The sequence below is a fragment of the Hakea prostrata genome, chromosome 7 (genome assembly GCF_041222555.1).
Source record: "Hakea prostrata isolate BN-2017 chromosome 7, UWA_Hpros_2, whole genome shotgun sequence".
Classification (NCBI taxonomy): domain Eukaryota; kingdom Viridiplantae; phylum Streptophyta; class Magnoliopsida; order Proteales; family Proteaceae; genus Hakea; species Hakea prostrata.
In genome coordinates, this window is record NC_142606.1 from 61,758,953 (window position 1) to 61,831,041 (window position 72,089).

At 39.0% G+C, this 72,089-nt stretch overlaps 4 protein-coding genes and 1 pseudogene across 5 annotated transcripts in view; 3 read left to right on the forward strand and 2 right to left on the reverse strand.

Moving 5' to 3' along the window:
• The window catches only part of LOC149011593 (Myosin heavy chain-related protein), a 3,678-nt gene extending 2,779 nt beyond the window's left edge, over window positions 1-899 (reverse strand). The window contains exons 1-2 of the mRNA XM_089163815.1: window positions 224-899; window positions 50-91 (exon numbers count right to left, since the gene is read on the reverse strand). The gene's annotated coding sequence lies outside the window, so the exon portion shown is untranslated. The remainder of the gene's footprint in view (window positions 1-49; window positions 92-223) is intronic.
• Window positions 900-14,469: 13,570 nt separating this feature from the next.
• AIP2 (RING/U-box superfamily protein) lies at window positions 14,470-21,124 on the forward strand. Its single transcript, XM_089161746.1, has 5 exons — window positions 14,470-14,795; window positions 19,269-19,488; window positions 19,587-19,807; window positions 20,364-20,573; window positions 20,717-21,124. Exons 1-5 carry the CDS (start codon window positions 14,643-14,645, stop codon window positions 20,864-20,866), a joined length of 954 nt encoding a protein of 317 aa, XP_089017872.1. The 5' UTR covers window positions 14,470-14,642; the 3' UTR covers window positions 20,867-21,124.
• A 13,664-nt stretch (window positions 21,125-34,788) lies between these two features.
• LOC149011595 (large ribosomal subunit protein P2y-like) lies at window positions 34,789-37,324 on the reverse strand. Of its 2 annotated transcripts, none has more exons than XM_089163962.1 (4): window positions 37,245-37,324; window positions 37,043-37,132; window positions 36,105-36,337; window positions 34,789-35,062 (listed from the first exon to the last, which is right to left on the reverse strand). In XM_089163962.1, the coding sequence occupies exons 2-4, from the start codon at window positions 37,128-37,130 to the stop codon at window positions 35,036-35,038; spliced, it is 348 nt and encodes a 115-aa protein (XP_089020088.1). In that variant the 5' UTR covers window positions 37,131-37,132; window positions 37,245-37,324; the 3' UTR covers window positions 34,789-35,035. The 2 variants fall into 2 exon arrangements, with proteins under 2 accessions (XP_089020088.1, XP_089020087.1); XM_089163961.1 differs by having other exon boundaries at window positions 37,043-37,135; window positions 37,245-37,313.
• A 23,148-nt stretch (window positions 37,325-60,472) lies between these two features.
• On the forward strand, window positions 60,473-63,282 carry LOC149011596 (25S ribosomal RNA; annotated as a pseudogene).
• A 386-nt stretch (window positions 63,283-63,668) lies between these two features.
• Window positions 63,669-66,357, forward strand: LOC149011597 (YCF36, putative (DUF1230)). Its single transcript, XM_089162098.1, has 4 exons — window positions 63,669-64,265; window positions 64,380-64,408; window positions 64,866-64,922; window positions 65,056-66,357. Exons 1-4 carry the CDS (start codon window positions 63,728-63,730, stop codon window positions 65,278-65,280), a joined length of 849 nt encoding a protein of 282 aa, XP_089018224.1. The 5' UTR covers window positions 63,669-63,727; the 3' UTR covers window positions 65,281-66,357.
• Window positions 66,358-72,089: the final 5,732 nt, after the last annotated feature.

The following is a 72,089-nucleotide window of genomic DNA, read 5'->3' on the forward strand; positions in this document are numbered from 1 at the left end:
TGCAAATAAGATAGAAAATATTGAGAGAGAGAGAGAGAGAGGGCTTTACAAAGAAATGAAATTTGTCTTCGAAAAGTGTTAGAAAACCCTCCTACAGAATCACCAAATTAAAAAATTAAAAAAGAAAAAGAGAGAAAGAATGCAGAACCTTGTGAACAAAATCAACAAAAACAAAAACAGAAGCAGTCACAGCATGAAATGAAATCACAAGTTTTCAACTAACCTTTTCAGGGATCGAAATCTGATGGAGACATGAAGCCAAGAATCGAAAAACAATCCAAGAAACGAAAGGGACGAATCAGTACTTCGGTTTGAAAGGAACACATCTTATGTGGAAGCCCTACTTTTTCTCTGTTCAATTCTTCCACTCTTTCTTTGAAAATCACAAAATCAAGAGAGGAAAAGCAGAATAGGAATTTAGGCAGTAAGATAAAGAGACTCCCATGATTTGTGGAGAAAAATGAAATCCAAAACTCTCCATCTGTAAACACCTCACGTCTCTGTGGCTCTGCTGGAAATTCTCCGAATGAAGAGGGAAGATTGTAAAATAGGCATTCCACGTCCAATACACATTGTTCGACATCCTTATAACGGTTGAAATCCAAACACAAAAAAGACATTACCAAGAATGGAAAGATAGTAAATGGGTTCATCCCGGTTCTGGACTACTTTCCTCTTAACAGTTGCTGCCATGCTTTCATGGTGCTCTGGTGTGGAGTGAAAACTTGCTATAAATTGCAGCGGAAGTGTCTTTCTGAAGAACCCGAGCCTCAAATTTGGGCTTTTTTCGTTGCAGAACGATTGCTTTGAAAGTGCGTGAGGCATGAATTTTTCATAATGCAGAACGAATTCGAAAGGCATTGCAGCCTTGCAGGTGCAAGTGTGCAACTTCAGGCAGAGCTTCTTTGCACACTACCAAGAGATAGGAGACGCCACTAGGATTTATAAACGAAATGGACCAAAAAAACAAAGGGAAAGCCCATTTAGAGCTTGAGCCCAACTCACAAAAGCCCAGTTCTGAAAAAAATTAAGGCAAGTGGGACCTTCTCTTTTTAAAAATCTTCAATCCAAGCCCAGAAATGGCCCATCTTCTCAATTGTGGTTATATTGAAGCTTCTATTTAAAGCTCTTTTTGGTATCCATTCTCATTATTTATTATTTTAAAAAAAAAAAAAAGTACAAGAATTCATTATTGGTCAAGAATGAAAAATGATTTGGTGACTTTTATTGAAAATAAATTATGGAATGAAAAATAAGTTTGGTGTCAAATAAAAAGTTATTAAGAAATGAAAAAAGAGGGGAAAAGTATGGTTTTATAAAAAAAAGGATTCACTCTAAGATTAAGAAGATCAGAGGTTGGGTCATTACAGAGTATAATACCTTCCTCACAATCAAAACAACTAAAAGATATAATAGGGAGAATAGATTAATGGAGTAAGAGATTGAATACTAACCTTATAAAGAGAAATCAATGGAGGAATCTTAGATGGATCCTTGGGGATCTTCCTTGACTTGAGGAGGAAGCTCTCTGTGTATTGATTATTTTATCATCATCTTAACTATAAAATTTTAAGTAAACCTACACATAAATGAAGAAAATGAAATTCTCACCATAATCCATAATAGACCAAAAAAAATCTATTATGGATTTTAGAGGTTTTTCTATTATTTTAAATAATAAATAAAATTGATAATAGATGTCAAACAATTTAAGATAATGAAGAATTCTCATAATTGAGAATGATAATTGATACCAAAAAGCGCCTAAGGACAAAGTTTTGAAAAGAAAAAAAACGACCCATTTCCCCAAGTCAAATCACAATGCAACTAAAAAGGCTTAAACTGGAGGAGGAAACATGTTTAATAGTGGGGAGAGGATGGTCTACTATTGGAAGACTGGGAGATGGCTTTATGAGACGTCCTCGACCTAGATACAGGACCAATGCTTCTTGTAGGGGAATAATAACCTCATATAATTCATCTAAAAGGGTGTGGTTGGCTGTCGTGGATCAACCCTCTAGTGAAAAATGAATCTATTATGGTAGAACCATCAAGGAAGTGGTCTATCCTTGACAAGGCAATGCATGCAAATATTATAAAGGGAGACCAAACCAAGTCTAGTCCTTTTACTTGAGACTTAGTAGGCCGATGGTGAAATGCAAAGGCTATCAAGAAGGTTAGATTTCATGGATTCATTTTCACTCCCTCCAGTGGGTAGGTCCAGTGGAATAGCATTCTTCTGGAATGTTGATGTATCCCTCTCCTATCTTTCTTCTACTCCTAATTTAACTGATATACTTATTCACATACATTCTTTTGGTGCAAAGTTTCATCTATCTTTGATGTATGGACCCCTACATGTAGAGTATAGAGTACAGTTTTGGAGTGACTTGATTAATCTTGGAAGCAATATAAATATCCCTTGGATTATCTGTGGTGATTTTAATGAGACTCTTATTCATGATGTCATGATGACAATTATGGGGGCATTCCCAAACCCGAAATTCAGATGGATAGGTAATAGGTTCATAGAGAGGCCATAAATAAGTGTCATTTACATGAGACCAGTTGCTCTAGATCTAAATTTTTTTGGTCAAACAAAAGACAGGGTAGGGCCCTAGTAAAGGAATGTTTAGATGGGCTTTTGCTAACAATGACTTTCTAGACCTTTTTAGGATTATATTTGACCATAGACATGCTATGGTGGGTTCAAATCACCCCCCCCCCCTTGAGATTACCCTTATTCCACCTATAAGAAAATCTACTGGGTTTTTTTAATGAAATGAAATGGGAAGATCATCCTAACTTACCGACCCAAATCCAGAGATGGTGGAAGTAGAATGGCCCTAGCTCAGACCTTTTTAAACTCCAATCATAAATAAATAGTTGTAGGAATCTCCTAAAGTGCTAGGGTAAGAATTCATTTTAGTTTACAACTAAGGAAATCACAAGACTCCAACTTGACTTAGAAATTTGTCAACAAAAACCACACAGTCACCAAAATACCCAAGAGGAAATGAGAATTAGACACCAATTAGAATCCTCCATGCTAGCTGAGGAGAAGTATTGGTTTCAAAGATCTAGAGTACATTGATTTAGAGAAAGGGATAAAAATACAAAGTTTTTTCATACTTCCATTGCCCAAAGAAGATAGAAAAGCTCTATACTCAAACTTAAGTGTAGGGTTGGCCACTGAATCATAGATGAGAATCTAATAAAGTCCGAGATTTGGTCTCATTTCATGTTTTTATATAGTTCTTTTAACCCACTAACCTTATAGGATTTTTTTGAAAGCAATCCTCAATGTCTTAGTGCCCAGGATAGCTTTTATAAACATTCCACAGTTGAAGAAATTAGAAAGGCCATTTTCCAAATAAAGGGTACCAAGGCCCCATGTATTGATGGTGTCCCAACTTGATTTTTTCAAAGGAACTATGACACTTTAGAGTTGGATCTTATGCAAGGAATTCAACATTTTTTATAGGGGTTATATGCTTTGGAGCATAAATAGGACTGTAATTACCTTTATCACACCCCACCCGCCGGTCTCGGTTACCCGCCCGACAACCCATGGGAGTGATCCATCACAGGATCCACGGTTTTAGTCTATCAACAATAATAAATACAAATAAAGACAATCAAGAGCAAAAATAGTTCAATTAATGAATTAAAGAATTAAAGGATTACAGGAGTCCAAATACTCCAATAAAATAATCAATGAAAGAATAATAAATAAAAAATGAATACAAGTTCAGCGGAAGCAATTCAAAAAGAGTTAAATTATTTTCTTTCCAGTTTCCTTTTCTAAGGCTAAGTAATGTTTCTCATGAATCTCTAGGAAGGGGGTCCTCCAGTTATTCTCCATTCATTGAGCGAACTGTCTAACCACTTTTCTTCTTTGCCCATCAATGGGTGCGATAAGCGCATTCCATGCACTCGCAGGAGCTCCCGCATAGGCTATCTCCATTTCCCATTGTTGGGCCCATCTTCTTCTCGGGGGTTCCTTCATGGGAACCATCCTCTTCCCTCTTTCCTCCCGCCGCTTCCAAATAAAGGAACAAGTTCTAGAGAACTCAGTAAGAACAATTACAATTCCCATCCAAATATCCAACAAAATCATAAATGCATAAATGATATGAATGAGTGCAAAATATGAATGATACTATGATTCTAACTATGCAAGTCTCTAACAACTGACATGCTTTAAGATATACACCAGCCCTCCTCTAGGTAAGTCTAGTCACTCTGATCCGGCAAGGACTGGTTACCTCTGTAAGGATCCTGGGTAAAATGGAAAATCCACATCTGGCTCTCAAACCATGGCTGGGGTTAAGTCAACACTCTCTCACCACGACCATTGGCAATAAGTACTGGTGCATATCAGGGTTTCTAATCCAATGCAAGGTCATATAGGTAACATGTCTACATGAAGTCCAGATACATCCCCTATGGAACCAACCAACTCGGTTCAGTATCATTTGCAACCTAGGAATGAGAATCCTCACGGACTAGCTACCACTGTTGGACTCCATTCCATAACCCTATGGTCATCCACATATTGTTGGGGCGGAATGCTCTCATGACTCCTCACGACACCCGGTCCGTTCCTTGGACGTCCATGAGCCCAACCCTAACATATGCAACCCTAACATATGCAACCCTACAATTTATATGACCAATAGTGGACCAACGTCACATCACTGTCATCACGAGTCATCTGGTTTCAATCCCCCTACCGAAAGGGTAGTAGCATGTGGGGTACATAACCATGCAATTCTAGACTCTACCTAAGAATGTCATCCAATAGTTATGATAGTGCTGGAGACATCAACAGGCATGTGTCCCATTCCACAGCCTTCTGATGTCCCAAGCCAAGATATCCCAAAAGAATACCTCATCCATCAGAACCACATACTAATCATCACTAGTATATCACATTCATACCAACAAAGTATATATATAAACAAGATAAACAACAGTAATATAACAAGATTAGCATGTGGAACATGATTACAACAACATATAAAATGAAAGGCTAATACTAACAGACATTGGACTAGAATGTTCAAGTCTATTCATAAAGATAGGATTGTATGCCCTTACCTGCATATAAGTAATTCGTCCGTAAAAAGAAATCCGTAAACAATTATAAAACTTTCTCTTCAAACAGAGGACACCTAAACACAGGGTTACAATAAGGTATAAGTCAATTGAATCAAATCGGATCAAAACCAAAAGCCAATTGGTCACTATGTACTAGCCGGTCGCTTAGGTTGAGCGACCACCACTAGTGACCGCCCCAAAAGAACAGAGAGTTTCAATCCGAAACTCAGACTTCTGATCATCCGTTTTCAATCCGAATTTTGGATTATCATAGTCCGAATCTCAAATTTATTACTCCCATAACCACTGGGTGACAAGAAACCTAACAATCATCATAATTGGATTATCCAGAAACCTTCCCTTGATCAGATCAGCCATTTTTACGAAAGCAGGGTTTCGTTTTCGGATCTGATCTCACCAAGATTAACAAAAAGGTAGGCGATGCAATAAAAGGATCAAGAACAACCAAAGATGAATACTAATCTACTTTAATCATAGCAAGTGGTGAAACATAAGTGAACAGGGAACCACTTACCTCAATTGGATTGACTATGACTAACAGTTGAACCTTCTGGGACTCCAACAGCACTTCAGATTTGCTTTTGGCACTTCTCCACAGCCGTCTAACATCCAAAAACGGTAACCACGAATAAAATATTCGTAAAATAGGCGAGGGTTACTATTTATAGAAGTCAGGGGGCAAAATAGGGCAAAACCCCGAAATCAGAACCAGGGCGTCGCTCAAGGCGGTCACTTGGTTCAATCGACCACCACTAGCAACCGCTCCCATATATTTTGCCATACAAGGGTGCTTTTGCCAGGGGGTTGATGACCAAGTACAACCTAACCCTAAAGAAGAGATGGGGGAGATCTTACCCTCATTCCGGACATCTCCAGACATCACTTGCCTTCCAGAAGTCCAACTACCAAGCAAGGCAGGCTCTTCAGACAGAGAATCCAGATCCATGGGTTCAGGGTATGGATCATGGACTTCTATCCGAACACTCCACAAATTTACCCGACTAGACCTTCGGGTTCTCGAACCTGCAATACGGATCCCGGGTTAGAAATACGAGGGTTGTTACAACCTTGATATCTAAAAGATCCAACCCCCAGGAAGTGGCTCATCTTAGACCTATCAGTTTGTGTATTATCCCTTACAAGACAATTGCCAAGTGTTTGTCTAATTGTTTAAAACCCATCTTAGGAACCATCATTAATCAAACACAAAGTGCTTTTGCCTCGAGGAGGGTCATATTTAACAATGTGCATTTGGTCCGTGAGTACTTACGTTCATGAAAAAAATCTAGGTCTAAGAAGGGATTTATGGTTCTCAAACTTTACCTATGTAAGGCTTATGATAAGTTGAAGTGGTTGTTTATTGAGGCCACCTTAAAAAGTTTTTGGTTTGCAAAGAGATGGATTAGATGGGTGATGCAATGTATCACAACTGTTGAGTATTAGCTTAAAATCAATGGGGATTTGACTAATAAGAATGTTCCCCAAAGAGGGATTAGGCAGGGTGTCCTTTGAGCCCTTATATTTTCATTATTTGTTAATACACTTTCAATCGAAGGTTATCCTCAAGCATTGGTATTCAAAGACTTCCGTGATTCAAAATGCCTAGACATGCCCCGTAATGATAAATCATGATTTAATTCTCACTTATTGATGGTTTATAGTGGACTGTCTCCAACCGCACCTGCTTTTCATTTTTCCATTGCGGCGACATGATCTATCTAGGCCTTCCAACCACCTTTGGTAAGTCAAAATTCTACACCTTTTCTTTCATCTTGGATAGGTTAAATTTTAAACTAGTTGAGTGCAAGAAAGGTATCTTACCCAAGCAAGGAAGGAAATCTTCATTATAGTTGTGGCATGTGCCTTTACCATATATGCTATGTTTTGTTTCCTAATGCCCCAAGATTTGTAAAATAAAATCCGTCAGAAAATCAGACTTTTCTAGTGGAAAAATAACAAGAGAAAAAGTGTCCATTGTGTGAATTGGGAAACCCTATGTAAAAGGAAGGTTGAGGGGGCCTAGGGTTTAGAGACCTTAATCAGACCTTAATTGCTTTAATAGGGCACTCTTGGCTAAACAGGCCTGGAGGCTTCTTACTTGCCTTGATTCCCTTTTGGTTAGGGTCATGTATGCAAAATACCTTAGGAACTAGGACATTTTGCATGTGGGGACCCTTAAAAATTGCGCTTGGGAGTTGGAAGAGCATCCTTCGGGGGGGGGCTTACTCATTGCGCTTGGGAGTTGGAAGAGCATCCTTCGGGGGGGGGGGGGGACTTACTCATTTCGGGGTTGGGAAGGAAAATTGATAATGGTCTCACCACCTTAGTTTATGAGAATCTATGGATACCTTATCTTCCCTTTAAAGGAATTGTAAGCCTTCCTAAATGGGCCTACACATACATGTTGGTGAGCTGATAGATTGGCGTAACAACTCCCATAAAAAGCCCATTCTAAAATCCTTATTCTCCTAGATGGAGATAAATGAGATTTAGGATTTTGTTGTTGCCCATCCTATCCCAAACAACCTTAGATTCTCAGTTTTGGACAAAGCAACCTCAAGGGAAGTTTACTGTGGGATCCTCATATTTATTATGCCTTTCACAGTCTCTTAGGACTTACAATGTTGCCTCATCTTCCTCCTCCCAGCCTTTGCTGAAAGGAACTACCGAACATTCCAAATCTCCCCAAAATAAAGCATTTCATTTGGAGGGCAGCTAGTGAAGCCATTGCTACTAGTGAGAACGTTTTTCATAGAAAATGTAGTTTGCCCCCCATGTCTTGTGTGTGGCCAAACAATTGAGTCTATAGTACATGCAATTAATTTTTTTCCCCTTTTGCACAAAATTGTTGGTGGGCTTTTTACCTTCATAGAATTGATACTTTAGACTTCTTCACCTTGTTTCTACATGATTAGACAACATACTAACCTTCCAAACTTGAGCATACAAATTATTTGTCTTCTGTAGACATGATTTGTAATACATTATGTTGGATTATTCGGAAAGCTCGAAATGATTTTTTGTATGAGGAAAAGCTTCTTTCTTTAGAAGGAACTTTGAGAGCCTTTTGGGCCTTATACAAGGATGTGCAATATTTTATTTCCAATCCTCTGGAAGAAATCACTTTTCACTCTCCCTCTATTCCCAGCTCATTGTGTCTTCATTTCCATTTTCAAGTATAATGATGGAGCTTGGGACAAGCATTAGTAGGAAGGGAAGCCGAGGTTGCATTATATGGAACTATCTTGGAGGTTTTTAGCAACAAAAGTGGAATGTGTCTAGGGTACCTTTGCGACTGCAGTGGAGATGGAAGCGATTAGAGGAAGGCATCTTGTTAGTTTGTGAGTTACAAATCATTAAATTGACTCTATACTCATGCTGCAATTGTGTGGTGGATGCCATGCCCTCAATGCCAAAGTCACACCTTGGACTGGACTAGTTGTGTGATGGATGAAATTATTAAGCTTCAAGGAATCCTTTCAGTTTGTTTTATTTTACTATGTTGGTAGGATAAACAATAGATCAGTTAATTATATTTCCTGAGGAGCTAGGACTTTTGATCTTTCTAGGGTTTGGTGGAACTGTCCACCTATGTTTATGTTGGACTCATCTTCTATTGCATCTAGGGCCATTTGCTTGAAGAGTTTAATTTAATTTTTTATTGGACAACAAAAAAAAAAAAAAAAAGTATATATAAGTATACTTAATGGAATAAATTATTACCTCAAATGCCCTATCCACCATTAGCTCAACCCAAGTCCAATCGTAACAACCTCTACCTAGCCAAGATCCACCTTAATTAACCCTAATCACGATGCATTGATACAATTGAACCTTACTAACCTTGATTTTTGTATTTACATGATAATGATATTGTCATATTCATTTTCCTATACATTAGAAAAAGGAGAAATTTACCCAAAAAATAAAAAATAAAAAATTATATTCTTTATTTTTAGTATTTAAAGATTCCACACAAAAAAATCATTTCCCAAAGATTCGACCAAAATTCACATAAAAGAGCGTGGAAAGAAAGAACGCAAACAATACAACAAAAATTATCCCCAAAAACTTAAATAAAAAAAATCATTTCCGAAAGATTCCACCAAAATTTACATAAAAGAGAGTGGAAAGAAATAACGCAAACAATACAACAAAAATAATCCCCAAAAAAATTAAATAAAATGAAAGTTTAGTCAAAATTAGGTCAGATAAGGTTGGACTTATGGCTCAATGTTAACCCAGCCTTGCCCTAACCCATATGGCTTCAATTTTCAAGCTTTAATCCACCCTTTGGGTTAAAAACACAGTTGAAACCATGTTCAGGTTCAAGACTACCAAGGCAAGTTTAGTAAAGATGTCAATTCATAATGGAACTGCTATTTGGTACGATCACTAAAATATTGAATAATTCACCTTATATCATTGATGTATTAAATACCAAACGGTATAAATATGTCATACCATTACCATACTATATTTTTTTGTGCAATATGGTTGTTCATTTTTTGGAAAAAAAAAATCAATTTTATTCAGAAAATGTATGAAGAAAACTTCTTGGAGGATATATAATGGATCATAAACAAGTATGGTAGATTTGCCAATGGTGGGTTAGTAAAGTGGTTAAAGGCCTAACTTCCCACGGGGAGGTCTTGGGTTCACACCCATTCGACGCATTAATATTCTCATTCCCATCCCAATATATTAGAAGCTCTTAATCCCAAAAAAAAAAAAAAAAAACAAAAAACAAAACAAAGTGTGGTGGATTTAGCCACCCAGTCTTGGATAGTTTTAATTTGGAAGAGCTAGTAGCTATGAAATCAACAAAGAGATTAAAAAATCTTTTTAAATGCCTAAATCAATTCATAGAGAATGATGAGCAGAGTTTGATAATTTCCTTGATCATAGTTGAATGTAGCCCAGTCTGTTGACCCAAAAGGGAAATTGAGCATTGAGGCGATGCATATGCAGTCATTAAAAGTTACATCATTAGTAATGTATATAAATGATGCAAATAGCAAGCCATCATGAACTGCCTAGGTCTCATTGCAAGAAATAAAGAAAGTGGTGCAAACGACACACTTTGCAGCCAAGAGCTGCACACCAAGGTTCCATACAACACAACCCAAAGCACTAATGGAATCTCCTATGTTCCTTAACATGTTTTGAAAGATTATGAACAAATCCATGTGGTCTTCCGCTATAATTTTTAAAGGAACAGGGGTTGGTTGGCACATTAGATTCTTGGTAGGAAGATGGGCTAAGAGCTTTGTCACAACGCTATAGTGGTGAGGCTGTCAAGCATGGATGATTCAACATAGTTGAGCACATATTGTTCCTCTTTTTTCAAATTTGCCAAAGTAGCAACTCCAAATCAAAGGGGAGTTAACGGATTTGTTGGAATGCTTGAATCGTCTCTCCAAGAGAATCCAGTCTTAAAAATTGGAGCTTTGAATCGTCTCTCCAAGAAAAGGATCCAGTTTTAAAAATTGAAGCTTTGTGCACCTTCCATTATTTTGTCTATACCATTCATTTGTATGATTTGCATAATTTTTTCTACCGAAAAATAAAGGGGGAAATTGTATCATTTTGCCCACCCATTGCTGTAGCATTTTTTTTTTGGGTAGGCCGTAGTATTTAAGTAAATGGTACAACTATATCATACCAATACAAGAACATAGTCTATATGGTATTTTCGGTTTAAAAGGTACAGTTTTGGTTTTGATAAATGGTACAGGGTATGAATTGACACTCTTATTTTATTAGAAGATAAGTTGTTCGAGAGACATTTTAGCTATTGATGAAACAATAAGACTAAACAAAATTGTATAGCCGGATCAAAGATTATATGCAAGAGACCATAAGCATTACGCGAAATCATCATCAATATGATTCCACCCCTAGAAAAAATCATTGAAGTGTCTTAACTACACGTACATTTGGAACTTAGGTTTATCTGAGCCAACCTACGTGTACTTTGATTACATCCTTGGGGGATAATTATTACATATTATTTAAATATAAGACAGGGCTTTTGCCCCTGGCCTCGTAGGATTCAACGTCTTGATCAGTGTTAAGTTTTAAGGACAACTTGTTAGCCTACTAGATTGAAAGATGTATTTTCAACGAAATAAATTTAGATGAAAAATGCAAAACAAAATCATTCATCCTTTTATCTTAAAAATCTAGGTAATTGTCATTTTGGGAAATTATCAATGTCACCCCTTGAGTTATCCTTAAAGCTAATGTCATTAAAACAAATAAGCAAATTAGTCAGACCAATAGTTTTTTATTTTATTTTATTTAAAAGACAAAAGTACGCTTTAATGATGCGAAGCATGCTTTTCTAACTATAAAGAATAAATCAAATGAACACAAATGTATTAATCAAGGTACCATTGGCATAATGATATGTTGTTTAGGAGTAACGGTATTTAATATTTGTATTTTTTTTCTTTCTTAGTTTAAGAAATTATGTATTTTAATAAAAATATAATAGACACTTCATATCAAGAGTATTATAATAATAAGAAATCCACAGATAGGATTTAATTTACCATTGCATGGTTGCTTAGTTATATAATAAGACTAACACCTCTTAGTGAAGAGGTCTTGAGTTTGATTTTGTTTGATGATATTATGTAATATTCTATCCTTAAAATGTGAAATTTGTCTATTTTGAAGAAGAAAAAATATTAATAGCGCGGGACCTTATCTACGCTACAATGATAATATGATAATTTGTAAACCCAATGAATTATGCTAAAAATAATAATAATAATAATAAAAATTTAGTGCCACCTCCTAAGTCATTCATTTTATCAATCAAACCCTTATTACTAACACTGCTAGTCTCATTTTTTATTTATTCATGTCCAATACTACCCTCACATTCTAAGGGGAAAAGATGGCAAAGGAGAGGAAAGTCCCCCCTTTCAAAGAAAAAGAAGAAAAAGCAGAAACATAAAAGAAAATTTTTTTGGCAGAAAGGAATTGAAAGATTGTATTAAGTAACAAAAGCCTCCAAAATAAAATTCCTAGAGGAAACAGAGTGTTGATTTACAATAAAGTCAGGTGGGTTAATCCACCAGGCCAAGTTTAGAATTACCTGAGGCCAGGAAATCTAATGGGAGGTTCTCATTCCTCCTAATGAAATAAAAACAAATAGACACAAATGCTTGTGATAGGCAAAGAATCTCATCCACAACATCCATCGTATGCCAATCAAGTGAAGAGGGTGAACCATTCAAAGCATCAACCACCAAAGCTCAATCTCTAAAAGCTTGAAAATGCTGCAATTGGAGAGCTAGGGCTAGCCAAAGCCCATCCCGAATTGCGTTTGTCACCACAATTTGTGTCAACAATGCCTTTATTTGTGATTACTAAGTAGCTAGGAACCCCTTTCCTGGATCCTATATACTACACCCCCCCCCCCCCCCAATATGATTCTACGCGCCATCAGTAGCGAGTTGGAAATGTCCTAGGTATGAAGGGTGATTCACCCTAAGCATTGATGCCTATGGGCTCAACTAGGGAGGAGGAGAGGATAAAGCTTGGATCTCCAACACATTTTTGGAAAATGTGGCTTAAAGTCCCTTGGAGAGACGGATCACAATGCTCAAAGATTTTCAAATTTTGAGCATTCCAAATTTATCAGTGTCTCAGACCATAGGATATCAAATCCGGCCTTGAGGAGGCATTTCAAAACAAATGCCAAAGCTAAGAACAACACTAATATTGCACCTTAAGCCAAAAAGGAGAGGCTTTCCAAACAGAAGTTGCGAAATCAAATGAGAAGAGAGCATGTCATGTGGTTTCCTCCTCCTTTTCAAAGAGGCTACAGAAAGGAGAGGTAAGCAAATTTCAGTGATTCAAAATTTTGGCCAGTGGGAGGATTTAGTGGACAAGAATATAAATCATGAAGATGCAAAAATGAAAGAAAAGTGATTGCAGATGGTAGAGGAAGACAAAGACAAGTCGAGCGTAGGGTTGTTTATTCAAGGGTTCTTATCTTTTTGAAAAGTCTAACTTGCTTACATTAGCACTTACCTTTGTTTTCTTAACATCAGTAGACATAAAAACGGATTGATTCTAATTGGATACACTACTATCCGAATCCGAATTCAATAAGCAAAACTGTTATTTGAATCCAATCCGATATCTGACAGAAATTTAGAGAAGATATTCGAATTCAATTCAAATCCAGAACTTTATCGGATATCCAATAATAGTCCTATCTAATTAACTATCTATTTTATGATTTTCCATTTTTTGGCTACCTAGGGGTGTCAACAGTGCGGTTTGGAGCGGTTTCGGGCTAAAAAACCCTCAACCCAAACCAGCCCATTTAAAAGATAACGGTTTCGGCGTGGTTTGGGTTCGGGTTGACTAATGGTTTGGTCTAATGATTTGGATTCGGTTTAGCTAATGATTTGGACTAAATTAAAAATCAATATTGAAATTTATTTTTATTTTTTCCTCAACTCCAAATCCTAGTTTTTCACACACAAAACTACAAAAGATAGAGGATGAAAATTCCAAGTAGATCCAACGATAAGTGATGGCATTAGCTTGATCCAAACCACTTAAGAGTTTTTTTTTTTGGTAAAAACTTAAGAGTTAAGAGTTATCAATTAAGACTTCTAAATTTTAAAATAATAAAACTAAATGAAATTTGAAAATTAAAAAGTTAACGATCAAAATTAAGACTTAAGAGTTATCAACTAAGACTTTTAAATTTTAAAATAATAAAACTAAATGACATTTGAAATATAAAAAATTAACGATTAAGTTTAAGACTTAAGAGTCAAGAGTTATCAATTAAGACTTTTAAATTTTAAAATAATAAAACTAAATGAAATTTGAAAATCAGCACACGGGCTGGACTAAGGCAGCCTGAAACCGTTCGGGCTGAAGACCCTCAGCTCAATTACGACCCATTAAGGATCGGTTCGGACTGGTTCGGGCTATAATAGGCCGGTTAGGTCCAATTTTAACGGTTTGGGTTGAAAATTGACACCCCTATGGCTACCAATTACCGATTTCTAAATTCGATTATCCATCCATTTTAGAGAAAAAAATATTTATTCTAACTGGATAATTATTTATCAGGATATTATTCGATTTGATAAGCAATTATCTGAATCCAAATTTGGTTGCTTAATGGACGATTATTAATATTTTTCGATAAGAAAATTTCTAGATGCGAGATACCCTTAAATAAATATGAATGCTAATTCTAAGGCAATTTCCACTATTTACAAGTCTAAATAGAAGGGGGTGTCATTTTTCTCAGTGGGAGTTTATTGACAATATGTAAAAGGGGGTGAGATTAATTTTACCGGTGACTCAGGGCTGTGGTGTTGAAAATTTCCCAAAAGGAAAGAGGGGGAAAAACGGCACAAGATCCGTCGCCGTCCCTAACCTTGGTTTCCCCTCCCACAAGTAAAATTCTTCTATAAACACAAACACTACATCAGAAAGGCGAACCAAAATTTTTCGTTGAGAACGTCCACGGAATGGCTTCTTCTTCCGAAGAATCTCTGAAGGCAAGACTGCAGGAATTGCAGAAGCAGCTTGGGAAGAAGCAGATGTTCGAAGAGGCTGTCTCTTCCATTAAATCTTTGCTGATTGAGAACTATCCATCCGCTTCACCCTCTCTCCGGAAGTCGGTTAGTCTCTCATCAAACCTCCCTTTTAAAGTTTTAATATATAAAAAGTAGGGTTTGTTTATGTTTATCTGTTTAGTTGTGACCTCTTGTTTCCCAATACGTTGATGAAATTTCAGGGTTGGGGAATTGTGTTAATGTACCGGGTGTTTTTTTGGGGTCAATAAGTGTGCCGTTGATGTGGATTTTTTTTTAATTGAAGTTTTCTCGGTTGTTGCTTGTTTGGCTGGATTCCAATTAGATTCAGAAGATATGTTTTTCTGCGTTGTTTCTGGACTGCCCCATCTTTCTCTGACGCTTTACCTATTTTGGGAATTTGTTGAATTCAGTTCAATTTCTTGTCAGATCTCTAATTCTGCAGAAAAGGTTGCATAGAATTTGCAGAGAAAATGATTCTAACTCTCTCTGTTTTATTAACTGGGTTGGCGGCTTTCGTAGATGATGTCGTTTCATTGGTTGCCTCTCAAGGCTCTGCCATATTTTCTCTTGCATATGTGATGATCCAAGCTGCAGCAGCTGTCAAACATTGTATTCGTAATGAATGTCCTTATGGCTATTTCTTTTAACTACTTTCTAATTTCATGGTCCACGACATTACAACCACAAGGGAATGGTAACTCGGCTTATTCCAACTAAATGAGATTGGCTACACGGATCTCTATCCTCTAACCATCTTTGTTTGAATTCATACTTGATACAAGGCCTAGCCTATGATGGTCTTTCTCTCCACTTGTCTTAGTTTCATTGTAGGTCATCCCTCTGGTTCTGTTAGCTCATTCATCATAAATCAAATCGCTCCTCTGTATTGGAGCATCCAGTATCCTCCTTATAACATGGTCATGCCACCTAAGTCATCAATCTTATTTTAACTCTTATGTGAAACATCATCATCTATGGCATCTTTCTCATTTCTGATTGATTCTAGATTCCTAGAATAGTCATGTTGCAGAATCTCCCTCATCAAACCTCATTATCTGTCCTAGTGTAACCAAAGTTTCATACCATATAATTCGTGTTCATCTACTTATATTAATACTTTTTTATTCCAAGGTTGGTCTCCATAGTTCCAACTTAGCTAATCCCCAGTTTATGTCTTATCTGCCAAAACATATCATTAACAAAAAGTTTGCAAGGAACCCCATTGTGTATGTGTCTAGTTAAATCATCCATGATAGGCACAAACAAATAAAGTTTGGAAGTGATTGTTGGTTTAGTTCGTTTGGGATCTAGAATTCACTGCCTAGATCTCCCCGTAGTCTTTTCACCTATCACGGCACCACTATGCATATATTAAATTATGTCTACCTCATGACAGTTGATAACAGTAGCTGAGTTTCAATAACTTTCTCCTTAGTTTTGTATAAAAATTCATTAGTTTTATGCCTTTGTGGCTGTTGCAACTTTTAGCCTTTGTGGCTGTTGCAACTTTTACCTTCTTTATTCCAAAATCCAAATGTTTCTCCACCATTCATCTGTCATCTGTCATTTCCTTGTGCTTATAATCTAGGTATATCAGTACTCTGCATTATGTTGGTGGGGTGATTTAAAAAGATTTATTGTATCTGAGATATATATCACTCACTTGTAGATACTTTTGAACAAAATAACCGGTATAAAGTCATGTGTGCCTTTTTAATGTGCATATGGTAACATATTATGCTGATATGATGTGATATGTACCAATACATTATCTTTTTCCCCAATGACTAAATCAATTGCATTAGAGGATCGAGTGTGTCATGTCACATCACCTCAGCCAATATAATGATATACAAAAACCTGTTTTTAATTATTTAAAAAAGAACAAAAGAAAAAAAAGATGTATCTCATTGTATCATATCAATACTCTCCGGGACTGATACAGATCAACCAAGCCGAAAGGACATGGTGCAATACTTAAAGTTAAGCTCATTATCGTATTAAACAGCTTGGTTAGCCAAGATAAACCATAGATTCCTTAGTTCTTCCACACTACTATTGGATCCCTATCTGGACTTGTTGCCTTATTCGCTTTCATCCTCTTTAAAGCTTCTTTTACGCCAGTCACCCTAATTTTTCATGTGCATCTACAACATGATATCTTGAAGGGTATGCTGTTTTTTGGGATTCGATTACTTGATTAATTTAGTATTTTGATAATGTTATTAGTATTTTGGCATTATTGCCACAACCAACCTTCCTCATTGCTCTCTAGGTGAAAGAAAAATGAAAAGAGTATAATCTAGAACTTCTTGTTGACTCAAATCAAGGTATCGAAACTGCCTTTCAAAAAAATTTGTTAGAGTTAGGTTGTGTAGGAAAATGCCCCCATGTGCTTGTGCAGAAGCTTTCAGCACCCAATACCTATTAACTGCCACCTTCTGCGGTTGAAAGCTTGTGTCAGCGAGACGCTATCATTAAATTAGCCATAAATTTCCTAGCACAACTCCTATTTAGAAGATCTTGGTCTTGTTGGGAAGCTAATTGAGTATTAAGTAAAAGATGAAGTGGCATATCAGTTGTGTGAATTAACAAGTTTTGACTTTTTAGGTTTTGCCAACAAGTAGATGTTAGAAATAACCTGCATATTGACTCAACATTGTTGAAACTTTGATGCTTCTGCTTCATTAAACTAATGCAGTGATGGAAGGCAAACATAAATAAAAATATAAAAAGAAGAAGAAGAAGAAGAAGAAGAAGAAGCCTTGTCCTAACTAAATGGGGTCGGCTACATGGATGCTTGTCTTCCAATCAACTTTGTTTAAGGTCATTCTAGATGTAAGGCCTAAGCTATGCATATTGTTTCTCACCACTTTTCGTAAGGTCATCTTAGGTCTGCCCCTAGCTCTTCTAATTCCTTCAATTTAGATTATATCACTTCTCTGTCCAGGGGCATGTACAGGTCTCCATTGAATGTGACCATGCTACCTCAAATGACTTTCTTGAAGCTTATCACCTTCGGAGCTACTCCTGGACCATCTCGAATACGATCATTTCTTATCTTATCATTCTTAGTTTTGCCACTCATCGATCTTAGCATCCTCATTTCAGTTACACTGAGTTTATTTATATGATGCTTCTTAACCTCGACACTACATAAATAAAATTAAATTTATTTTTTGTATTGTTTAATGATTTTTGAGCGTTGGCTCGGGTTTTTTTTTTCTTCTTATTTTTTTAATTTTTGTTTTATTATTTTAAAATTAAAAGTCATAATTATAATCTTTCTTTTTTGTACTTTTTAATTTTCAATTTCTTGTTTTATTATTTAATTTAAATCTTATTGATAACCTTTCTTTCTTATTTCTTTTTTTTAATTTCTTTAGTTTTTTTTAATTTAGTCTTTTTCTCTTCTCTTAGTTTAATCTGTAACACATGATAAAATCTGTTCTTTTTTTTGGTGGGGTTTTTCCTTGTCATCACTATCGTTCGATCATAGCTGGTCATACATGGTCCTATAGGATTTTATGCCTATTGATCTTGAAAGGTGCTCACATAGCTATCGATCAATCACAAGACCTGTCAAGACAAGGCACCATTGTGAACATGCCAACCAACAAAACAACCACTTGCTCAGTTGGTGGCTTGCAAATTGGTGCATCCACCGGGGGGGGGGGGGGGGGGGCCTCCTTTGTGGGGGGGCTTTTTTTTTGGGGGAGGGGGGGGGGGGGTTTTTTTTATAGGGGTGTTTTTGGGGGGGGGTGGGGGGGGGTTGTTTTTTTTTTTTGGGTGGGGATGGTTTTTTTTTGTTGTTATTTTGCCCCTTTTTTTTTTTTTTTTGGAAGGGCCAGATGGGGCTTACTTGAACAAAAATCCTTGCCCTTATTTTTTCTTCAATAATCAAAAGAATGGGTAAATGCTGAAAATATATGAGCTCATGATGTTGCCTTCTTTTTGGAAAATTTCTAGGCTTCTACATACCCCTTTGGCTATGAGAATGGAAGGTGACACTGGACCCTTACACCTGAAGTTGTAATCAGCTGAATATCTAGATGACGTATTCAAAGCGAGTAGACTTAACACTGTATATCCTCTTCTTCACTCAGTAGATCCCTTGGTCAACATGTTTTAGCCGGATATATTTACCTGAACAAAGTAGTAAGAAACAAATGCATGTGCTACAACTAGATGCTCATGTTAGTGCTGATAGAGCTGGCTGAAAGGCTAGGACCCGTCAGGCTGACCTGGTATAAAGTGATTTTCCTTGAATGCTATCTTGACTTTGCCCCCAACTCACCTCCATATTTGCTTAAATTTATTACCGTTACTTCTCTGGTGTCTTTGACTTAACTTTGTTTGGATCCATGTAGCCAAACCCATTGAGTTGGGATAAGGTTATGGTTGTTGTTGTTGTAGTTAGTTCTCTCTGTCCCTATAAGCAAGACAACTTCAGAGGTCCAAAAGGGAATTAAAATTTACTGGTTTCCTCTAAGCTTGCCATTTAGCATACTTGTTTTATCATCAAAAAACTGAATTGGACATTGACCTGGTATGCAGATATATTCTGTTGTTTGTCGAGTTGGATCCATTCTACAGTCAAGATACACTGCACCAGGATTCTGGCTTGCTGGTTTGAAGCTTTTTGAGGAAGCTGAGCACTTCATTACTGAGTCTTCTGAAAGAAAGAATTTGAAGTCTTATATTGCTAGAGCACAGGATCATTTGCATGAAATAGATGTTCAGTCAGAGGCTGCTCAGCCTGTGCAAAATAGAAGGGGTATGTTGGATTTTTTTTTTCTTTCTTCTTTCTTTAATCCATATTTATCTTTTATTTTCTTCTTGTTCAATTAGTGAGATTTACTTTTCTTTTATTAGATTCAAGGTATCTTTTTGAGGGGCATCTCACTGTGGATCCTGAGCCCCCACAACCTGGATGGCTGAGGGCACAGAATATGATTGCTGCAGCTGAGCTCTCATTTGGGCAGTCAGAGAATGGTAATGCTCCCGAAAATGCAACTGATGCTGTACAAGAATTGATTAATCATATGCAACAAAACTTTCATGACTTTGAGAGCATCATTGAAAGTACATTTCAGGTATTCTACCTCTCCTGCTCCCCTTTCCTTACACTTGCTAAGAAACAGTTGTTCATCTGAGACAGGAGAAGGTCATTTATTTTCTACCCCTGAAAAGTAAAAGTCTACGCTACAAAATCACACTGAAGCATTTCCATAGAATAGTCCTACACTGAAATTTCTTTGAAATCCCCATGCCCCTTTCCTAGTGCTTTAATCTGAATAAAAAGAAGAAATTCATCAGGCTTTGTGTTCGCAAGGATCATGTGGTGTACTGAATTTATGTGTACAGCTTTCTCCTCTTCATGCTTGTCGCAAATTTGTTGTCTGAGTAATAAAATTGTGTGGACTCAAGGGAGGTGTTAGTTTTCCCAAAACCCAAGCTTTTGATAAAAATAAATGAGGCTACTATAATCTGAAACCGTTACTAAAGACAAAAAGTCTGTTACTTGTTATTGTTCATGGCTTTCATTTGTTCAGTGATCCCACATTGTGTAATTTTTATGGGGACTCGGGGATATGCATTAATATTGCTATGTGGTGGAATCAACTCATGGAAGCTCTACTTGACACCTAGGATGTTGATTCCGTTCATCCGAGAGTTCCACCTGCAAGTAAAGAAGTGGTTGCAAAGCTTCCTGTTATAACTATCAATGAGGAAATCTTAGCAAAGCTGGGAAGTGAAACAAAGTGTGCTGTTTGCACTGAAGAACTTGTGTTGAATGATGAAATGCAGATATTACCTTGCAAGCACATGTTCCACCCACCTTGTCTGAAGCCATGGCTGGTAATCTACTTCTACTTCACATGGATTTCAAATCAAACATAAGAAAAGTTAAAACTTTCCACTTTATTTAATAATTTCATAGCCTTTTCTGTTAAATACACTATTCTGAAGGCCCAGTGTCTCACATATTCTTTTTATGGCAGGATAATCATAACTCCTGCCCAATCTGCCGGCATGAGCTTCAAACTGATGATCATGCCTATGAGACATGGAAAGAGCGGGAGAAGGAGGCTGAAGAAGAAAGAAAAGGGGCTGCAAATGCTGTTCGCGGTGGTGAATATATGTATGTCTAATGAAAAAGCTACCATGTAAATTATCATTAGATTGTATCGTTATGATTTTGGTGTCAATAAACTATTTTTAAATTTAAATAATTGCAGTATGTCACTAGTCAATCACACTTACCTTTGGCTCTGTCCTTTCGTAGGTGATGACCACATTATACTAGTATTTAAATCCACATTCCTTCTTATTATAATGACGTCATGGAACTAGCATTTGCTTCTGGTTTAGGGTTGGTAGACGTTTACTGTGTGTTAAATGTTCTGGATATCCGATTTCCTCATTCCTCATTCCTGATCTTTCATGGGATCTCCTGCACTATGATGTCAGCAGATGATTTACCAACAGGAAAACAAACCAGAAATTAAAACAAACCAGAAATTAGAAGTAGATCAGATACGTTTGGTGGATGACTGTTAAATCCAGAAGAGATCAAACAGGAAATGAACAACAAATGAGATTTGCAGCCCAGTCCAGTGGTAAGTTGGAGTAGACAGAGGTCATTCAAGTATATAAAATGCAAGGTCATTAATGGGGGTTTTGCTTCAGAGCTGCACATTAAATGCGCAGCTCTGAGCTGCGAACGGTGTAGATGAAGCCACGTCCACAGGTTTGATAATAACCGTTGATTTTAAACATGTGAGATTTGAGGTGTTTTAAGTGAATTAACCGTTTGCTAGACCGGTTCGGCTCAATTCCATTTTAAACCAAACCGATTCAAAAAGTGCGAACCAATGCATTTTGAAATACAAAAATCGAGGGAAACTTACCTCCTCTTCTTCATTCTGAAAACTGAAAAGCGAGGAGGAGAGAGAGAGTCTGCGAGAAAAAGAGAAAGAGAAAGAGAGCTGGTCCGTTTAGATGAGGGTTCCAACGACGACGAGTTATCCTGCTTCAGACGACGACGAGATTTATTGCTTCCAGCTGAGACCTGGTGTGAACCTGACCGTGTGATGGAGAGAAAGACAGAGGTTAGGGTTCGAACGACATTTGCGTTGCGTTCTCGTCCTGCATCTGCTTCTTCATTCTCAAATAACTGAACGAGAGATCTGCGAACGGTGATTTACTGCAATGGTAAGGACACAGAGGGTCTTTATCTCATCGAAATTTGAGAGTACTCATCGGCTCTCTTCTATGGGCTTTTAAATTGTCTTAGAAACTTCCTTTAAATAGCCTTTGATTTAGTCATTCTCTTAACTACTCGTCTTTTCTTTTTTCAGTTCTTGAATATGTGGAAGGCAAATGGGTATGTGAATCTGGTCCACGAGGGGGCTTAGGAGAAAGCATTGCTCGAAAGTATCTCCGTGGTATAGTTGCTGGGTTGATGTATCTGCATGGTCATGTATGATCTGGAAGCTGGGCACTTTGTGCTTATTGTTCATATTTTCTACCCAAATAAATAAATAATATTATATGTTTTATGGATAACTTTCTTCTGTTGCTAAATTACCAACAATTTTAAGTTCAATTATTTTCCTGTGGATATCTATGTTACTTTGACTGTTGATATGTGGGTGTGAACTGGTCCTGCTTAGTGTCAACCACTTCTATTGACTCTAGTATTATTCTGTTCTTTTCTGATATATGATTTGGTTAAGATTGCATTCATTTAACCAGTATTATATAGGAAGACACCTGAATTGCATTATTCCTTGTCAGATGATATCGGGTTTGTCTGTAATGAGATTATGTCTGTACGTTGATTCCAACTTATGGTTCAATATGAGTATTGTTGTAGCCTGATGTCAAGTTATCAAAACAGCCTCTCAGCAAAAATTGTTGGGATAAGGTTGCATAGGAGAATTACTACCCTCTGCTGGGGATTCTGCTTGTGCGGAAGCCTTTGGTACCGGATTCGCCCTTTTATGAGTATTGCTTGTCATATATCAATTCAAGCACAACATCAAGTTTAAAATTGGCATCTGTGGCCTTGTCAACTGAGTATTATGTTTGAGCTATTTTGCTCCTGGTGAATGGCTACTTTCTACCACGTTCCTTGCACATCTGTGCTTGTGCATTTGGCTTTCCTTTTATGAAAGCACACTTCTGTATAACTCAACTTGGAATAACCTTGGTGGGGGGGGGGGTCTTTAGATGCCTCAGTGTGTGCTTGACTGGCAGTGAAGTAAACAAAATGGTTTGTTGGAGAAAGAGAAAGAGGAAGGGGGGGGGGGGGGGGGGGAACAGTGCTGCTGGTGCATGGTCTTGGACCAGTCCAAACTGACTTCATGATCCATGTGAAAGATGAACCCAGTCCTTGGGTTCAATATGATATTTAGTCCATTTATTTATAAGGTTTTCGTTTAGCTGTGACATTTATTGTAACCTTTCTTTTTATTTTTAATGAGCTGAGCATTAGGATTTTATTTCAGTAATGGTCTCAATTAGGAGTCATCATGTTTAATCCCAGCTTCAGGTTACAATTAAGAATCCATATTTCCCTTTTAAACTTTTAAAAAGTTAAAATTGTTGTTTCTCTCGGTTTCGTTTAAATATTTTTTTTGTGTTTTTTAGTTGTTACCAGGATGGCATGATGGACTATGAGACCTTTTCCTCTGCTATCTCCTTCGTCCCCCTAGTACATACCTAGAAGGCTGCTGCACTGTTCTGGATGGTAGTAGTAGCATCATTATAAATTCTATTCCAATCTCCCCTCTTCCTCTTCCTATCTCTCTCAGGTTCAGTATGTAGAAAATCATTCCTTCAGTGACTGAAGGCCCCAATTCTGGTTCTTGATCTGCCTTTGATGTATCCTAGATTGATAGATGATCAACTAGGTCCTTCAATAGCCAAAACCCTCAACCTGGTTCTTCAGCTACCTTGATGTGGTCCTAGATTGATAGATGATCAACTAGGACTTAATTCTTCCAAGATCTTGATCAGAACCAACTTGTGGGATTAAATATGAAGTCTACTAGCTTTGGTTATGGCTTTGTGGATAGGGTATTGTTATCTGGGCTATGATGGGATGTTTTTGATGTTAAGGATGTAGATGCTTATGTAATTAAGCTTGGCAAGCTCAAATGGGAGATACGTGTGGTTCAAAAGAATTGCTGTAAATTTCACTGCAATGAATTGGGTGAACCCGTTGTATTTCTCAGTGATGTAGATGGTATAGACTTCAAGGTGTCAAAATGGGATTAAAATGAGGTTCTGATGTTACTAGGGTTGGGGAGGTGAAGGGCTTAAAATTTGGGTAGATCTGATGGGTAGATTGGTGTAGATCTAACCTTGAAATTTGGGTATCTTGAAAAGTCTGAAAATTCGAGAAATAGAAAACAGGGGCGGATGGAGGCTGCTAAATACTTGGATGGCGGAACCTTATGGAGCCCAAGAGCATTGGGTTGAATGGTGATGGAATTTTGAAGCCTTTGAATTCAGCTACAGTAAGGATCTTTGCTTGACTTCACCTATAACTTTAGGGATATTCAGCTACAGTAAGGAATGTTATGTTTTATTGGCTTTCTCTAGCCCAATTAGCAAAATTGATTCCAATCTGCTGATGTCTATGGCAGTATCACAGGGATTTTACTTTTAGAGAGGTTAGCTCCAGATCTCTTTGTTTCGTCTTCTCCACTTTATTTGTTCTTGGAAACTTTCTTGCAAATTTGTTTCTGCATTCTTTTATCAGTACTTTGCTGATCGGATTACTGCATGCGATTTTGATAAGCTTCATGAAATCTCTACGTCATAGTTGTTGGAGGATTTCTCTTCTAATGTAGTTTCTATTCTATTTGAATTTTGTGTGACTTCCATAACCAAAATTCATCTGTTGAAAGCTTGGAATTCATTGCAATTCTGTATGAATGTTTCTCGTTCCATTTGTAATATTAAATTATCTTTTGAGACGCTCCATAACCTGAGTAATCAGTATTAGAAGGTTTCAACGCTCACATAATCTTTATTTTTAATGCTGTTGAAGTGGTATTTGGCTTTGGTCTTATCTTTCTGCTGCTTCTGAGTTTGAGAATTGTCTAATATTGCTCCCATTTGTATGTTCGTCTTATTATACCAAATCATGAAATCCCACTACATCATAAGCATTCATCTTTTGAACATGGAATTTCTTGCTAGCATCACTGCCTAAGAATGCTTAATCTATTAGGGAATGGTATAGGTATGCTCTAATTATGCCCCTAAAGCTGGGGGGAATGATCTTTCTCTTCAATGATAAATATTAGGAATATGCTTTACCTAGCAGAGCGGATGCTGTCTCCAATTCATATCTCTATTCTACATTTTTCCAATGAAGACAACTGCTGGTGCTCTTCCACGGGATCTTCATGTATTGAATCTGTCTAAAAATAATATTTCCATCATTGAAGAAGGCCTTCGTGAACTTACACACTTGACTGGATCTGAGCTATAATTGGATTTTCAAAACTGGTCTTGGTAAGACGTATTGAATTTGGGTTTTCACGTTAGAAGTTTTTTTTTAATGTTCTTTTGTATATCCTTCTTCAAGGCCATATTTGTCCCGTTCATGATTTGGGGTGGAAAGAAAAGTTTGAACTAGGGGTGGGGATTCTAAAACAGAAAATAAAAAGAATGACTTGGGGAAATGATGGTTTAAGGCAAGCAAGACTACAGAAGTTCTGTGGTTGTTTATTTCCTCAATAGCTTCAGGTTAGTTGTGTCTCTCTAACTCTCTTCTCTTTGGTATATGATGGTTTTTTTTATTCATATGCTAGAGTAATATATAATCAAAACCCTCATTGCAGATTCTGCCATCAAGATGACATCCCAGTGGTTAACTAATTACCGAAGAAACAAAGAAAGCTTGGATTATTCTGACTGTTTCATTGTTATCAGTTTTTTATGGTGTTTCTAATAGTGACTCCGGTTGCGCATGTCTGATTTTGATGCATCAGTTCTGCCGGCGTATTATGCACATCTGGCTGCACTCAGAGCACGCTTCTATATGGAGCCAGAGATATCCGACAGCGGGTGAATGACAAGTGGTGCAGCAGCGGCCTGTGCAGGTGTTGGTAGTGGTGGCCGTAGTACATGAATCACAGGTGCCAGTGTTGCTGTCCGACCACTCCCTACCCTCAAGGGCAATGTGAAGAGGGTTATGTTATATTGTTAGACAAGATGGTCATGGTCGTGGTCGTCACAAGAGGGTGCACCGGGTTTTTGCATCGCATTGGAGCAATATTTCGGAGGTCATGCTATCGAAGCCCTTCGGAGTTGTCTACAAGGTCAAACATTTTCCAGTGAAGGAGATGAAGGCAATAAATAGTTCTGGTCATGAGGTCATGCTATCGAAGCCCTTGGAGTTGTCTGTTGATATAATATATTTTACTAGAAAATGTAATGTTCTTAGTGGCTCAAGCCTATTCCTTGTAAAGGTTGTAATTGCACTGTATTTTAGTTTTTATATCTAGATTCTTACTGGGCTAGATTTTGGAACTAAGTCATCAAACAATTATAAGATTTAACCCTTCAATCCAAGTTCTAACCAGAGCATTCTTGACATATCTAGATAATCAAGATTATCAAGATATGATTTTGATTTAAATCCATAGCAATGATGCTTGCAATGCAGGAAAAGATACTATTTCTTGAACCAATAATTTGTTAAGAAGATATGTGATTCATCAAAGGAGGGGAAAATTTTTAAAGAAAAAATTAACATAACAAATTTAATTTGCCTTCACTGTTTAATAAAAGGAAAATATGCTCTCTAATCTTGCTGCTTGTCGACATTGATCCGTTGTTGATGAAGTTTGATTTTGTACTTCAGAAGTTCCAATACAAGAGATGAAGGGTTTCATATTGAGAACTCTATTATAAATACCCAACCCCTATACCCATTTTTGAATCAAATTCTTGGAAGCCCATTTGAAATTAATCCGTCTTCTTACCTGGAATACAAGAAACTGGCAGCTTGGATCGTAGAAGGCTTAATAGGAACAAGGCACCATGTTGTTTCTGACTGAGCTTTACTGAAACGGCATGGTGTTGTTTCACATGCCTAAAAAACGGCACTATGCTGTTTCATCACAATGATGAAAACGGCATAGTGCCGTTCTGTGCATGTTTGAAACAGCATCACGCCGTTTTACATCTAAGACCATGCCTTAGTGAAATGACATCACGCTGTTTTACATCTAAGATCATGCTTTAGTGAAATGGCATGGTGCCGTTTCACAGGCCTGCAAAACGGCACCACGCCTTTTCGTCAATGTGATGAAAAGGCATGGTGCATTTTTGCAGGTGTTGGTAACGACACCAGGCCTTTTAAAATTTTAAAGGGTTAATGCCCAATTTTAGTGAAACGGCATGGTGCCGTTTCACACCCTTGCAAAACGGCACCACGCCTTTTCGTCACTGTGATGAAAAGGCCTGATGCCTTTTTTAGGTGTTGGAAACGGCACCATGCCGTTTTAAATTTTACAAGGCTATTATGCCCAATTTTAGTGAAACGACATGGTGCCGTTTCCCACCCGTGCGAAACGGCACCACGCCTTTTCGTCACAGTGATGAAAAGGCATGGAGCCTTTTTGCAGGTGTTGGAAACGGCACCTTGCCTTTTAAAATTTTAAAGGGCTATGCCCAATTTTAGTGAAACGGCATGGTGCCGTTTCACACCCCTGCAAAACGGCACAATGCCTTTTTAAAATTTAAAGGGCTATGGCCAATTTTAGTGAAACGGCATGGTGCCATTTTACACCCCTGCGAAACGGCACCACGCCTTTTTGTCACTGTGATGAAAAGGCATGATGCCTTTTTGCAGGTGTTGGAAACGGCACCATGCCTTTCTAAATTTTAAAAGGCTAAGGCCTAATTTTAGTGAAACGGCACCACGCCTTTTCGTCAGTTGACCTAAGATGTGCTCTTTTCTATTTTTTCCCGCTTTTTTATGCTTTTTATTTGTGGTTGGGACTTGTAAAAGAGCATTAATCAAGTCCCCAGGATATAAAGAACCTCTGTTTGTATGCAATATGCACGTTATCATTTTCATTAGTGCTCCACCACACCATTCAAGCCATGTCCATTACAACAACACAACCCCATGAATCATTTCTTAATCAACACCGAATTTGGAGTTGAAGGAAAATAATTGACAAGTTCTATTTTGACATCGTCATTATCAAATGGATTTTCCTATTCTTGGCACTTACCTGAGCATATACTGATATGGCAATCGATGATACATTAAAAACTCAATCCATACAACAATTAAATGAAGCAAAGGCCTGACCCATGTTGGAGTTCAACTGAAACATTTACCTACACACCAAATAAGAATCCACAATTGTGCTATAACCTATAAGTAGTCACGATTCACTGCCCACAAAGGCCCCAAACCATGGAAACAAACAGATAAAGAACCATAGATCCAAAATGGGTACCTAGCATGAACCTGAAGAATGACCTTACCAACAAAATATCATTCCCAACACCAATGGTGAATTTAGTCTTACCAAGCACAAATGCATGCAATATTACCATTTTTCTACAGGGGCAATTTCCACAACTAATATGCTATCTAGAAGTTATTATTACAAATTCGGTATTGCTTAAAACTCCTGTAACACTGAAGTTGTAATGCTACATCAATGAAATTGAGCAAATAACTAGCTCTAGAACTGAATCATATGTATCAACAACCAACCATATAAGAACTTGAACTATAAAGATTCATTAGAGCATGAAACATCTATAAAGTTCACCACATACACTGACAATTGGAAGTGTCTCAAGCTCAACCCTTGAACTTCTTCTGAAAGCTTAGCTTTGCTATTTAAAACTACCGGCTATTACAATCCACTGGACTCTCATACTGATGGCTATCCATGTTCTATTTCAAGTGGCACTACTCATATAGTGGTAGTTCTCACAATGGTCCAAGTTGCCTCTCCAGTCCAAATTTGTTTCAACCAAGTTATAAAATAAATGTCCATAATTTTGTAATTTTATTTCCTCAAATCATAATATTACATTTCCAATATATGAAATCGTTACAAACAGAGCCATACTTTGATCTTAAAACACCAAAACCCAAAACAAATTATGTATGGTAAGCCAATAGTGTGCAGTGAAATAAAAATGATATTAAACAGCAACCGGCTGCTCCTTTGTTGCGAGCTGGTTTTGGATGTGTTGGGGGACGACATCAATTACATCACCCATGTGTTCCTCTGGTATGACAACTTCAACACGCATAATGGGTTCCAGCTTCCTTGGAGTATATACTCTAAGACCAGTACCTGCTTCCATGGGTTCAAACCTTACAGTGATGTCCGAAAATTGTCTTGCCCCACTAGAGTGCTTCTTGGGCACATACTTTAGTGCTGCGATTTTAAGAATGCTTTCACGATAGTTCACTTGCGGTGCACTAGCATTAGCTTCAACTTATGTGCCAATCAAAGATAAACTTGTGAGAAGTTCACAATTAGTAGTTCTAGATATCCTATTTGATGAGCAATGCATGGTCAAAGAGCTCAGTTTTAGAAAAACTTACCAAGGTGTATAATTTTATTTACTTTATTTTTCATTACTAGAAAATTTTTATAATACTACTGCTATGCTTCATGTTTTTGAATACAAAAATCTGGAATCATACACCTAAACTATACCAAAATCTCAGGTAGTTTACAAGGAGATTCTCACCATGCATTCCATTTCCCCAATAGAAAACATGCCATCCTTTGTTACCTCTGCATAGATGTTATAGATGCTTATCAAGAGAAATTCTATGGTTAAAAAAGAGAGAGGTTACAGATGCTTATCAAGAGAAATTCTATGGTTCATCTACAATTTTCAACCCCAACCCAGACAAAGAACCCAGTTTCTGAGCTATAATCATATAGCCTCAGGTCCTCCAAAGCATGTAGAGAAGTCATAGATGCCTTAATTACACCCTTTCTTGAGATCATTGCTACTTCAGGGTTTGGCCAAACTTAATCCTGAACCTTGGTTACCCAATTGTCCCTTACTCTTCAACCACTGAATTTGCAATTCGGACATTTCCACTTAAATTGACAGTTATTTTGTCTACCATCAAAACCTGTTTATTAGTTATCTAACAGCTGATCAATCATTTTCAGAAACCAAGAATCTCAACTGCAGGACCCCTCTGTCTTGCCTTTCCAGATACTTCCCTTGAAAACAGAGTCAATATGAACACCATGTAGCAAGCTTTTGGGACTCGATAAAGAAAGAACTATCATCAGAGATATTGTCTCAAGATGCTTAATGGCAGGTAAAGCTCAAGTAAGAAAAGAAAAGAGTAGCAATGAAATTTTATACCTTACATGATGAAGCAATAAGCCTCCCTTTATGATCACAGCATAAAGAAAATAGCTCATTCCCATGACCATAAAGTTTGTGTGTTACTGGCCGTAGTGTATGCCATGACAGTTGATCTTCAATAGGAGGTTCAGTTAAAACAGTTGGAACAGCATCAGGGATAGTTTCTAGGGTGTCTACAACATTTCCATTCCCATTTGGAGCTTCATTAGTAGCTGCATTAACAAATGACACATTAAGAGAGTTAAGTGGGGAAATCTAAAGTCCATAGAACTTGCAAGGATGAAGTGTGAGATGCTGGCAAAACATCAAACTAGATTATACGTGAAATGGAAACAGATTGCTGCTTGGTTGCATGGCTACTATACCCAGACACAGAATGCACAAAATTACCACCCAGCCCCTATTGAAGTTAAAAACCCCATCTAAGTTGATGCCCAGCACATGCTCTCATTGGCTCCTGTGCTGGTGCCAAGGCTACGCAACCAAGCAACAATCTCTTGTCCATAGAAGAAACATTATAAAAAGCATCCAATAGTAGAGTAAATTGGCCCCCCAAAAGAAAAGGAAAAAAAATAAAATTTATGTGACTTACATCTTCCTAACTCAAGAATGGTTCATTTGAAGGCTTATACACTATATGATCACTTGAACCTAGATTTCCTAAAATTGGTTGAGGTGGAAAAATAAAACCCATGATGCAACGATACCTATCATGTGCTTAAAGATTTGAGCAAAAACTGAAAGTTGCATCTGTAGTCAATCCCCTTCTGAAGATATCTCAGACAGAAAATTCCCCTTGCTCTACAGAAGTTTAAAAAAAAGCCATGGATAATACCACATACCATTATTTGCTAGTTTTGACTATTGAGTCAATAAGAATACAATGATGAAACTAGAAAAGAGCAAATAAAAATATATTTCTGGACACCCCACGCTTTCTTCTGTTGTAATTGATAAAAAGGTTGGGAAGCAAAAGTAAAACACTTTCTAAAATTAAGAAAAACAAAACAATGCCTAAATTTTCCACACTGAGATTTTAAAAGAATAGTAGATTGCATTCAACTTAATGCCCTACTGCTTCACATCAAAGGACATTGGTGATTAATCAATCATTAATCATAACAGGAAATGACAAGGAGAATTGTAGAAGTGGGAGTTGTTTTCTTTGAAGTCTGAGTAAGACTTGTTCATTGCATTTAGAGGGAATATAGAGGAATGGGGTGGGAGTACAAACATAAAGGAAGCAAAAATATCAAATTAAAATAGGAATTCCATGAATGATGAACCTTCAACTGTTTCTCCCTTAAGTTCAGCTATTACAAGTTCCAAGTTTGAGAAAAAAGGTAATACACAAAGACCACCAAACAAAAAGCATCAAGGTTCATCCAGAATTAACATAAATCAGCACTCATTTGGCAACAAAGAAATTATTTGAATGCTAAATACAGCAAATGACCAGTACAAACTGAAACACCTAGAAGAAGCTATAATAAAATAACTATGCAGCAAATGAGGTCAAATGAAGGATCACTAGTACTCTGGAAGTGATAAGTAGAATAAGGAAAATGTTTTCACGAAACTGCAAAATATGACTGGTTAGTGTATCACCTGGTCATGGCTCACTGACATTAAATATCACCAGATCGAGCCCATCCAGCATCTGTCACTGCTGCAAAGTGACCGGATGGAACTTTCTGTGGTTGCCAATCATCGAAGTTAACACCAACATTTTTCCAAAGATGAAAAGATCCACCATAGCCATGAGCTAAAATTGAATCTCCACTGGGACTCCAATGGCCACCATAAAACCTAATGCCCAATGACTTAGTTCTCCAAAAGTAACCACATTTTCCCATCGCTAAGACCAAATGACCAATACTAATCCAGGGCAGTTCTGCTAATGAAACTGCAACTACGGCTTTTGAACCAACAGATAGAGTTTCCAGACACGAATGACCCCATGAATTTCAAAATTTGGAGAAGTGTGAGAATAAACTGTTCAGAGGGAAGCACAATTCTTCAAGATTCAAGAAAGAAAAGATAGAAAAGATTATGGACAACATATAGGGCAAGCATTGAAGGTTTTACAGCTTACGAAGGAAGCGAAATGCAGGATATGTTGCAGGAAGCGAAATGTGTTTGCAGGATGGGGTGAAGAAGTAGAACGAAGAAAAGCCCTGTTTTCCAGCTTACCAAGGAAGCGAAATGCAGGATATGTTGCAGGAAGCTAAATGTGTTTGCAGGATGGAGTGAAGAAGAAGAACGAAGAAAAGCCCTGTTTCCCTTGATTTTGCTTGTTCGGTGGCTCTGTCTCTCTCTCAGAAACCTGTCGTTCGCAGGATCTCTCTCAAAAATCTCTGGTTCGCAGGCTACCTCTCTCCTTCAATTTAGGCTCAAACAAACATTCCGAATAACAGGGTAGGTGTTTCAGCAGATTTTCGGAATGTTGAGCTCGTCTTCGTCGGAAGAACCAGGATTAGAGCTTTCCCTTTCTTTCTTTCGCAGGCTCTCTCTCCCCTTAGTTCGTTATCGAAAAAACCCTTATCGAGATCCCTCTTTTTCTCTTTAGAATTCTCTCTCTTTCTCAGGCTAGACTGATGAAGAAGACGATTAGCTTTCCCTCGATTCTTCATTTCAAATTGCTTATTTGAACCGGAAGACCTGAGCCGAACCGAATGAGCCGTATGAACCGAACCAAATGAACCGATTATTTCACTTAAAAGTAAATAAGCCTCACATGTTATAAATCAACGACTGTAATTTATTTTGCAAATTGGAGGAGTGTTAACAGAATCAAAGGTTATGTGAGGCCTTGAGTTCCAGATTTTTTAACAATGTAAGTCTATTTAAACAGAAAGGAATGGCGAACAGGACTCACAATGCCCATGCCATTTAATGGGGAGAAACAAGGGGATTTTTATTTGCGGCAGCCGACGGCTCTTATTGAGCCACGTCATCAAAATGAGAATCGACGGCTGAGATTTAAACAATGAAAAGTTATTGTAGACATTGATTTTCTTTCTCACACTTTAATCCTTAAAGTTTTACTAATTTACAAAAACAGGTCCTTCATTCACCCGATACCCAAACCCTCTCTCGTTTTTTCTTCCCCACACGACTCTGTGATTTTGGAAGCACGATTCCGAGAAATCAGGGCACTCCGGTGACATAACCCCGCCGTTAAAAGTCAGCAGTCGTCGGCAATTCATCGTCTTCAAGAATGGTCCCTTTCCATTGTACTTGTACCTGTTACATGAATACAGTTTGTTCCTGTTGTAATCCACAAGCTTTTTAACCACTTCAGACCTTCTCCAGTTCTAAATATAATTTTCCTGCGTAGATGTAATTGGGTTTTGATGAGCATTTAAGTTGGCCGTATGTGGGAACAGGCACTTTCAATTCAATTGATCTCTTGGGGTTTAGACCATGGCCAATTGTTGTTGTATTCTGCAACCAGTAAAATCAATTTTTTTTCTTTATCAAATACAATTTCAAGCTATATCTTAGGTAATTTGAGGTCATTTGTCCCTTTGCATCAGACAAGCTATGGGTTCTGTATAACCTCAGATATCTATGTACGCTTCATCAGTGACTTGCAAAGTAAATATACCTTACGGAAATATTGAAAATCTAAAATTAGCAATGGACTGGCTCTAGCTTCAGCGAAATCCAAGGTCTTCAACGTGTGATTGGTCTGATATCATGATTATTGGCCGAGGTGATGGATTATAGTAGCTTTTGCTGGGGATTTAAAAAGAGGAAAAGAAGGGGGAAAAAAACGATGAATCGCCGATTCTTGAAGACGATGAATCACCAACGAATGCTCACCTTCAATGGCGGGTTTATGTCACCGGAATGCCCTGATTTCTCGGAATCGTGCCTGGAATCGTGCTTCCAAAATCACAGCGTGGTGTGGGGAAGAAAAAACGAGAGAGAGAGAGGGTTTGGGTATGGGGTGAATGAAGGACCTGTTTTTGTAAATTAGTAAAACTTTAAGGATTAAAGTGTGAGAAAGAAAATCAATATTTACAATAACTTTTCATTGTTTAAATCTCAACTGTTGATTTTCATTTTGATGACGTGGCTCAATCAGAGCCGGCTGCTGGCAGCTGCCGCAAATAAAAATCCCAAACGAGGATGCAATTTCGGACTGAAAGGAACACAAGAAGATTTTTTTTTTGTTTTACCAATTAATCAGTAACCGTGGATTTGCTTTTGGCACGGTGGCAACCGCCTTTTATGTAGAGATGGTAATTCCAATGAAGAAACCCATGTCCAGATTCTATGAACCTCAGTTGTGATGAAGATCAAAACAAAATTTCTGTGTGTAATGCAGGAGGGAGAGAACGCTTCTGCTTTGATTGCAGTAACAGAACTCATGTCTGAGTGGTTCTATTGAGAAAAAATTTCTTTCCACAGCTAGAACATGGGGAAGAGCTTCATATTCAAAATTTCTCGGGTTCCATAATAACACCATTCAGAGCATACCACTCAACAGACAAAATAAAAAAAACGCCATCTTCCATTGCAAGAAGTTGGCAACTTCCTCTCATTTCAATGACAAGAACCACTCTTGAATCTATAGCATTACTATCTTGGATGATCTCAAGACAACTAACGACTGAGAGTGATCACAGGGGTAATTCTGCAGGGGGGAAAAAATGTGAACTCGTTGTGAAAGATGAAAAATTTTCAATAGCTTTGAGAACAATTTAGGTTAATGCAAGTTTTCGTTACATTTAACCAACTACGACAGAATGCCTGTATGTGCTTCCTCTAAAACATCATAGAAGGGAAAGCAATAAATATTCTCAAAAAACACACTAACGTCTACTATTCTAATCTGAGTACCCAAAAATTTTCAAACAGACTTAGCATAGAATAACAAGGCAACGCCACAGAGACCAGCACAAAGCCCCTTAGTCGAAAAGACTGAAGCCCATGTCCTGAAATTAAACAATAAAGGACGATCATGTTAGAAAAAATAAATATAAATGCAGCAATTCATTTACAGTATAAACATATGCAAGAGTTCCCATCAGTTGGTCCTTTTTCAATGAGTGTAACCACATAAACCAAACACCACAACTTTTGGGAAACAGGTTCATTGCTCTCAGACTACCAGGTTCTATTCTGTGGTTACCCGACCACTTTCCAATCTCCCAACCCACCCTTGACATTCCTACTAATTGGATATCACACAGCCCCAATCCCCACTCTTAAGTCTTACCTACCTACTGATCCCCCACCCCAAATTCCGATCCCTGATTTTGAACCCCTTCCACATTCCAAGTCCCTCTTCACATTGCACCTGCCTCTCTCCCACCCGGTATTTGGCCGGCCCAAAAATGGATCCCATTTCAGGGGCAATACAAGCAACTCCACCTCGACCTTTCACTCCAGAAATCCTAACTGCACAAATTATCCAGCCTTCTAAAACCACTATCCCAACAACACCCCCCCTCTGAAAACCCAACTTTCTATCAACAGTATCCCCTCCTGGGCTCCCATTAACTTGGTTATTTTAATATGAATCATACTGTAAATGCTTAACATCTACACAAAATCTGATTGAATAGGCTTGGGCAGTGCCATGCTGAGCCAGGCTTTCTAAAACCCTAACGATGACCTTGACTAGGTCAGGGGGAGACTGAAGAAGTCTTTCTTTTGCCCTTCAAGAAGAGACGGAAGGAACCCTGACCACAAAACAATAAAACAATCCATAATCTTATATTGTCGTCATATATTTACCAAAAAGATCCTAAAGGGTTATAGGGCTAGGCAGGTCTGGACTAGGACAAATACTCAACCGTAACCCTAATCAAGGTCACCTTGACCCACATTCAAAGCCAAAATTGAGCCCAGATCCCATTTGATCCGGTTGGGCCAAGGCCAGCTATAATCAAGTAATATAAGATCAGATGCTGAACAGTACAGTGGACATCGCATAAAATTAGAATTTAAAATTTTGACTTTGCAAACACTTACATCATCAGACTCCTCTTTTTCTTCAACTTTCTCTTCTTTCTTTGGTTCTTCTGCAGCAGGTGCAGCACCAGCACCACCCCCACCACCAGTAGCAGCTACAGCAACGGCAGCACCTCCACCAGCTGGAACTGAAGCCAACTTCTCCCTTCCAGATGCAATAAGCTCTGTAATGTCTTTTCCCTTAACTTCAGAGAGGAGAAACTCAATCTTATCCTCGTCACAATCAGCACCAACTGCAAAGGCAAATGACGGTTACTATCTTTATACCAATAAAATCAATAAAAATTATTTATTAAGGAACAACTGCTACACAGACTTGTAAAACATGCATACTGGCATTAATTTCAGGCAAACATAACAAGAGACTTCGAATTCCATTTTCAGAATCAAGAATCAACCGAGCAAGTCACAAACCCAGAGAACATTCTAAATAACACAATCAACGTCACTTAGACGGACCACATATTACACACCGGATCTATTCTGGTTAAGAGTCATGAACAAACTTCAAAAGACACGCACAAACTGTCTGTCGCATGACATTTCAAGCCTGAAGCTTGCAGGTATATAGATTAATAGAAGAAAAAAAAAATTTACAAATACAAAGAGGAAAGGAAAACGAAGAAAACCCTAATAACAAGTTCCTGATATTAGTTAAATTCATTACCAAAAGTTCAGCACTAGTACTTAAACTAAACAGACATAATAACCCATACCGTCATCAAATATAAATAAGCAAATACCAGAACAAAATCAAAGCAGGAAGAACGAAGCCCGAAAACTGAAGTCGCAAACCACCAGAGTTATAACAGAACAATCACAAAATCATCAACATATGGTAAACTTGTTCATGAGCACGGAGACGTCAACAACCATACAAAGGAAACTTAATCAGCAAATAAGAATCAAAGAAAGAAGAAACATTATCTAAAGTATACCGGATCCGAGGATATCCTTCAAATCATCTGCTGAAGGGCTTGTGTTGCCACCCAACACAGCGAGCAAGTATGCGGCGACAACCTTCATTGCTGCTGGAGAATAACGAGGAAGAGATAATTTACTCAAGAACACAAGAAAAGAAGTCGAGTCGGAGAAATGGATCCTCTTCAGATCTCAAGATGAAATGCAGAGCTCTCTTACCTTTGAGCAGGCGGCAGGCGTAAGTCGGAACTCGAAGTGTTATTTGAGAGGTTGCTGTTAGGGTTTTCAAAGGATGCGCAACGAGCTGAAACTGGGTAGGAATGGTTACCGGGTTTACCCGACCCGCCACCGGATGAGGGTCCCAAGGAAGCTTGTAAATAGTGCTTGGGTTCAAGAGTAGCGCCTGATTTGGCAAGGAATTATTATATTGTCTCCAACCTTAATTGTTTTGCCTGCATCTTAATCCTAATTTTGTTTTGATTTTGAGCTTCATTTCATTTCGACCTTGATTTTGGGCTTAATTTTAATCTTATATGTAGCTCTTGTTTCAAGTCTCGATTTTAACCCTAAAAATCCACTTTTTTTGTTATCGTGTTTTCCGTCTTTCTTGTCTTTGTTTTTCGGCTTCATTTCATTTAGACCTTGATTTTGGCCTTAATTTTAATCTTATATGTAGCTCTTAACCCTAAAAATCCAATTTTTTTTTTTTTGGTCTAATGAAAAAAAATTGATTAGTTCTTTATTTAACATGTCACCAAAAGAACGTGCTAAACCCTTGGTTACATCCATAGAACAACATTTTGGCGAAATTCGGCCACCAAAATTCGATTATGCCGATTTCTCGGCGATCTCTCTCCATTTTATCGACAACTGTCGATTTCTTGCCAAAATATCACAAAAAATGGCGATATTTTGGCGATATAAGCACGAAATTCGGTGAATTTTGTGCAAATTATCCCTTGAATTTTGTGGGATTTTCTCTCTCTTCTCCAAACCTCTCCCAACATCCATAGATGATGCCAATTATAGAACTATGGTTTCTTTGTACATCAACAATCATCAGCATGAGATGGCATGGAGTGACTTCAAAAAAATAATGGAGCAGAAACTCGTTGTTGTAGCCTTTGGCCTCGTACAATGGTATCACAGGACACAGAGTTGATAGATCTATCGAGCCATAATATTTGGTATTGAGTATTAATATGATATATGTGGCGCCTGCACGTATACTTAGTTGTATTTGTATACTAATATAGTAGTATTTTATAATGATGTTTATCACTCTATTGTCCTTGTGCATATTTATATTGGTTTAATTGTTTAAAATAATGTTATAGAATTCAGTTTTACTCGTATAAGAAGTTTTAGGCAAAATCAGTCATTTCACTGTATTTATTGGCATCAAATTAAGGTAAATACCAAGTTTCAGCCCAAAATGACCAAAAATACCCCTCAAATGGGGGAGCGAATTTGAAACCATGGTTACCTCCTACACTTTAAAATTTTAAAAATGTTGATATTTAACTATGTGGTATTTTACAACTTTTTTCTTTTTAAGAAAAAACCAAAGGATGATATATATTTTTCTTGGGGGGCTAACACCTTGATTACATCCTCGGAGGGGGGTCCCCAAGGGTCGAAACCATGACCTCTCCATTAAGAAATATGGATCTTACCACTCTACTAAACTACATTGACAAGGATAATAGTATTAAGTTAGGCAATTACATAGTTAAAAAATCTTTGCAAATCTAAGATCCACGCTAGAGGTTCCTACTATTGCATCGATTGTTATCCTAGTGAAGTTGTTATATCCTTAATACATAAGAAAATTCTAGCAAAAGTGGGATTGGGTTAATTGGCCACATTCTAGTCTTTGGCTATGGAAAGAGATCCAAGACACCTTCATAGTTGCACCATATTTCATTCAGTTGTAATTGTGCTTGTCGCGCTCGATTGACTCCATCTTGTATCCCCGTAACAATCTCCTCTAACCTACTCCCATTTTTTAGGTGTCTGCTGTTAACATATTGGACTTCCTCCTTCCAAATCCACCCCGCATTCCATGCTGCAATATCTAAATCTAAGTGAAGTAACCTTGCACACAGTAAAGTGGGTGAGAGCACGATATATAGGCTATCACATATACATTGTTGAGAGTTATGATTTTTCATCATATCTTCTTGTGGTGATGAGTTTGTTTCATGGGTTTCTAGTGGTGTAATTTTCAGATCCCTTTCCCATGTTAAAATATTGTATGTTATTCTATCTAGGATGGGGTTTTCTTCGGTGAATCTCCTAAAATTTCTTTCCTTCCACACAAAATAGCATGTTATAATAAAAACAAAAGTAATCCATCTCCTAGTGGTCTTATTTGATTTCCATGCAATAAAAGATGGGAGACTCACCCACTATAGCCAGGTGTGCGACCCGGGTCAAACACCGGATTAGTTAGGGCAAAGCCTTGGAAACCGGGGTTGGCAACCAAAAAAAAAAAAGATGAATAGAGATCCATAAGAGAGTCTTGGTCTAGCTACCCAAATCCTCTTGGTCCATGCACACGAAACGAAGAGATGCCATATCAACTCCGCACCATCACCACCTAGTTCAGAAGTCAAGGAGATTGGCTTCCCTTTGACAAGGACTGTATTAACAGGTAATCCTGCATTCAACATATACTAAAAGAAAGCTTTAAGCCTTGGACATAAAGTGATTGTGTGATTGGAAGATGATTGAAGTCTTAATTTTGCCAGTGCTTTCCTTGCCAACTTTGCTGAAAACTCATCATTGGACAATATAAGGAAACCCATGAGTTAAGAGAAATGGATAGATTAAGAAATGGCAGGAGAGAAAGATGAGAGGGGTACTCCATCTTTGTAAACCAATCCGAAGCTATCACTTGTTCCACTATAGCAGATACCGGCCATAGATCTTGTCACATCCACCCAACCAGTACCCTAACTGCGATACTTGGACATGTGATCCACAATCCCAAAGATATGTTCAGGGCAATCATATGCCCAGATTGCATAATAATATAATCAAGAGCAAAGAACAATAACTGTTTACTATTATTTAAGGAAAGAATTAAAGTTATAACCCATAAAGATTACAAAGAATTATCAACATTCAGAATGAAATGATACCAATCGAAGAATCAAAGTATAGAGTATAGCGGAAATAAACTCTATAATCAAAGCGGAAAGGTAGATCAAAACTAATGTACTACAGCTGAACAAACTAAGAAAATATTAAGACTATTCTAATTCTTCCATAGGTTCTTTGTCTTCTTCACCTTGGGCTTATGTACTTGCATCTTTGGATCAACATCTAACTCATGTTCCCAACTACGAATAAGACAGTGTCTACTACTATTAATAGGAGCTATCAAAGTGGTCCAGATCAGTATACAGGTTGTACCACTGGTCACTAGTTTCTTCCACTGAGTCCATAGGTGTATTACATAAGGAAGGGTCCTTTGCACTGGTGCACGAGTTCTCTTCCGAACCTGCAAAATCATCTATAAACATATCCCCGAAGGGTGAGCTCAAAAGAACTCAGCAAGTAGTTCAATCACAATAAACATTTACAACCAATTCAGAACAAGCATAATGCAATGATATGAGACAATGCTGTAATTTTGCTTCTAACTCTATACATGCTAGCTCTAGTGGTAGACACACATTAAGATATGACACCATACTCTTCTGGGTAGTCTTATCCACTCTCCCTCACGGCTCTTAAGCACGTCTTTTGGGTTCTCCGTGGTAATTGGGTCGGGCATCCCTCCGATATTCTATGGATGGGGTTTAGGTCACCACTCTCTCACTCCACCATTGGTCTAAGTACTGGCATGTGTAAGGGTTAAACCTAGCCCAATGCAAGTCATTTTTTGTGTCATATCAATCTCGGAGTCGGATACTTCCCTTCCGTGCACTAGACAGTCCATTTCGGTCTCATTACCTCCCTTCTGTGTCTAGGCAATCCGTTCCAGTATCTCTCTCCCTAGAGTCATTGTATCATATGACACCCAACCAATCGGACTATGAACTCTTAACCCTATTGGTCATCCACATATAATAAACGGGAAGTTCTCATGTCCTCTCACGGGTTACCTACCGGTCTTAAGCCCCCATGAGCCCAGGTTTATTATGTGCAACCCTGCCAATGAATGGCCCCCAAATGTGTGATTATGTACTCTCACGGATCGGATACCGGTCTTAAGCACCAATAATCACCATTGCTACCATGGGTCACTCGGCATCAATACCCTCACCGATGGGGTGAAATATGACAGGGTCTCCTAGCCAAACACATCTAGACGATACCTAAGTATGTCATCCAATAATCATGAAATGCGTCAAACAACATAGGAAAGCATCTAATACCATCTCCACTGATGTCCCAAGACAGAAACGCCAAGAGGGCATTCCATTCCATAATTATAACTCAGGCAAGCACATCACAATATGATTGCATAAAATATCATATCAAGGTCCAATCACAATAGAATCATTCACAATTATACAAGTATGTAAGTTAACATTATGAAACATATTCTGAAATTACAGAAGTATGACAAATATGAATAAGTCCTATAATAGTAGCTAACACATGCATACAAGTTCTATCAAAATACTGAATGTAAGCATGTCAATTGTGAGTGAACGTACTCACCTTATATTCGATTTGTAAACTCCGAAGAAAGAGATCAGAGGGTAAGTCCAAAATCACCAAAGAAAGCCTAAACAAACAAGTATTGAACATAAGGAACAAACCCTAATGATCAGAGATGAAACGGAGACAAAACGGGGAAGTTGTTGTCACAGACATCTGATCGCTTGGGAGACTAAGCCTACGTGTATGGACCGGTAAACTCCAGTTTTGTATCATAATGCTAGACAAATCTGGAGGTAGAGCAAGTTTATATGCTACTGCCCCATTTCTCTCCAAAATCTCAAATGGTCCTACATATCTTGGACTTAGCTTCCCCTTTTTGCCAAATCCCACCACATGCTTCATTAGTGCTATCTTTAGGAAAACTTTATCTCCCACCTCAAATTCTAAGGGCTTCCTTCTAACATCTGCATAACTATTTTGTATACTTTGAGCAGCCTTCATCCTCTTTTGTATTACTTTTATTTTCTCACAAGTTTGTTGTAATAAGTCTAGCCCCAATACTTGTTTCTCACCAATTTCATTCCAACATATTGGAGATCTACATTTCCTTCCATAGAGTACTTCATAGGGTGCCATCTCGATAGTAGATTGGTAGATGTTGTTATAGGCAAACTCCACTAAATATAAGTGATCACTCCAGCTACCATTAAAGTCAATCACACAGGCCCTAAGCATATCTTCCAATATCTGAAGAAGTATGTAGCAAATCCTGCTCATATGCTATGATATGAATTATTGGAGTTGAAAGAAGATCTTTCCTATGAAGAGAAGCCTATTGAGATACTACAATGAAGAGATAAGAAATTGAGAAACAGGGCAGTACCACTAGTGAAAGTGTTGTGGAACAATCACTCGAGTTAAGAAGCCTCATGGGAGTTTGAATCCAATATAAAGACTCGATATCCCCAACTTTTCGACTGATCAGGTACGCAAATTTCTAGGACAAAATTTATTTTAAGGAGGGGAGGATGTGATGCCCCGCATATCTTTATATTATTATTTTATCATTGTGTGAGAATGTTTCAATCTTTAAGATTATTAAAGGATCATGGTGGGTGGATCATGTGTCAAAAGGTTTGGTTTGATGGTTTGACCAAATAGTTTGAGTGTAGTTAAAAAATAGCTTAAATGAGGCTAAATTCCAATTGATATCTTGGTCGAGGTCTAATATTGCTTGTGGGTCCCACAACGGTAGAGTTAGACTGAATTGAAAACGAGAAAATGATCAGCATAATTTTCTGAATCCTGAGGTATTAATATTCGCACCTCAAAGGGGGCAATGCATAAGATAATAAAGTGGGCCCCACAAGCCCATAAAGAAGCCCAATATTTAGTTATATATATAAAAGATTACATGTGAAGAGTACAAACTCAATCTCTAATACAAAAGCCATGTATTACCCATAGTACCTATAACATCCGCCCACAACCTCAAGCTACCATCAACAAGATTGAATTTGGAATGTAACAAATGAAAACGGTTAGTAGGTAGCGCTTTAGTAAGCACATCAGCAAGTTGCTTTTTAGTAGAGATGAAACGAACTAGAAGATCGTCACGAGACCTTATCATGCACAAATGAAAGTCAATCTCAATATGTTTCAACCTTACGTGGAACACATGATTGGAAGAAAGATAGGTTGCACTGATATTGTCACACCATAAAGTTGGAGAAGAGTCCAAGGGGAATATGCAATTCGGAGAGTAAAGATTGAAGCCAAGTAACTTCAGCTGTGGAGAAGACAAGAGCCTTATATTTTGCTTTCCGTGCTTGATCTAGCAACCACGGATTGTTTGTGAGATTGCCACAAAATAAGACTGGAACCAAGGAAAATAAGATAACCACAGGTGGATTTTCAATCATCCACACAACTAGCTCAATCCGCATCCGAAAAAGCATAAACTACCTTAGAAGAAGAGTGAAATAGTTGAAGGCCATAAAAGAGAGTTTGGTTCAAATAGCGGCCTTCCCTTCAAATAGCGCAACACCTTCTTAACAGCCAACCAATGGGCATCAGTAGGACTAGAAAGAAATTGACATAATTTGTTGACAGAAAATGCGATATCGAGTCTAGTCAAAGTAGCATATTGTAAAGCCCCAACCACACTACGATACTCTATTGGATCGACCAAAGGCTTCCCATCACCACGACACAAAGAAATAGAAGACAGCATAGGTGAACTAATGGGCTTCGAATCTACCATCTAAGTACGCTCCAACAAATCATATATGTAGTTACATTGAGACAACAAAAGCCCATCTAAATTTGGTGTAAAATCAATGCCCAAGAAGTAACGAGCAAGGCCCAAATCTTTAATAGCAAACTCCTTAGCAAGAGCATACAAAAAACCCTGAACAACAATAGTAGAAAGCCCAAGAACCAGATTATCATCTACATAAATCAAAATGTAAACTAGGCTGGTTGAATGTAGATGACAAAAACAAAGAGGAATCAATATTAGACCCATCATCCATGGGCAATAAGAAAGAACTTAGTCTAGTAAACCAAGAGTGTGGTGCGTGCTTCAACCCATACAAGGACTTCTTAAGCTTACAAACATGATTTGAAAAGTGGGGGTGAACATATCTTGCCGGCTGAACCATGTATGTATCCTCACTAATAGAACCATCTTCTAATACTATGTTGTAATTCTCTAGAATGAATAGTTTTGAAGAGTATATTAATGTATTTATATAAGATTACATGTGAAGGGTTCAATAGTAATAACTTAGTCTCTAATACAAAAACTATGTAATACCCATAGTACCCTTAACATTCTCAATAACTATCTAAGGGTTATAATTAAAACCCTATATTTAAGAAGAAATAGTTAAATTCCAATTAGAAACTATCTCCTCAATTCCAAAAATTCTTTTCTATTTATTGTCTCCTCTTCGCTTTCCTATTTCTCTCTCATCTTTCTTCACTCGTGGTTTAGGGAAAACTTGGAAAAGCTGAGGTTCATTCCTAAATCTTCTCCTTTTTTTTTGGTTAAAAATTCCTAAATCTTCTCCACAATTAGGTATTCTTTCTCTTTCTTAATTTATTTTTATCCTCTCTCTCTCTCTTTATTCTTTTTATTTGAATTTATATAGTCTCTTTTTCTTGATTTTTTTCTATTATTCTTTTCATTTGATTTATATATAAAGGAAATATCTATAATTTATTGGATAACTAACTACCATGAGTCTTTTGGTTTGTATCTAGTCTTTAATGTTGGAATCACGTGCTTTTTTTCTTCTTTTGTAAGTTTTTTTTCCATTAAAACTTAAAAGAGTTATTCTATAATATAAGTTTAGAATTGAGGAGATGAGCAGATCCTTCAGGCAAAGATTTTGCACCAGGTTAAATTGTTTGGAAGTGGTTGAAGAAGAAAGAAATAAATAAAGAAAGAAAGAAATAAAGAAAGAAAGGAGAGAGAGAGAGAGAGAGAGAGAGAGAGAGAGAGAGAGAGAGAGAGAGAGAGAGAGTTATTCTATAAGATTTTGATTTTTTTTTGGTTAGGGAACCTCATGCTTTAGTTTACCTATATTTTTGTAAGAGTAAAAATGTCATTATTAATACTTTATCAATATTTTTAATGTGTGGACCCACCTCAGAATATGATAAAATAATTCAGAGGTGGACCTTTAGTGGGCCACACACTATGTATGACGAAAAAGCGTTATTTCTACCCCACAGGGAGGTGATCTGGACTCTCATTAGTCTGGTCCTGTTCATGTTGAATCTTGGCTCAACCCCTACCCTTGGGTTTATAAAATGGTTTTCTTTTTCGGTACAAGCCACTTTTTTTTTTTTTTGGGATCTGAGGTTTATTAGGGCCGGCGTACGTGCACCTCGGCTACATCCTGGGGGCGACTTAATTAATATAGGTGGGGCTTCACCCTTGGCCTTGAGGGGATAGATACCCCAGTAGTCCTAGCCATAAATAGTGGATACTAGGCACTCGTGCCCATACACTTTGACCCATGCAGTATTTTGCCAAAAACTGCCCTCGAAAAGATCTCATCCTCAACTTCCTCCATAGCTAATACGGCCAACTCAATAAAACACGGGGGGTTGGTTTTGGTTGTGGTGGACCCCCCCCCTCCCCCCCCCGCGCGGGCGGGGGCCCCCCCCCCCCCCCCCCCCCCCGGGGGGGGTTTTTTCGAAAAAAAAAAAACTCAAGGGAATTGATGGGGGCCACACAAGTGGTGGAGCATGTGGTTTAATTTGATGCAAAGCAAAGAACCTTACCAGGGCTTGAAATGCCGCGAATCCTCTTGAAAGAGAGGGGTGCTTTCGGGAACGTGGATACATGTGGTGCATGGCTATCATCAGCTTATGCCGTAAGGTGTTGGTTTAAGTCCCGCAACAAGCACAACCCTCGTGTTTTGTTGAGTTTGGAACCCTGAATAAACTGTTGGTGATAAGCCAAAGGAAGTTGAGGATGACATCAAGTCATCATGCCCCAGGCGACACACATGCTACAATGGACTGGACAAACGATCGCGGTACTGTGAGGGCGAGCTAACTCCAAAAACTCGTCCTCAGTTTGGATTGCTAGTAATCGTTGGTCAGCCATATGGCGGTGAATTCATTCTTAGGCCTTGTACGCGCCCGTCACACTATAGGAGCTAGCCATGCCCGAGGTCGTTAACCCAATCCCAAGGAGGGGGATGTCGAAGGCAAGGCTAGTGACTCGAGTGAAGTCGTAACAAGGTAGCCATACTAGAAGGTGTGTTGGATTGCCTCCTTTTCAAGGAGAACTTATGCTTGTTGGGTATTTTGGTTTGACATTGCTTCACACCCAAAAAGAAGCGAGCTATGTTTGAGCTAAGCTTGGAGATGGAAGTCTTTTTTCATTTCTAAACAGTGAAGGAAGACCAAGATCATGAGCTTTCTATCCTAGGTCGGAACAAGTTGATCGGATTCCCCATTTTATGTCTCCATGTCCCTCCCATGTGGCGACAAGGGGGCGCAAAAAGGAAAGAGAAGGATGGGGTTTCTCTCACTTTTGGCATAGTGGGCCCCAGTGGGAGGCCCACACGACGCGCTATTAGCTCAGTGGTAGAGAGCGCCCCTGATAATTGCGTCATTGTGCTTGGGTTGTGAGGGCTCTCAGCCACATGGATAGTTCAATGTGCTCATTAGCACTTGACCTAAAGATGTGGATCATCCAAGGCACATTAGCATGGCGTCCTCCTCTTGTTCGAACCAGAGTTTGAAACCGAACTTCTCCTCAAGAGGATAGATGGGGTGATTCAAGTGAGATCCAGTGTAGATCCAAATTCACTCGTGGGATCACCATGTATCACATCCACCCAGCCGGTACCCAATGTGGAATACCCGGGAATATGATCCACACTCCAAGGATCAAGATTCGTAGGTCCATGCCTCCCACATACACAATGACATAATCATGAACAATAATAATCAAGGTAAAAACAACTAATGCTAAGTATCATGAATAAGGTAAGATTAAATAAATCAGAGTGCAGAAAACAGATAATATCAAAGTGTGAACATAATCATAAAGGTGAGAGAGGTGTGATAACCACCCTCTCGGCGAAGAATGTGATAAAGTTAGTTACATGTCCAAGTATCTAAAAGATAAATCCAAACAAATTAATTACATGTCCAAATACTCCATAAATACACCGGGAAATGGGGCACTAAGCTGGGTTTCTTCTACTCTAATAATAGTCTCCTCAATGGTACGGATGAAGAAAACCCGCTGCCGCTCCCGCACACCGTGGGCTAACCCGTGCGAATAGTAATCCTCCTCGGCACCAACACTTGGATCTTCACAGATGCCACTACCCGAAGGGTAGTATGCGGAATCATAGTTCGTCTCAAAGGGAGTGCCATCATAATCTTCGGTACCTGTAGGATAATCTAAAAACATTTGTACAAAAGGAATGAGTTCGAAGAACTCAGCAAGGTAGTTATTCCATAATTAGAAATCATACACATACATAACATAACATAATGCAATGTGATATGGAACATATGCAAATATGATTCTAACTCTATAAATGCTAGTCTCTAGGGTAGACATGCTTTAAGTCATAGCACCATACTTCTCGGGGTTGTCGGTCACTCCCCCTCAATCATACAAGATATCTTGGGTCCGCTGGGGAATATCGGTAAAGTCATCTAAAAAACCATGGTAAGGGGATCGGTCACCGCTCTCTCACATCACCATTTGGTATAAGTAATGGCGCATGTCACAGTAAAGCCTAGCCCAATGCAAGTCATCTACTCAGTCGGTCAAGTCAGATCCAGATACGTCCATTCCTCGTCCCCGGCGATCCTTTCCGGTATCCTTCACACTAGAGTCTGCGTAATCCCGGATTACGGACTCATCAACCCTATTGGTCATCCACAAATAGTAAACGGGAAGCTCTCACGTCCTCTCACGGGTTGGTTTCCGGTCTTGAGCGCCCGTGAGCCCAGGTCTAGCTATTTGCAACCCTACCAATAAATGGCCCCTCTCGGGTATCCGTAGCATGGTTTATGTCCCCTACCGGATTGGTTACCGGCCTAAAGCGCCCATCCAACCATACACTACCACGGGTCGTTCGGTCTCAATGCCCTTCCGATTTGGGTCTGACACGACAAGGATAAACCTAGCCACCCAACTAGACAGTCCTATGTATGTCATCTAATAACCCGGGAGAGTGTCTATAGGCACCATCGGAGAACATCCCATACTATTCCCTCCGACGCCTAAGGACAAAAGTGTCAATAGGACACTCCCCAATCCCAAGTTATACGTAGGCAATCACATATTCAAGTTCATCATCTTTCATGTATCCAATACATCTTATCATAAAAGTTAAATCATGATATTGAAATGAATCATCATAGACATAATTAAACAAGAATAGTAATGTAACATGACAAGAGTATAAAGATTTCAATACTACTATTCTAACACATATATAACGGTCTTATAAAGATTAAAAGTAATCAAGAGATTCTATTCATAAATAAGAACATAAATCATAAGTTGATGATCTATATACTTATGGAGATAACCATCATTACCTTGGGTTGAATTGATGATAAATTGAGAATACCAAGAAATAGTCCAAAATAATTGTTAAGACCCTAAACAAACATCAATACTAAGTTAGAGAAGAAATTGGGAAGATCGGATGCTAATTGGATCAAAACTGGCCAAGGTTGCTGTCAGCAACAACTTTGGTCGATGGTATCGACAAAAAGGATCGACCAAAATTCTCTTCGGGCCAGAATAATGGATTTGGGGGTTTTCATCTGAAATTGGTTTTCCGGTGTTCGGATCAATCTGAAACTTGGAGGAATGCTTAACAATAGTAGTAGGACACTATAAGTCAAGAAATTTACTCAATCCAATGGTCCAAACAAAAAGCCCCAAATTGAGCTAACAAGTTCAAGTGATAAACATCATGGGATGAGTTGGAATTGATTGCATTGACATGGAAATGGCATGTAATAGCTAGGGGAACTAATAGAAATTCGATTGGAATCATATAGTAGTGATAAACATGAACATAGCATACCCTACAACTCAGTTTGGTACAAAATGGCATGATATTAATAGAAAAATTAAGGAATACATATGCTAGGCATGAGATGGAGGCATAGCATCAATGGATGGCTAAGAAAATCATAGGTTAATCATGTGTAGACACTTGGAGTGGTGGTTGCAAGGTTGCAGCACCATCTCCAATGTCTCATCAGCAAGATAGGAATAGAAAAGAATAGAAAATGGTAGGATAGAGAGTGGAATGGTGATTCATACCTTGGTGTGGAAGATGTAGACAAGAATCAATGATAAACAATGAGTTTTTTTGGTGAAGTGCCCTTCACATTAGCCAAGGAGTTGCTTTGGGAAGCTCCCCCATGTTTTCGGTGAGAAATGATTGCAATAGGGCTCAAGGCTCGGGTTATAATAAATAGAATGGGAATATTCAATGGAATCATTAACTTGGCAGACTGGGAAACTTTGGTCGATGGTATCGACCAAAAGGATCGACCAAAATGTTTCTCAGCAGAAAAAACAGGTTTAGTTCAGCAACTTCAAGTAGGGTTTTGAAAGGCTATACAAGGTCAATTTGAGTGAGGTTTTCTTCTACAATTCAATCAAGAAGTCTAGTTTCGGGGAATACCTTCGGATTGTACACAGGAGGTCATTAGGTACTTCAACTAGATTAATCTTCTCCGATGCGCAGACTTTCTTTAAACACTGACAATGCATTTAAGCAAGGGGTATTATCATCAATGTCCATAGGCTCGATCTTCGAATCATGATCATCAATCAGAATGGTCCATAAGTCTCTTCTACCACCACTTCGGGTCTTCGGACCTAAATACAACAGTGGATCCAGGTTAGGGTCAAGGTTAGAATAGGGCTGGATATTACACCATGGCTCCTCTCTTCTTGAAAATCCATACATCCCTTATCAGTGTATGGACAACTATCTCTCGAGCACAAGTTTTGTGAAATCTCTCAAAACCCTAACCTAGAAATCTATATTGTAGGTCCAAAAACCCGGAGTGCGGGAAGAAGGCCGACTGTGGGCCATCCAAATTGAAACCATTAGATTAAACTCTAAACCAATGGAAGTAGATGGAGATGATACTAAGTTGGGAGTTCTGTTAGAATTTGGAAGAAGATCTAACTCGGACATTGATGGACTTGGTAGATGGATCAAGAGTATAGTGATGACACAAGTAGAAGGTCTTGAAAGATCAAGTAAGACCCTTCTATAACATAGAAAGGGACTTAAAAATGAGCTAGGGCTTTCAAAGCATCAATACCACTCCTGGACCAAAAGTACCAAGGGTGGGTTGCCTGCCTTGGTTGCCTTAGGCGACCCACCCAGCTTAGGGGCAAAAGGGGCATTTTGGGTATTTGATGTTTTTGAAGCCTATTTAATGATTTTTCGTTCTAAAACATGTCATTATGTTCTAAAGCCATCAGAGAACATCAAAGCTTCTCAAGAGAACCCTCTCTAGGGTGAAGGAAGGTGTGGGCGTCCGTCAAGGTTTCCAATTGTCGTTTCTCTTTCTAAGAGGTTAGTATTCATCTTCTTCGTTTTAGTTCTCCTCTTTTGATTGATTCTACCTACTGTAAAGACCTAGAAGAAGGTTTATACTTGTTGTAATGACCTATCTCTTCTATTCTCCTTGCTCTAGAGTGAATCTCCATTCACTCTAGCTCTTTCATGTAACTCATTGTAAGATTTTGGAGAAGACCTATTATAGGACTCGTTAGGTTTTCATCCTTTTTGCTTTGTTTGATCTCCAAAGTATGTTATACCATGATCTATTATGATTTCAGACCTATATCTTCTATCCTCTTTGCCTTAGGGGTTCACTTTAGCTCTTTGGTGAATCTCACGGTAAGATTTTGTAGAAAACCTAATATAGGATCCATGAGGCTTTCATTCTTTTTGCGATGATTGATCTTTAAACTATGTTAGATAATGTCCTACCATGATTCCGGAATTTTCTAATTAATTTTGGAGTAGTTTGGAACCCAAATGAGAAGTTTCCTATCGATTTGAGCACATTATATCCGTACACAAAGCTTTGGTTGTGAAATCCCCTAGATTTATGACCCTTTAAGCCATTGGTTCCAGGACCGTGAACCCGGAGTACAAGTACGTGACAACTCTGGACCATACAAGTTGAGCCCGGGTGTTCGAAAATAGAACCTATGGAGGTGGATGACCATGATGAAGACCCGATCACTCTAATGGATTTCAAAAGAAGAGAGAAGATCAACCATAAAGGCATAAAAAGGAGGTTTTGGCATGTTTGTAAACCCATGCTAGAGGACTTGAAATTCGAGGTAAACTATACCAATGATTAGCCCTTGAAAGGACCTTTCTACCCTCATAAGCCCTTTGCAATCGGCCTTCTTGTTAAGGAGATATAGAGCCGGTTGGTCGGAGGTGGTTGACCGATTGGACCAACCGCCCATGCCCAATTTTGGGGCAAATTCAAGATTTCGGGTTTTAAACCCTAATTTATGATTCTTTAACCCCACAAACCCATTCTTTATGCAAAAAGGAGGCTGAGAATGTGGGAAAGAAGGGAGCTTGTGATTTTGAAGCTTCTTCACTCCTTGGGTGGTGATGAAGAGCGAGAAAGAAAGGAAATCAGCGTGATAAGGTAAGGATTCTCAATAACCCTTCGCAACTTCTCCTTTGAATGCAATTAGATAAATCCTTTGCATGGTTGTGATGGTTTTCATTGTTGGGATTCATTGAATGCTTCCTATTGTTCCATTAATGCTTCCCAATCTTTGTGAGAATTGGTTCATGCAATCCTTTGCATTTGAAATTGATTTGAACCTCTCGAAGGACGCCCGTGGGCATCCATGAGAGCCAATTTTGAGGGTTTTCATTTGAGAACCAATTGGGGCGTTTGAAAGGTAGTTTGGGGACTCTAATATCGCCAAATTGAAGACCCCAAAGTCCCATTTCAAGCTAAGATCTAATTAAGGTCAAATTTAGGGTTTTTGGCCGGTTCCCTATACTGGGCATTCGAAAGGCCCTATATGGCCCCAACCCCTTGCCCTTTGTTTGGGTGTGTGTTTTAGCCCCTTTGATTCCGAACGATTCCCGATTATTGCTCATTAAATTTTTGTTGTTTCTAGGGTTATTTTAGGTCAATTGCACTCTCTTTTTTGATGGATTACTTTGGGATTTGGAGATTTATATAAGCTTGAAAGGTGAGGAATATACTCAACCATGTCTTGTATGAATGATGTGTTACTTAAATCTTCAATATTTCGATATCTTGTAATCTCTTATAAATTGTGTGAGACTTTGCACGAATGGAAGGTAATGATTGTTTGTACTTGACTGCTATTTCAGATTTCATAAATTGTTGTTTGTGAGAATGGTGTGAATGTGTGGGCTTGATTTTAGCACTATGTCCTCTTATACTTATATACCAACTAGGGTTGTGGGATTCTCCCATTACCTTAGTGACCTTCTTTATTTGTGCACTTAGACCTGAGCTCATGAATGCTAGGTGTCTAGAAGTGTTTGGCTAGATAACTCTATGAGTACTACTACCCTTTTGGTAGGGGTATTGAAGTCGGGTTAACCCATGATGTCAATGGTTGGGTCCTGTGAGCACCAAATAAGGCCCACTACCATCATGGAATGGTAGGGTTGCGTATAATAGATAAGGGCTCATGGGCGCTCAAGACCCATAACCAACCCTGTGAGAGGACATGGAGAGCATTTTGTCCATTATATGTGGATGACCATTGGGTTAAGAAATGGAATCCAACGGAAGGATATCGGATCAACAGATGTCTCCTATTAAGGAATGATATCCGGACCATATGTAGTATGAGACCATATGACTATGCATTGGGCCTAGAGTTGTCATTGCACATGCGCCAAATCTCATGCCAAATGGTGATGTAAGAGAGTGGTGATTTATATCCCTAGCCTCAGATTGGTGTGACTTTACCCAATAGCCATGGAGAACCCAATAAATGTCTCTTGTTAAGGGAGAGTGATTGAGACCACCCAGAGGAAGACTGGTGTCCAACTTAATGTGTGTCTACCATAGAGACTTCATCATAGAGTTGGGAGCATAACATCATATTCATTCATTAATTATATTATTATCATGATACATATTATCATTATTAATCATAGATGTGTGATGTGGAAATTTGTGGATGAATGCATGATATGCTATGAGTTGACATCATTGAGTTTTGTTGAACTCATTCCTTTTATATGCATGTCTCTTTTAGATTGCACTGTAGGTTATAAGGACTCCATTCAAATGGAGGATCCGTCGGGCAAACTATTATGGAGGAGCACTAGAGAGGAAGTGGACTCGCATGGAGCTTCATGCCCGTGCCAGGACTGTTCCTATGGAGTGGGTTCCAGTAGAGAATTATTTTAGTTTAATTATGTTGTAAAACATTCTTCCCTTTTACTTTGATATTCATTTTGATCAACATTAGTTAATGGATGGTTGTATCCCATTGATAAATTCAAATTTTATAATTTTCATAACTGAATTTATTTTATTCTTGTTCCTTTGATTTTACTATATCATATGATTGTATGGATTTGTCACTAAACCGTGATCCTGTAGTATATCACCCCCACGGGTATTTGGGTATGACTGGATCTTGCTGGGTGGGGTGTGACACTGGTCGCCTTCCCCGGTCGCCCCAAGTGACCTAGCCAAGATTTGGCAGATTTATGACTAGGTTGATTGCTCTAGTTGCCCCAAGCAACCCACCCACTACTAAGTTGGTTGTTTGTTCTCTTTTCAACACCATACTTTTTAGGACTATTTGAGAAGCACAAACTCACTCTTTGACCTAAATTTACAATGGTTGTGAATCGATAGCAAGGTGAGGACGTTCGCTTAAACATAACCATAGTTACATTCTTGCTTGTTTTGGAACTTGAAGGTATGATTACATATTGTTGTTTTAGGGTTAAGACATGATTACTATGACTCTAAAAATTCAGAATATAGATGATTAATGATGTTATTCATATATGATCAATATGTGACTGTTTGGACTTGGAATGACTTGTGATTTGAGAATGTGATTGAAACCATCTTGTGATGTGAATGTAGGTTGTGATTATGAATTGGGGAATACCATTTGGGTTTTTCTATCTTGGGACATCAATGGAGGTGGTATGGGACACAATCCTATGATGTCCCTTGGTGCTTTTCATGATCATTGGATGTCATAACTAGGAAGTCTAGTTGTGTTTGGTTAAAAACCCCGTTATATCTCACATCCCCCCAGCCGATACCCTAACTGCAATACCCGAAGGTGTGATCCACAGCCCCAAAGATCAATTCTCAACAATTATCCTCCCACATAGCACAATAGTATAATCAAGAGCAAGGACAAATCACTGTATAAATGTAATTAAAGAAACAATCAAAGAACGGATCTCATAAGGATCACAAAAGAATATCAAAGTGTAGGAAAAAAATGATACCAATATAATCAAAGTATAGGGTATAGTGAAAATAAACTCTAAAATCAAATGCGGAATGGTAGATCAAAATCTAATCTATTACAACTGAAAGAATTAAAGAAGCCTAAGAATTAATCTAAGTCTATTCATAAAACATCTCCAACTAAAAAAGAGTATGTCTAAACTCAAAGACTTCTGTATCCAATACGGGGTACTCTAGCTCCAAAATAGGACTAATCTTGGGACCCGCAATCGTCACACGCACATTCTTCACAGTGATGTTCATGATCACCAATCAATACTCTGCAAACAGTAAGGGTCACTCATTGTTGTCTTGTAGTTCGGGATCTCGACGTCATCCACACCTGCAAAAGTCTAAAGAAAACATTGCCATAAAGTCTAAAGAAAACATTGCCTCCGAAGGGTGAGCTCAAAAGAACTTAACAAGTAGTTCAATTACAAATAACAATTACAAACAATTTAGAGCAAGCATGATGCGATATGATATGAGACAATGTGCATGTATGCATCTAACTCTAACATATGCTAGTCTCTAATGGCAGACACACAATAAGATAGAACACCATACTCCTCTAGGCAGTCTTAGTCACTCCCCTTCACGGCTCTTAAGCATGTCTTTTGGGTTCTTCGTGGTAGTTGGGTTAGGGCATCCATCTCAGACAATCACCATGGCTAGGGTTTAGGTCACCACTCTCTCACTCCACCATTAGTATGAGTACTGGCGCGTGTCAGGGTTATACCTAGCCTAATGCACGTCAACTACTGAGTCATATCAATCTCGAGGTTGAATACTTCCCTTCCGTGCCCCCGGTAGTCTGTTCCAGTATCTTTTCCCCTAGAGTCCTCGTATCCTATGGCTCCAACCAACTCGGACTATGGACTCATAACCCTATTGGCCATCCACATATAATAAATGGGAAGCTCTCATGTCCTCTCACGGGTTGTCTATCGGTCTTGAGTGCCCATGAGCTCAGGTTTATTATATGCAACCCTACCAATGAATGGCCCCCACAATGGATTATGTCTTCTCATGGATTGGATACCAATCTTGAGCGTCCATAATCCCTATTGCTACGATGGGTCACTCGGCATCAATACCCATGCCGATAGGGTGAGGTATGAGGGGGTTTTCCTAGCCAAACACTTCTAGACAAGTCCTAGGTATGTCATCCAATAATCACGGAGAGTGCCAAGGGGCACCATAGGAATGCGTCCATACCACCTCCACTGGTGTCCCAAGATAGAAATGCCCAAGTGGCATTCCCCATTCCACAATTACAACCTAGGCAATCACATTACAATCATGATTTCAAAATACATCATATCATAATCCATTCACATTACAATCAATCACATTCTTATAGGTATGCATAACAACATAATGAATCACAATCTGAAATTACAAAGGTATATCAATAATGATTAAGTCCTAGAACAGTAATTAGATCATGCATACAAGTTCTAATATAATTAATAATGTAACCTATGTTAATTGTAAGTGAATGTGCTCACCTTATGTTTGATTTGAAATCTCCAAAGAATAAATCGAAGGATAGGTTCAAAGTTGCCAAAGAAAACCTAATCATACAAGGATTTAACATTAGGAACAAACCCTAAAGGATCAAAGATGAAACATGGTCAAAACATGGCAACTTGTTGTCACTATACCCTTTGGTTGCTTGGCCTAGTAGCTTGGGGTGACCAAGGCAATTGACCAAGTCTTTTGTGTACGGATAGTAAAACCTAGATTTGATCGGAAATTCATTGTTTGAGTTCCAAACACTCGGAAATTAATAGGAAAACTATGACATAATGTTAGGAGACTATCTAACATGGTTTAGGCCTCAATCATGGTCAATGGAATAACAATACAACGAATCACATACTAGGCTTCATTCAAAATCAATCCACAAATTTCATGGATAAAGTGAATGGGAATTCACTTTAGGACTTAGAAAAAATAGATCAAGGTCTAAAAATAACTTAGAAATAGATCTAGCATGGATTAGAAATCAATTAAATCAAAAGAAAGTACAATCATGAAGGTCATGCTAGGCTTTTACCAAAATCACACCGTGAAGTTCATGGAATGAATAGAGCTTAATAGGGATTGAATCAATAGAGAGAATAGATCTAGAAGGAATGAGAGTATTTGCTAACCTTGAAGAAGAAGGTTCGTCGAATGGAAAATCTCACGGATGCTTGGGGATCTTCCTTGGCCTTGGAGAGAGTACTCTAGGGTGTCTCTAAAGTTCTCCAATAGCTTAATTAGATCGAAGTTTGAATATACAGGGCTTCGAAAACCTAATTTCCAAAAAGTACCAAATCTATCTTGGGGATGGTTGGTCGCTTGGCTTGGTTGCTTGGGGTGACCAAGGCAAGCTGCCAACTTGTACCTTTTGGCCAGAAACTGAATTTTGGTCCCCAAAAGCCACAAACTCCTCTTGGGTCCTTTTCCAAGTTATGAAAGGGTCTTACCTAGTTTTATGGGACCTTCCAATTGTGTCGTCACAGGATTCATAGACCATCTACCAAGTCCGTCATCATTTAAGTTGCATCTTCTCCCAAAGTCAGACAAGGTTTCTAGCATAAGATCATCACCATCTATTTCTATTAGTTCCAAGTTAGACCCAATGGGTTCAAATGGGATGGCCCATAGCTGTCTTATTCCTTCACTTCGGGTTTTCGAACATAAAATATAGATTTTTGAGTTAGAGTTGTGAGGGATTTCACAATATCACACCCTATCGCTATGGGTATTGATGCCTGGTGACTTGTGGCAACAATGTGGGGTGGTGGGCGCTCAAGACCGGTAGTCAACCCGTGAGAGGACACAACCACATTGTGAGGGGTATTCATTGGTAGGGTTGCATATAATGGACTTGGGCTCATGGGCGTTCAAGACAAGTAGCCAACCAGTGAAAGGACTTGAGAGCTTCCCATCCATTATATGTGGATGACCAATAGGGTTAAGAGTCAGCATAGTCCGAGCTAGTTGGTGCCATAGTATACGATGACTCTAGTAGGGAAGGATACTGAACCAAGATTGTGAGATGCATGAGGGGAAGTATTTGAACCTCGGTTGATGTGACTAAGTAGTTGACTTGCACTGGGCTAGGTATAACCTTGACATGTGCCTATACTCATACCAATGGTGGTGAGAGAGTGATGACCTAAACCCCAGCCATGGTGATAGTTTGAGAGGGATGCCTTGACCCCTTACTCGGGATCTCAAGACCAGTAAGAAACCCGTGAGAGATAGAGTGATGATACTTTCCCAAAGGAGGTTGGTGTTCCATCTTAATGGGTGTCCACCATTAGAGGCTAGCATCTGTTAGAGTATAGTTGCATTTTTGCATTTTGTCTAATATCATATTGCATTATATAATGTCTTAATTTGGATTGTAATTTGTTATTTGTGTGTGAACTACTCGCTAAGTTCTTTTGAGTCCACCCTTTGGGGTCAATGTTGTTTTAGACTTTGTTGTAGATACAAATGTTACTAAGATCCAGGAATACGAGACACCAACGATCGATCCTTATGGTGTACAAGGTTTTGGCGACTATGACGTTCACGTTGAAGAATGTTTGTGTCTTGACTGCATGTACCAAGGATTAGCTTGACTCATGAGCTGATCTATACCGTTTGTGATACGGAGATTTTTGAGCTTAAGAACTACATTTTACTTGAAGATACATACCTAATGTAACGCTTAGGATAGTTTTGATCCTTAGTTTATTTTTTTTTCAATTGTATTCTTTAGATTTGACAACTCTGATTGTTTCACATCACTTCCGCACTCTAATTTTGGTTTGAGATACTTTTGAGACCCTTAACTTTTGATATAATTCTTTAATTACAACAATACATTGATTTATTCTTGTTCATGATTGGACTATTGTGTGGAATGGTTGGATGATTGTCTAAGACTTGATCTTTGAGGCTATGGATCACACCTTTGGGTATTCGAGTAATAGGGTATCGGCTTGGGGGGATGTGACAGGTTTAGGTTTGGCCTCAATGGGACAAAGAAGCACCTAACAACACATCTTCATAAACCAAGAACTACGAGATCACCCTTTCATTCCGGGGTGACGGAGGGATTGTACCATTCAAGCCTCTTTTTTTTTATATGCTTTTCCGAAGCTTTGGAGAAAGATGCAATCAATAGGTCGACAAGCCTCCCTTCCCGAAAGGAAGAGTGAAATTTCATTTTCCTTTCTACAAGGAACTGGAGATTGGATCTAGCCATAAGAAGAGTGCTTGGTATAAATGGGTTTGAAAAGAGGATCTTAGAGTGTTTAGGGTTGGGCCATTAGGGTCTCTTAACGCCTTCTTTTTTCTTCTCATCGGAGTTATTTCACAAAGACTTGCCATGATAAGGAAGAAGGGGGGAACTAGCACACTTGGAGAGCACAATACAATGGAGAGTTGTACGCACGTACGGGAAGGATCAACCACTCCCGAAAAAGAATCTATTGATTCTCCCCCAATTGGTTGGATCATAGGTGCAATGATTTACTTCATGGGTGAGGTGTCTGGTTCAAGTCTAGGATGGCCCAGTTGTGCCAAAGAAAATAATATAAGAAGCATATGACTCCTTCATGTATGCCATACTTGGCTTGGGGGGATATATCTCAATTGGTAGAGCGTCGCTCTTGCAATTGGGTCATTGTGATTATGAGTTGGACGTCTAATTGTCCAGGTGGTAATGATAGAATCTTGTTCCTAAACTGGTATATCACTTTTTCTAAGTAATGGGGAAGGGACCGAAACATGCTACTCAAAGACTTTACTGATACAAAGATGGGTTGTTAAGAATGTAGAGGAGGTAGGATGGGGAGTTGGTCACATCTAGTGTGGATCGTTGATGGATGGTAGTTGGAGTCGATGGCTCTCCTAGGGTTCCCTCATATGGGATCCTTGGGGAAGAGGATCAAGTTGGCCATTGCAAACATCTTGATGCACTATCTCCCTTCAACCCTTTGAGCGAAATGCGGCAAAAGGAAGGAAAATCCATGGACCAACCCCATTGTCTCCACCCCATAAGAACTATGAGATCACCAGAAGGACACCCTATACATCTAGGGGTCATAGACCAACCATAAAAACCTTGTTCAATAAGTGGAACGCAATAATTGTTCCCTCTCCGATTGGGCAGTAAGGGTTGGAGAAGGGCAATCACTGATTCTTAAAACCAACATTCTTAAGGCCAAAGAGTTGGGCAAAAAGGGGGAAAGTCTTTGTTCATGGTTCTCCGGAACCACAAGAGTCCTTAGAATGGGATTAAAACTCAGCACCTTTTGAGATTTTGATAAGGGTTGCTTTTTAGGAGAGCACAATACGATGAACGTTGTAAGTTGTGTTTGAGGGGGGGGGGAGTTATTGTCTATTGTTGGCCTTTGTTGTTGAATTAGTCGGGGAGGCCTGAGAGGTAGTGGTTTACCCTGTGGTGGATGTCAACGGTTCGAGTCCACTTATCTCCAGCTCGTGAACTTAGCCGATACAAAGGTATATGATAGCACCCAAGTTTTCCAATTCGGCAATTTGATCTATGATTTATCATTCATGGACATTGATAAGATCCTTCCATCTAGCAGCACCTTAGGATGGCATAGCCTTATAGTTAACGGCAAGGTTTCAAATGAGGAAAGGCTGACGGTGGATACCTACACCCAGAGAGACAAGGAAGGGGATAGTAAGTGACGAAATGCTTTGGGGAGTTAAAAATAAGCATAGATCTGGAGATTCCCGAATAGGTCAACCTTTCAAACTGCTATTGAATCCATGGGCAGGAAAGAAACAACATGGTGAACTGAAACATCTTAGTAGCCAAAGGGAAAGAAAGCAAAAGCAATAGGAGTAGCCTAAACCTTGAAAACGGGTTTGTGGGAGGGCAATACAAGCATCGTGTTGCTAGGTGAGGTGGTGGAGTACTGCACCCTAGATGGTGAGAGTCCAGTAGCTAAAAGGATCACTAGCTTATGCTCTAACCCGTGTAGCATGGGGCACGTGGAACCTCGTGTGAATCAACAAAGACCACCTTGCAAGGATAAACACTCTTGGTGACCGATAGCAAAGTAGTACCACAAGGGAAGGGTTAAAGAACCCCCATTGGGAAGTGAAATAGAACATGAAATAGTAAGCTCCCAAGCAGTGGAGGAGACCAAGGCTCTAACCACGTACTTGTTGAAGAATGAGTTGGCGACTCATAGGCATTAGCTTGGTTAAGGGAACCTAGAGTCATAGTGAAAGCAAGTCTTCATAGGGCAATTATCACTGGCTTATGGGCCCGAACCTAGGTGATCTATCATCCATCACCAGGATGAAGCTTGGGTGAAACTAAGTGGAGGTTTGAACCAACTGATGTTGAAGAATCAGTGGATGAGTTGTGGTTAGGGGTCAAATGCCACTCGAACCCAAAGCTAGCTGGTTCTCCGTGAAATGCCTTGAGTCATAATAGTTGACCGGATATCTAGGGGTAAAGCTCTATTTTGGTGTAGGCCTAGAGAGTGGTACCAAATCGAGGAATACTTTGAATACTAGATATGACCCCCCAAAGAAGGGGTCAAGGTTGGGCAGTGAGATGATGGGGGATAAGCTACATCATCGAGAGGGAAATAGCTTGGATCACCAACTGAGGCCCCTAAATGACCGCTTAGTGATAAATGAGATAGGGGTGCAGAGACAGCTAGGAGGTTTTCCTAGAAGCAACTACCCTTGAAAGAGTGTGCAATAGCTCATTGATCTAGCGCTTTTGCGTTGAAGATGAATGGGGCTAAGTGATCTGCCGAAGCTGTGGGATGTAAAAATGCATCAGTTGAGGAGTGTTCAACCTTAGAGGGAAGCACATGTGAGTAGGTGTGCATGAAGAGGAAGTGAGAATGTTGGCTTGATTAATGCAAACATTGGTAAGAATCCAATGCCCCAAAAATCTAAGGGTTCCTCCGTAAGGTTCATCCATGGAGGGTGAGTTAGGGCCTAAGATCAGGTTGAAGGACGTAGTCAATGGGCAACAGGTGAGTATTCCTGTACTACCCGTTGTTTGTCCTAAGGGATGGAGGAGGCTATGTTAGCAGAAAGATGGTTATCAATTCAAGGGCACAAGGTGATCTTGCTATTTTAGGGTAAGAAGGGGTAGAGAAAATGCCTCAAGCCATTGTTTGAGTACCGGTGCTACGACACTGCTGAAGTAACCCATGCCATATTCCCAGCAAAAACTCAAATGACCTTCAAAAAAGGGGTACTTGTACTCGAAACTAACACATGTGGGTATGTGGAGAATACCTAGGGGCGTGAGACAACTCTCTCTAAGGAACTCGACAAAATAGCCCCATAACTTCGGGAGAAGGGGGGTTGTAGTGACCAGGCCTAGTGACTGTTTACCAAAAACACAGGTTTCCACAAAGTCCTAAGACCATGTATGAGGGTTGACGCTTGCCTAATGTCGGAAGGTCAAGGAAGTTGGTGACTTGATGATCGGGGAGCCGACGACTGGAGCCCAAGTGAATAACGGCCATAACTATAACAATCTTAAGGTAGTGAAATTCCTTTCCAGGTAAGTTTCAACCTACATGAAAGTCGTAATGATCTGGGCATTGTCTTGGAGAGAGTCTCGGTGAAATAGACATGTCTGTGAAGATGTAGACTACCTGCACCTGGACATAAAGACCCCATGAAGTTTTACTATTCCCTAGGATTGGCATTGGGCCTTTCTGTGCGCAACTTAGGTGGAGAAAGAAGAAGGCCTCCTTTTGGGTTGGGGGGGGGGGAGCCATCAGTGAGACACCACTTTGGAAGAGCTAGAATTCTAACCTTATGTCAGGACCTACGGGCCAAGGGATAATCTTAGGTAGACAGTTTCTAGGGGTGGTAGGCCTCCCAAAAGATAATGGAGGCATGCAAAGGTTTCCTTAGGCCGGATGGAGATTGGTCCTCAAGTACAAAGGCATAAGGGAGCTTGACTGCAAGACCCACCCATCGAACAAGGATGAAAATCGGCCTAAGTGACCCGACAGTGCCAAGTGGAAGGGTTGTCGCTCAACAAATAAAAGTTACTCTAGGGATAATAGGTTGATCTTCCCCAAGAGTTCACATCGACAAGAATGTTTGGCACCTCGATGTCAGCTCTTTGCCACCCGGGCTGTAGTATGTTCCAAGGGTTGGGTTGTTCACCCATTAGAGTAGTATGTGAGCTAGGTTTAGAACGTCGTGAGATATTTGGTCCATATTCGATGTGGGCGTTAAAGCATTGAGAGGAAAGAGCATCGAGAGGACCTTTCCCTAGTACGAGAGAATTGGGAAGGACACACCTCTAGTGTATCAGTTATCATGCCCACGGTAAAATCAGGGTAGCCAAGTGCATAGCAGATAATTGCTGAAAGCATCTAAATTGTAAGCCCACCCAAAGACGAGTGCTCTCCTATTCTGACTTCCTCGGTAGCATAGCCGGGAGCACGAGTCCTACCTACGAGGATGGATGACCAAGAAAGGTCACGCAGACAGCATATTCATCACAATAGTGTCTGTTTATTCCGAGGTTTTTTTTTTTATGGAGAAGACATGTAACCATTTTTGAAAACCCAAGAAAGGTTTTTACACCCTTGCCACAAGATTGCCAAGCAGTTTTTGGTTGTTTATCATTGCAATTGGTGTCAAGTATAAGTGTACTGATGTATGTAGCTGAGGCATCCTAATAGACCGACTATAAACTTGAACCTTGTTGACACTTGCCATCTATTTTTGTTGTTTAACCCTTTGGCAAAATAACATGAATAAGCCAAAAGCTGTGCCCTTCTTTTTTATCTTACATTTGTGTCATGAGTGACTCGAACCCAAATTTCTTTCACAAAGAAAATGCTGGCAATTATCAATTTTTTTTTTTTTTATTGACACAATGATTGCTTCCGCCACTACTAAGTTGTCATATCATTACTCCACGTGGCATAATTGATTAGTAGGAGAGAGCTGTGCATTTCTTTCTCATTCGAACTCAGGCCGAGTCTGGCAAGGAGGCGTCAGTTGCGGAGACCACTGCCATGGCTCCTGCGGCGTCTATGTTGCCGGGATCCGGCAAAGCACCACTCGTAGGGCTCATCAACGCCTGCCCAACTCCTCAGGTGACCCCCTTCTCAGCCTCTGTCTTCTTCTACAACAATAACAGATTCGGATACCCTGGAAATAATCAGTGTCAGTTCCACCACCATCAACAACGCCGGCGATTCCTCCCAATTGCCTCCTCCTCTTCCTCATCGGGAATTGACACAGAGTGTCCAGTTCCAATGGACCAGCAACCCGTAAATGAGTACCAGAACCTAGCCGCTTCATTCCCTTTCTCCTGGGCAGCAGGAGAATTACCCAATTACAGTTCTCGTCTCTTCTTCATGGGGGCTTCCTTCTCTCTCTTCATCGGCCTCCCAGTTGCTTGGTTTGGCATCGTTCATCCTGAATCTCAGCCCCTAAACTGTGTTCTCGGCGCCGCCTCCAGTGGGCTCCTACTTGTTACCCTCGCTGTCCTTCGGATGTATCTCGGTTGGGCTTACGTTGGAAATCGTCTTCTCAGCGCCACTGTCGAGTGTATGAATCTTTTCTTCCTTTTTATCTTCTTCTTCTTCACTTTCTTTTACCTCTTTCCAATTTAATTATTTGTGTGAATTAGGAGTGAAAGGAATCATTCTGGGTTGGTTGCAGATGAAGAGACTGGGTGGTACGATGGCCAGGTAACCTCTCTTCCCTTCTTCGTTTCCTGTATTGTAAAATGAATTCTCATTCAAGATCTGATTCCATTCCAATGATTTCTTACCATATGATTTAGAATCTGTGTTAATCCTTAGTAGAAGAGTCTCTTTCTACCATGAGGCATACTAAGTGAATTTTTTTATGCTCAAACCTCCATTAGAGTTTCACTGATAAAAACTAAGGTCTGTTTTAATGTGTCTAATAGGCTGAATCTAGCATATCAGCATCAGATTAGGCCAGCATAGATGAATAGATTAACCTACTTGATTTTACCCATTCCATTAGTTACGTAGCTTTTTGGCACATTGGTTAATTACCTAACATGTTGGATCAACTAAAACATGGATTAACCTATTCAGTTTCTTAGGTCTGTTCTTGATTCATAATATTACATATATGTTTAATATAACTGAAGCAAGGTCCTTCATTTCCCTACAGATATGGGTAAAAACTGCAGAAGTCTTGGCACGAGATCGCCTTCTTGGTTCATATTCAGTGAGTGACACATTTGGAGTCTTAACTACTTATCTAGTTATCTATGTTATTTGTCAAAATCAGAGACCACCATCAGGGCTTTGATGGGTAGTCTGTTCCTTGTTAACTTGAACACCTGTCTCTCCAATTTCAGGTCAAGCCAGTATTAAGCAGATTGAAATTTACACTAGTTGGGCTGGCAGCATCTTTAGTCTTATGTGGTGGTGTACTATTTCTCAACATTGAAGGCAAACAGAACAATTCTTATATCTCTTCTGATGAAGCTGGGGGTAGGGCTGTACCTGGAATATACAATGATGATTCTGCTAGATCATTTGAGCCGGATGCATTCTGTGGTGAGCCTGACTTCTCTGACTAGTGTCTACCTTCTACTTTATCTCTGTACAGTTTTGGAACTTTCCCCCTAATATAGAACCATGTCAACCACCTATGACCTCTGTAAGTTAAAATCTAGAAGGTTGATACACCTTCAACACTGTGCTTAGCTTGTGTTACATCATATAAGCAATCCAAAGTAGTTCATACTCTCTTTTTGTGTTAAAGTTCATAGAATTGTATTAAAAAAACTTGAAATTTACAGGTTAAAATTTTGGCATTTCCACCTTAGGATACAAAAGAATTTAAAGAAAAGATTAATCCTGACTCATTGTTCTCTTCTGGCATTGCATCAAAGAATTAACAAGTAAAACAACAATTATAAAATTTTGTATCTAGGCCAACCCATTAGCATTCCAAATGAGATTAGGCAGAAAAATGGAAACAGGGGAGATCCATCCTGGAGACTCCTCATCAGAAGCACTTCACTTTGCAGGGAATTCTGCTGCTGCATTACCATCCCAATAGTGATGGGAAACAATCCATTGAATTTGAGAGACACGGTATTTTGTGGACTTCAAGCACTGCATAAGGATCAATTGAAGAGAGCCTGATTTGCATTTTACCCAAAGATTGGTGATTTTCTTTTTCAGCTCTGAACACTCTCCCCCATGATAACTCACAGTGATGCTAAGGTATCAAGGAAAAAAACAAATACAATGTAACAGTTATCTCCTAAAACCCCTACACCTGCATGACTAGGGTTTGCCATTCAACTTACACCAGCCTTGAATGGGTTTCTTCAGTTGCACCTAATGAGAGGAACTGAAATTTGCAGTTCTATGTAGAGATCAAACCTCCTTTTAGTGATAAGATTTCTGAATGGTGGAAATATTGAGCTTTACAAATGTCCATATGTCATTGAGTAATCGACTTTGAAAGCCATGCGCTCTCAAGGAAGAGAGCTTTTTATTTTGTTCATTCCATGTAGAATAAGGAATGAGAATATGAGCTGCAGGTCAGATTTCCTTGAGATTGATCGAGCATTGCATTAATCTCAACAAAGAAGTTCCTGAATATTCGATATGAGTAGCCATAAAAACTGAAATCCTCCCAGAAAGATGACCAAATTCTTATAGAAAAGAGGCAGAATAAGAATAGATACTCAGATGTGTCAAGTCGTAGGAGCATAAAAAGCAACAAGATACGGCATTTCCCTTCTGCTAGACATTATCATGAAATGAAAACCTTTCACAGAATGGTTTTCCATGCCATATGGTGAAAGCAGGATATAAGAAGCCTCAGTTTGACACTCTTGTTCCTCCAACCCTCCCAACCTGACTCAAACCAAAAAATTTCCAGGCAGTCTGAATCTCCAGATTTGAGTATTACAGCTTTGAAGGGATAGGGGGATGAGGGAAGCTTCAGATATAATCTCTTTGCTGATTAGATCATGAGTAGGCAAAAACCACTCATCCATACAGGTAAGCTCAGAAGACACTTTTGAATATACGAGTGATAGAATATGCACCCACTTGAATGTACGAATAATAGATATGAGATAATCAAAACAACCACGATCTAGCTTATTATATTATTCATTCAACCACAGAAGAAACTCAGATACACTAGTTGAGAAGCTATTGAAAGGTGATTTAAGGGCCAGATTCATCAACAAGAGATTGCCCACCCAGCCATCGATCAGGCGGCGCACACACACGGGAACACTGACTCGCCCCACAACCACTTGCGATCGGGGACCCCGGCGGGGCCGCGGTGTGGGCCGCTGGTTTGGTTGCGCCTTCGAGCTCCAGTGGCGGGCCCTGTTTCATATCCTTCGTTGTCCGGCGCCGTGCGCCTCTTGGGTTGGTTTGCGCTGGCCTTGCCCTCTCTTGTCCTCCCCGCAACCAGAAATTTATTGATTGACCATCTCCTATGGTATACCAATAATGAAGAGATACAGGCAGAATTGACAAAGACATGATTCCTGTGAATGACACTGTTGGCTAGGGATTGTGACTTTCAAAAAATATCTCTAGCTTGAATCATCAGTGATCATCATTGGGCAGATCTAGCTATCAATGGTAAACCTGGCTGAGCAAGATTTTACATTTGATTTGCTTGATTAGTAAAAACTCGCAGGATTAAGATGAAGATCACAAAATTGTTGAACATTTGTAGATTTCTCATCCATTTGGCATGTTGCATCTTGTACAGTTGAAAGGTAAGCCATTTGCATGGTTATGTGTCACTGTACTCTGTTATTGTTCCGAGAAGAGTTGTAGAGAGAGAGTTCCTTTGCATCATTAAAAAAATTGGGTTAAGTTAAATTGGCCAAGGATGCACCCTTGGCAGGGGAGGGTAAAAGTTAATGTAAGCCCTGACAATTAGTCCATACTTGTTTAAGCACAATTCCCATTTGCTTTGCCATTTGCAAACCATGTAGAACTCCCATCCAATACCGCTTTCATACGCATCTCGAAACCCAAATTTCCAGCTTGGCGATAAACATGCATCCATTATGAATCACAAAAACCATTCAGCACCAACCATTCATGGAAGGTAGTTGATAACCTGTTACCACAATTGTTGGACAACTAATGACATTCCAGTCATCAAGCAGAGAAATATCTTTACCCAGTTGAACTGACACAGACACTCTCACCCCGAGTTGGGGATACTTACCTTACAGATTCTCCTTGAGCTCCTCCAATACCCTCTGGCTTGGTGAAAGAGCAAAGCATAAGCAGATTCATTTAACAGGTCGATCTGGGAAGACCCAACTATTGGAAATATCTTTTGTGATGCCTCGGTGGCTTGACATGATTAAACGAGCGAAACCTAGAGAAAACACCATGAATGGAAGAGCATTGAAGCCTTGAGAGAGAGTTTACTTGGCAAGAATTTCAACAACCCCCCCTGCTGAAAAAAAAGAAAAGAATTTAAAGAGTTTATTTAGCAAGAACTCTGCCCAAACAGATTAATTGGTTCAATTCCAGATTAATTGACTATATACATCGAGTGCGTTTAGACTCTGAGGCTGCTATTCAGATGATCAAAGGATGCTACAAGTTGCATGGCATGTGTTACTCAGAGGCTGTTTATTCAGATTTCTTAGCCGGATTGAAGAAACTGAATTCTGGTATAGATTTCTTAGCTAGATTTGTTCAATCCATCAAGAGATTTTTTTTTCATAATACTTTTCCAAGGGGTTGGAACGATGCATAACGGCAAAAGATACTATTGTCTCTAACATTTTTATTATACTAATAAAGCTAAAAGAAGGAAATGCAAATAAAACGAATTTTTATTTGCGGCAGTGGCGAGTCTGAAGCTGCCCGTTGAGATTATGCCACGTTTACAAAAAATGATACAACAGTGTGAAATCAAAGGGGCTGGGGTAGATTCATTTTGATCCCGATGGATTACACCAAAAAAAAAAAAAAATATCATTTAAAATTATGCAAGTAGAAAATTTTATACAAGAATATAATTATGTAATTACTATCCGTTCCCAAAAAAATAACTTTTTGTTTTTACATTTACGGATTTAATCTTTTACAAATTTGCAAAATGAAGTCTGTGGTTCTATTAGTCGCCTACTTGTCATATTTTAGACATAGGTATGGGAGAATCATTGAAGCTAAAAACCCACGTAAAGGAAGAAGAAAGAAAAAAGACCGTTGATTCTCGGAGAAAATGAGTCCCCAAAGTCTATTTTCCGAATAGGGAATGGGGGAATCACTGATTCTTGAAGAAAATAAGTTAGACAAATGTTAATCTCCAACTAGGGCTTGGGAAATAAGGGTTTGGAATTGAGACTGTTCAAGTTGAAGCGTTGGGCTCTGGTGAATTTGGTGAAGGGAGAAAGAAACGGGATTGGGTCATCGGAGACGACGGCAAGAAGATTCGTAGGCTATGGTTATTTGGTCTCATTGTGAATTCAGTTGTCATTGCAGGTAGATTTTTGTAAATTTTGGAAGTTCTTTTACGTTATGGGTTTAATTACCTTCTTTCCTCTAGTCTTGTCCGTTGGATCTTTAACGAAATACGTGTCATAATGTCAATGCCCTGCGCAAACGATGGCGCAAATAAAAACCCTTTTTCGTATACATGGCATAATCTCATCGGGGTGGCTGTAGGCTCCAACTGCCCAACAAATAAAAGTCCAAATATAACCACCCATCCCAAAGCCTCCCCCACCCCACTCCCAATTAAAAAGAAAGAAAAAGAAAAGAAATGTGTTTTTTACATGTCACCCACTATTATAATGGGGGTAAAACTTTGGTATCTCACTTTAGTGGCCTAAATTATATGGCACCCGCTAAATTACAAAGTTGCACATTGTTAGGGTCTTATACTAGATTCTGTTAAGTGAGGTGACAAATGGTCATATTACTCTCAATAAAGTAAAATGACATAACTACCCCCATTTAATGCCTTCACATACCCAACTCATAGGTGGGTGATCCCTTCACCCATCTACTACCGACACCTCGTTGGAATTGCCCACCACCATTGCCGGAAACCACCCCCACCTTCCCCTGCTGGAAATCACCCATCTCTCTCTCTCTCTCTCTCTCTCTCTCTAAATCAGATTCTTTCAAATCCTTGTTCTCGATTGATGCTGCTTTTCCATTCCTAGAATTGGAAATGGTAGAGAAGTATAGAAATATATCATAAGTTCATAATTTCTCGAGTGAAATGGGACTTGACCTCACACTTGAGATTGTGGGCGTGGTCCTTGCAATTCTTGTGATTGGTATTATGTGCATCGTCTTCTACTTTTGTAAGAGATGGGCAAGAAATAAGGCATCACAAAAATAGAGTTCTGGGAAGGAAAAAAGAATGTGAAGTGGAAATAGAGGATTCGTACAATTTTCCTAGTGCTAAGAATTTCACAATCCAAGACATCTTAGATGCTCCAGAGAAGTTGTGGGGAAATCGAGCAATGGAACTCTTTATAAAGCTACAATCGAAAGGTTTGGTTAGATTGTGCTACTTAGGTTCTTGAGGCCAACATGCACTGGAAGGTTGAAAGAGATTCATCTTACGATTCAGATGTTGGGTTTCGTCAGGCATCCTAATTTGTTGCCTCTTTGAGCATTTTATGCCTTCAATTTTCTAATCTGCAACTCTTTTTGTCACCGGGTTTGCTTCCTAGATTTGCAATGAGAGAGAGAGAGAGAGAGGGGGTGATTTTTGGCAGGGGGAAGGTGTTGAAACTTGTTGAGGAATCTGCATGAAACTTGAACTGTTGTTGTAATCACAACACTTTGACAGAGCTTAAACGTACTAGAGGTACTTTCTTTAAGGTATTTAAGGTTGTAATCAGGTTATGTTCACTACTTAACAAAATAACAACAGGGACAGAAAGAGAGAAAATGATGAAATTCAGTGTCCAAAAATGAACTCAAAAATAGGTTTATATAAAGCCTGAAAGGCTGTGGGTGAAAAGGTAAGGTCACCTCTCTTTGTGAGGGTACCTATTCAGCTCAACTCCCTATAGAAAGGTACCTATCCAGCTGACCTCTTTAAAGGAAAGTGTCTCTCTCTAATGGCATCTCCATGTTTTCACCCAGCAGTGGACATTGTTAATATATATATATTGGGTTTAAGCTTGGTTCGCGTCGCACAGGGTTCGATCCTTAACCCCAAAGTAATATTGCATAGGTCCTTACTATATATAAACGAGAAAGTTAGCTCCTTTCAGCCCGATGTGGGACTAAAATTTCCGTTATAAAAACCATAGGATAAAAGACAGCATTAAAACATATATTTATATAAAAATATAAAATAATAAACATATGTACAACAATCCCCCACGAAGCCTTAAACATATAATTTTCTTTAAATTGTGTCATAGAAAACGGAGTTCATTTTTGGACATTGAATTTTCTCCTCATCTTTCTCTCTCTCGCTCCCTGTTGTTATTTTGTTAAGCAGGGAACATAACCTGATTACACCTTAAGTAACCTTTCTGGGGTGCAACCTTAAAGGTTTGGGTTGACTAATCTTGGGGTGAAGACACATTTGGTACCCGTATTGCACAAATTGAGGTGTCTAAATACCTTAAAGAAAGTACCTTTGGTACGTTTCAGCTCTGACAAAGTGTTGTGATTACAACAATCATTCAAGTGTTCATGCAGATTCCTCAACAAGTTTCAACATTTTCCTAGTTTCATTAGGACTACAGATTCAAACGATTTCTTCCTTAACTTCATGAAGGAAAAAGTGACAAGAGCTCCAAGAGCAGCAGCTATCATTCTAAATACCTTCGATGCCCTGGAGCAAGAAGCCTTGAATGCACTCTCTATAATGTTGCCTCCAATTTACAGCATTGGTCCTCTACATCTGCAGTTGAACCAGATCCAAGACGACCGTTTGAAGTTGATTGGATCCAATCTGTGGAGAGAAGAACCAGAGTGTCTTGATTGGCTCAACACCAAAGAACCCAATTCAATTGTTTATGTGAACTTCGGGAGTATCACATTTACAATGCCTCAGCAACTGATGGAGTTCGCATGGGGACTCGCTAATAGCAGACACAACTTTTTGTGGGTCATAAGACCAAATCTGGTGGCTGGTGACTCAACCGAGTTGCCTGTGGAGTTCGTGACACAAACAAGAGAGAGAGGCCTTCTGGTAAGTTGGTGCCGACAAGAGGAAGTGCTGATCCACCCAGCCGTGGGTTGTTTCTTGACTCATAGTGGTTGGAACTCCAAACTGGAGAGCATTTCTAGTGGAGTGCCACTATTGTGTTGGCCTTTCTTCGGAGATCAACAGACTAACTGTTGGTATTCATGCATTAAATGGGGAATCGGTGAAGAGATTAACAACAACGTAAAGAGA

Bases quoted from the DNA above. Each gene is read 5' to 3' on its own strand.
- AIP2 (XM_089161746.1), top strand. From the start codon at position 14,643: ATGGCTTCTTCTTCCGAAGAATCTCTGAAGGCAAGACTGCAGGAATTG. The intron at 19,808-20,363 runs GTATTCTACCTC...CTTGACACCTAG, and splicing joins TCATTGAAAGTACATTTCAG to GATGTTGATTCCGTTCATCC. The intron at 20,574-20,716 runs GTAATCTACTTC...TTTTTATGGCAG, and splicing joins CTTGTCTGAAGCCATGGCTG to GATAATCATAACTCCTGCCC.
- LOC149011595 (XM_089163962.1), bottom strand. From the start codon at position 37,130: ATGAAGGTTGTCGCCGCATACTTGCTCGCTGTGTTGGGTGGCAACACA. The intron at 36,338-37,042 runs GTATACTTTAGA...TTGCCTTTGCAG, and splicing joins GAAGGATATCCTCGGATCCG to TTGGTGCTGATTGTGACGAG. The intron at 35,063-36,104 runs GTAAGTGTTTGC...GTTTAATTTCAG, and splicing joins AAAAAGAGGAGTCTGATGAT to GACATGGGCTTCAGTCTTTT.
- LOC149011597 (XM_089162098.1), top strand. From the start codon at position 63,728: ATGGCTCCTGCGGCGTCTATGTTGCCGGGATCCGGCAAAGCACCACTC. The intron at 64,409-64,865 runs GTAACCTCTCTT...ATTTCCCTACAG, and splicing joins CTGGGTGGTACGATGGCCAG to ATATGGGTAAAAACTGCAGA. The intron at 64,923-65,055 runs GTGAGTGACACA...CTCCAATTTCAG, and splicing joins GCCTTCTTGGTTCATATTCA to GTCAAGCCAGTATTAAGCAG.